Source organism: Arachis hypogaea, chromosome 11, assembly GCF_003086295.3.
Source record: "Arachis hypogaea cultivar Tifrunner chromosome 11, arahy.Tifrunner.gnm2.J5K5, whole genome shotgun sequence".
Lineage (NCBI taxonomy): Eukaryota > Viridiplantae > Streptophyta > Magnoliopsida > Fabales > Fabaceae > Arachis > Arachis hypogaea.
The window spans coordinates 5,015,496-5,087,584 of NC_092046.1; the positions used below are offsets into that span (position 1 = coordinate 5,015,496).

General features: G+C 31.0%; 4 protein-coding genes across 4 annotated transcripts in view; 3 read left to right on the plus strand and 1 right to left on the minus strand.

The window, feature by feature from the left end:
* Positions 1–20,440: 20,440 nt before the first annotated feature.
* On the plus strand, positions 20,441–26,122 carry LOC112720000 (U-box domain-containing protein 44). Its single transcript, XM_025770782.3, has 5 exons — positions 20,441–21,083; positions 22,024–22,827; positions 23,243–23,549; positions 23,801–24,265; positions 24,762–26,122. Exons 1-5 carry the CDS (start codon positions 20,658–20,660, stop codon positions 25,880–25,882), a joined length of 3,123 nt encoding a protein of 1,040 aa, XP_025626567.1. The 5' UTR covers positions 20,441–20,657; the 3' UTR covers positions 25,883–26,122.
* Positions 26,123–36,128: 10,006 nt separating this feature from the next.
* Positions 36,129–36,650, plus strand: LOC140175990 (uncharacterized mitochondrial protein AtMg00810-like). The gene has a single exon (XM_072205830.1). It carries the CDS (start codon positions 36,129–36,131, stop codon positions 36,648–36,650), a length of 522 nt encoding a protein of 173 aa, XP_072061931.1.
* An 8,719-nt stretch (positions 36,651–45,369) lies between these two features.
* On the minus strand, positions 45,370–47,739 carry LOC112720856 (uncharacterized). The gene has a single exon (XM_025771950.3). The coding sequence runs from the start codon at positions 47,737–47,739 to the stop codon at positions 45,370–45,372; it is 2,370 nt and encodes a 789-aa protein (XP_025627735.3).
* Positions 47,740–69,683: 21,944 nt separating this feature from the next.
* LOC112720001 (omega-3 fatty acid desaturase, endoplasmic reticulum) overlaps positions 69,684–72,089 on the plus strand; it is a 4,100-nt gene continuing 1,694 nt past the window's right edge. The window contains exons 1-5 of the mRNA XM_025770783.3: positions 69,684–70,193; positions 71,000–71,089; positions 71,212–71,278; positions 71,528–71,620; positions 71,718–71,903. Of these exons, the coding sequence (XP_025626568.1) occupies positions 69,703–70,193; positions 71,000–71,089; positions 71,212–71,278; positions 71,528–71,620; positions 71,718–71,903 (927 nt within the window). The 5' untranslated portion in view covers positions 69,684–69,702. The remainder of the gene's footprint in view (positions 70,194–70,999; positions 71,090–71,211; positions 71,279–71,527; positions 71,621–71,717; positions 71,904–72,089) is intronic.

Sequence of the window (72,089 nt, forward strand, 5' to 3'; positions counted from 1 at the left end):
TTTTGAAATTTGTAGGCAAAATTAAGATAGAAAAACTCGAAATTAACAAGAAAAATAAATAGGAAAAATTGAAATAAAAATAACTAGGGGACACCAAACTTAATTTCAGAAATTAAGGAAAAATATTAGTGCTATTTATTTATATTTTTTTCGAAAATACTAAAATAAAATTTAAATAAAATTAAAACTAAAACGCCTAATCTAAGCAATCAAACAATGGATAGCTGTTAATCACTATCAATCCCCGGCAACGACGCCAAAAACTTGGTGCGGAATTTCTAACCACAAACTAACCGGCAAGTGCACCGGGTCGTACCAAGTAATACCTCAGGTGAGTGAGGGTCTATCCCACGAGGATTGATGGACTAAGCAACGATGGATAAATGATTTACTTAGTTAGACAAACAGAAAAGAGTGTTTTGGTGTTCAAAAGCATTAAACAGTAAATTCAGAAAATTAATAAAGTAAGAAGTAAATAAGTTGTGAATAATATATGGAGAAAACAGTTAAGGTTTCAGAGTTATCTATTTTCCGGATTGACTTTTCTTACTAACTATTTTAATCATGCAAGATTTAATTCATGGCAAACTATATGTGACTAGACCCTAATTCCTTAGACTTTTCTAGTCTCCTCTAACTCTCATCAACTGCCAATTCCTTGATCAATTAATTCCAATTAGAGGGTGAAGTTTAATTCTAGTTATTATGCCACAAAAATCCTAATTATCCAAATATAAGAGGATTATATGTCACGTATCCCGTTAAGTCCAGATAATTAGAATTTAAGAGAAATTGTTTTCAAGCTGTTGTTCAAGTAAAGAGATTTTCCAAGTTATACAAGAACTCAATTAGAAAGAGGGTCATACTTCCGTTCCACCCAAATTCATAAGATAAAGAACGAAAATAATTCTTAAATTATAAATCCGTACATGAATTAAAATAGAAAAGCAATAGAATCAATCCATACAAATAGACAGAGCTCCTAACCTTAATAATAGAGGTTTAGTTGTTCATGGTTCAAAGTGAAAAACTAGGATTCTGGTAAACTGTAAATTGGGCTGAGGTGGAATAATCCCCAGAAAAGAAGTTTCTTTTCTCTTTTATATCTAATCCTAAATAATTTAAAAATCTAATTTCTAAAACTAAAATAATATCTTTTCCTATTTTAAAGATAAAAATAAAGTTTAAATCAGAATTAATTAAATAATCAGCAAGTCTTCAATTGATGGATGGGGACCACTTGCTTCGTAGGATCCATGCCTTGGGAAATAACGGGGAGTGTTCCCCTGAGTCATCCATTCTGCAGCCTCTAATATGTGTCTTCTGGGCCGAAAACTGGGTCAAAAACAGCCCAGAAATCGCCCCCAACATTTTCTGCGTTTTCTGCACGTGGCGCATGTCATGCGTACGCGTCAATCACGCGTACGCGTCGATGGTCTTCTTCGCGTGTCACGCGTACGCGTCAGGTACGCACACGCGTCGCCGTGCAAATCTTCAAATCACGCGCACGCGTCAGGTGCGTGTGCGCGTCGCTCCTCGCTGGTTATCTCCTTTAATTCCTGTTCTGCAGAAACTCCATCAAATCCAGCCGAATGCTACCTAAAATAAACAAAATTGTATAAGACTCAAAGTAGCATCCATAGTGGCTAAAAGATAATTAATTCTTGATTAACTCTACAAATTAAATGCAAATTCACTAGGAAAAGATAGGAAAGATGCTCACGCATTAATCACCCACCATTACCTACCCTCCAAAAAATCTCATTGTTTGTTCCGCAGAAAAATCCCTTTTCTTCGCCACCCCACCGTGTGCGCAGCAATCTGCGTCCTACCGCTCTTTTCCCACGCTGGAAGAACCTCTGTCACTCCTCACGCGGCTGAACATCTGTGACCTGCAACTGTCAGGGTCGCCGACGTGAGTTGCAGCCCCGAACCCCATCATCCCAACGCTGCTGTCTGGGTCTTGTTGAATTACTCGAAGAATAAACATCCGCAAAAACTGAAAAAATGAACATCCAAAATCATAAAAAAACGAACATCCAATGTGAACGTGTATAAATCATAACCAACAATCATCGTCTACAACTAAGCACCTAAGAATAATCATCCACGTTCACAGAGAAAGTGAACATCCGGCGACAGGAAGAAGACACAAACCGGCTGCGATAGAGGCGCTGAACGTCCGGGTTGCTGCGAGCTCGACTCACACAATATGCGCGTCCTCCCTACGTACGGTGGCCTGTGCGGACGACGGCGCCAGTCGGAAGAGTGTCAGCGCGATGTTCGACGGCTACTGTGGCGGCACTGGACCGACTTTTGCTTCGAGAAGAGAGTGAGAGAAAAGTTTACACCGTATTGAGAAAGGGAGATAATCCTAATTTGATTCTGACAAAAATCATGATTTGATTCAAATTTTAAATGAAAACTACTCAAAATTAATTAATTGTCATAACTAACGGGAATCATGATTTGATTCAAATTTTAAATTGGAAACTACTCAAAATTAATTAATTGCCTCTAATTTAATTCTAATTTTAATTTAATCCCATTGTACACATGGTATAAAACATACATTGGTTCCTCATACTTTTGCATTGTAATTTATTATAACGATTATTTTAATTTATTAATTTATAAAGTACATAATAACATAGAAAATTTGTTACTTATTTTAATTAAATATAATAAATACATATTAATTTAGTTAAGAAAATTATTATGTCTTATGTTTTTCTACTTGTTTTTTAATTTATTAAATCCAATTAATTATAATAAATTAATTATATCAACTAATTAATTCAATCAATTATACTAATTATTTGTATCATCTAATTGATTTGATTAATTCTTAAAAGTACTTTTATTTAATTTATTTTATTTATTTAAATACATGAATTATATATAATTAATTAATTATTTAATTTTATTAGGATAAATATATCAAATTCTATTCCAAATATAAAAATACACAATTTTATTCCTTCTATTTTTTTTTACCACTATAAAAGATCATATATCCTAGAAGCAAATATTATTTATTTTTCAATTACTCTTTCATTGGGTAGTTTTTACAACAAGTTTTTTCTTCCTATGAGGCGTTGTCGCAAGAAGGCAACCATCATGGACACAAATCACTACACCCTCCAACTCCCATTAACTGAGTGCTCATCATTTGAAGTGAGTAACAAAATTGATTATATAATAAGATACAAATTTTTAGAATTTCTAGCACAATTGACAAATTTTTAGTTTCAAATAAATTTTTACTCTACTTTTTATCTTTTATTTGATTTTTTTTATAATTTTTTCTTGATTTTCTTAATTAATATGATTGTAATAATTCATCACAAATTTTTGTTTTGTAGAAAAAAATTTTCAATAATAAAATACAGAAAGACTTAACCAACAAATTTAAAAAATGTTGGTTATTAATTATAAAATAAAAAATTATGAATTGTGCTTTAATTATGTTGTAAAATAAAAATTAGAGTTATTTAAAACTAATTTTTTATCATTAATATTAACTTAAATTATAATAAGATAAAAAGTAAAAATTGTATATAATAATTTAATTTAATTATTTATACTACCAAAAATTATTTTTTATTATATCTCATTTATTTTTATTCATTGGTGATCTTTAATTGTCTATTTTAAATAAAAATTTGAATTAATTGAATTAATTTTTTTCCATTAGTAATATAATTGTTGTGAAATTTGCTTTGTTCAGTAATATTTTTTTATTTATTTAACCTGATTAATCATCTCTTTTTTATTTTATGCTAATTTAACTAATTAAAATTAATAAACTTCAGTTATATTAATTATTGCAACTTTTTATTCTAATAATATATTTCAATTAATACATTAATATAATTTTAATATTTATATGTTATTAATAATAATAATAATCTCATTTTAAAATGACGTTTTGTCCTCAATATGTCTAATAGTAGAAAATCTAATGGTAGACTAATGGTAAAAAATCTACTATTTTTTTATACAATTAGATTAGACATATTTATATTCAATTTTTTTTATTATTTAATTAGAATTAATTATATTAAAAGATTAGATTAAGATTATGGTAGACTAATTATATTGTTATTAATTACTTATATTTAAAGATTAAGATTATGATGGATTATTATTATTTTATTATTTTTTATTTTTGATATGAATTCAGATATTTAATTTTTTTATTATTATTATTTATTCTCTTATTCTATGTGTTTATTTCCATAAATCTTGCTAAATTAAATAAAGTACTGTATATCTTTTTTTATTCCTCTTTTATATATACATAAAATTTATTAAATTATTTTTTTGTCTAATAATTTTATTTCTCTTCTATTTATATTTTTTTTCTTCAATATTTTATTGGTTCTTATTTTTTTAAATTTTACTTTAATTTATATATTTGTTTTTATTACATCTAATATTTCTTATTTATGTGTAATATATATTCTTATATATATTATAGAAATATGATTTGATTCCATCCGAATTTTTTTGAAAAATATAAAACTAAAGCACAAAAATATATTTATAGATATTTTTTAACTAAAAAATGTAATATTTTTTGCCATATTCGTTGAAATCCTAAGTTAAATATGAATATTGATTTTTGAAATAGAATAAATATATTTAATTTTTTTATCTAAAAATAATATTCTATCAATATTAGAATTATTTAGATGGATAGTAATAGTGAATATAGAATTATTTAGGATGGATAGAACTAAGTACATCTTTTTATTGAAAATACGAATTTAAAAATATTATATTCAATTCTCAATAGTCAACCTCTAATTGAACCATTGTATGTTCAAAAGATTTTTGAATAAACGAAATAATTTTAGGTATATAATTTTTTTAAAATTTAATTAATTCAAGATATTTATTGTCGTTGATTAAAAAAGTAAATTGAAATGACAATTTAATATTTCTGTATTCTTAAAATATTATTTATTTATTTTTCTAGCATTCTTTATCATCCAATGATCACATTAATATAATTTAATTCAATAAAATTATTTATCATCATTTGATTGAATAAAAATTCTATTTTATCTGAAGATTTTAGGATTTCTCTCAACCTCAAGATTTTATGCGCACATCTGAATGTTGTTTCCCTGATTACTTTAATAATTTGGCATGTCTCATATATTAGTTATGAAATTACTGCAACTTTTATCACATTAGTGTTGTAACGAAACCACGATGATCGCCATACTAAAATACTCAACTACATAAATCAAATTTAGATGAGAAAATTCAGAAATTACATGTAAAAATGATTTCATGCATGTCTGTTTTCAACTGGTCCAACTTGAATAAAAATTATATTTTATTCAGTGATAGACTCACATGAAACTGCAACGGCAACTCTCGAGCTCATAGCAACGACGACTAAGTGATGAGTCTGTGGAAGAAGAGAAAAACTTAATATATATATATATATAGAGAGAGAGAGAGAGAGAGAGAGAGAGAGAGAGAGAGAGAGAGAGAGAGAGAGAGGAAATTTACCTAGAGAACAAAAAAGGACTCGGCAGGAGAAAGGTGGCGATGGGCTCAACAGCGACGGTAACAAGATAAGCAGCGACGGCGATACGAGTTGTGAAAGAAGATTGGAGCTGTGAAGGGGAAGCGGCGATGGGCTCAGCAACGACGATGACGGAGCTATGAGGTTTTTTGTGAAGAAGTCGAGAAGAGGAAGATTTTAGGTGAGGATGATTGGGTGTCTCTGGCATAGTTATAGAGTATAAACTGAAGCTGTAAATCACTGAATCTGTGATGTCAAACAAATTCTAATTCCTAAAAGTGTTTATATGTATATATCTGAGGCGGGTACACCATAAACCCGACCATGTGTCCTGTCCCAAGCAAAATCTGTTCGGATTCGGATCAAGTTATTACCCTCCCCAACCGGGTATGGATGGGTCAGATACCCGCGTATTCAGATACTCTTTTTAAATCTAACCACATATTGATACTCCATTTATTAAAGGTTTACCACTAGACAATAAATTGCTACACACATAAGACGAGATTCTAACTCCTAATAGTTGTTTAAGCAGATGAGTGAGATGACCACTCAATAAACTCAAATTGATTAAGATAAATACTAATTATTTTTAATATTTTAATATTAAAATTTGATTTTAATTATAACTTTGTAAAATATTTATAATAATAATTAATATATATTTTATTTAATTTTTTAATAAATTTTTTTATATAATTTTATGTATTATCCCGTACAGGGTACGGGAACATACACTAGTTTAATTAAAAATTGTTATTAAGTGACAAAACGTGGAGTTATCTACATTTTGTTCTTTTCAAAAAAAAAAAAGATCAGATCCATAACAGTGTTGATCCGTACCCACAAAATTGGGCCGCCGTTATACCTCAAAAAGACCACGTCCAATAAACAGAACACAGAATAATAGGTCAAACTTCAGGACGTTTATCTTTAGGATAAGATTTCACTACTATGCTCGGATACGAAGCTGAGGATCTCGGAATCACTAACGTATTCTCTCACCTTAAATAGCACTACACAGATAGCCCCAGCGGATCAGAATTCGATACACAACACAACTCACTCTCGAAGAGAAAGTTTGCTATTTATAATTATCATTCCTAAGTTATCTCCTGAGTGAAAACTGACTTAAGTTTCGGAGTCCTTTTGCATGTACTTCCCACTGCTCAGACGAGGCTCACATTGGGAGCGCAACGCCTAGTGAGGACAGTCGTGCTAGAATCCTCGTGGCCGCCTCCGACCAATACCTCGGCTTGAGCATCAGATAGGAACATCAGAAAGTTCAACTTCACCCCCCACTGAATTTCTAACTTTTATTTATCTTTTCCTCGTACTGTGTACTTTTCTCTTTGCAGGAAGCAAAGCATGACTAATTATTCTGAAACTCAGCAACATTCTCAAACTAACGCCGACCTCATAGCCGCCAACGCCGCTCTCCAAGCGGAAAATCAGCGGATGGCCGAACTGTTGGTAGCACTACAAAACGACGGAGATCGGAAGGTTGACAGCAAAAAAAGAAACGCTGATCAGCACGAAGAACACCAGTCAATGTCCAACGCAAAGACAGGAGAAACGATCCCCAAAAACGAAAGATGACGAACCAACCCATTTTTTGAGGAAATAATGAGCTTCAAAATGCCCAAGAATTTCACACTTCCTATGACCTTAACACCGTACAAAGGGATCGGGGATCCTAAAGTCCATGTGACGAAGTTTGAATCCATGATGCTCCTTAACAGTGACTCCGACCCCATTCTGTGCCGATCTTTCCCAACCTTTTTAGATGGAGCTGCTTTATTATGATTTTCTAATTTGCCTGCAGGGTCCATAAACAGCTTCGATGAGTTCGCCAAGATGTTCATCAATCACTTTGCAGTGTCTAAGATATACGTGAGAGACTCGGATCTCAGTACAATCAAACAAGGGCAGCACGAAAGCTTGAAAGACTACATGACATGCTTCACAATAGTAGCGATGGAGATCCCCGACCTTAATCCGGAAGTGCAGCTCCACACCATCAAGAGTGGTCTCTGACCTAGAAAATTCCAAGAAGCCATCGCCGTGGCAAAACCGAAGACGTTGGAAGAGTTCCGAGATAAAGCAACCGGTCAAATCGAGATAAAAGAATTGTGCGAAACTCGAAGGAATGAAAGACAACCGACCAGAAAGGAGAAGGATAGACCTTACAGGTCCTAAAGCAGGGATCCCAAAAAACCTTTCAAACTTGCACCAAAGTACGACTCTTACACTAAGTTCAACACAAAGAGGGAGGATATAATCAAAGAAATCCTCCATAACAAGCTAATAAAACCACCAAGCAAAGCAGGAACATACCAAGATCAAAGGTATGTTGACAAAACAAAGCACTGCGCTTTTCACCAAAAGTTCGGCCACACCACAGATGAATGTGTAGTAGCCAAAGACACGTTGGAAAGGCTGGCAAGACAAAGAATGCTCGACAAATACATCGGCAGACAAGCTCACAAAGATCTATCGACCTCAAGTGAGGTAAAGCACAACCCAAAGACGAATGGTGAAAAATCTCAATGGCAGAATAGTCAACAACCAAGGAGGGTCATCAATTATATTTCAGGAGGTTTCGTGCGGCGGGGAAACAAAATCGGCCAGGAAAAGAAGTTACCGAACTATGTTAGCGGTACAAGATAAAACACCCACTGACACACCTGCACCAACAATCCCTTACATAACATTCACAAGCAAGGACTTTGACGCCAAAACCCCTAACCTCGACGACCCTGTCGTCATTTCAATAACAACTGGAGACCTCCTAATTTGGAAAGTCTTGTTAGACCAAGGAAGCAGCGCCGACGTCATGTTTCTATCCACCTTCAAAAAAATGGAACTGAACGAAAAAGTGTTACAACCATCCTCCGGCGAACTAATCGGATTCTCAGGGGAAAGAATTCCCGTAACAGGTTATGTATGGGTGAGGACGACCTTGGGGAAACCTCCTCATTCGAAAACTTTAGACATTCAATATTTAATTGTTGACTGCTTTAGTCCCTATAATATCATCTTAGGGCAACCATCTTTAAATGCTTTTGGGGCCATAGTCTCCACTATTCACTTGTGTGTTAAGTTTTGTTCAGAAAAAGGAACCATAGCGATAGTCCACTCAGACAGGACAGAAGCAAGACAATGCTACAACGCAGGTCTCAAGATACAACAAGCACCGACGAGGAGGATAAACTCAGTTTACAACGCCAGTGACATGCCAGATCTTTCCGAGTTGGACCCAAGAATCGATCATGAACAAAGGCCCACGCCAGCAGATGACCTAAGTAAGGTAACATTAACAGAGGACAGAGATAAGTACACTAACATCGGATCATCCTTACCTGCAAGATATGCACAACAGGTAACAGAGCTGCTCCAAGCCAATGCTGATTTGTTCGCATGGACACCAACCGACATCCCAGGGATACATCCCGAAGTCATGTGCCACAGACTGGCTTTGAACCCCAAAGCTCGACCAGTCAAACAGAAGAAGAGACAACTCGGACAAAAGAAAGCTGAAGCGGCAACAAAGGAAACATAAAAACTGATAAGTGCAGGTTTCATCAGAGAAATACAATTCACATCATGGCTTGCAAACATTGTCATGGTCAAGAAGAGCTTGGGAAAATGGCGAATGTGCGTGGACTTCACTAACCTGAACCGAGCATGCCCGAAAGATTCCTATCCCTTGCCATGCATTGACAAGATCGTAGACAATACTTCCGGTTATCAAGTATTAACCTTTATGGACGCATATTCAGGCTACAACCAGATACTTATGGACCCAGCTGACGAAGAAAAAATAGCCTTCATAACTGACCAGGGCAACTTTTGTTATAAGGTCATGCCATTCGATCTCAAAAACGTAGGTGCCACCTACCAGCACTTAATGGACAAGGTAATCCAGAAGCAAATTGGAAAGAACATGGAGGTATACGTGAACAACATGGTGGTCAAATCAAATACAGAAGAAGAACATCTAGCCGACTTAAAGGAAGTATTCGATCAACTAAGGAAATACAATATGCGGCTCAACCCGAAAAAATGCGCATTTGGAGTTCAAGGAGGCAAATTTTTAGGGTTCATGTTAACACACAGGGGTATAGAAGCAAACCTCGACAAATGCAAGGCCATCTTGGATTTGAAGTCACCATCAACGATCAAAGAGGTACAACAACTTACAGGAAGGCTAGCCGCACTGTCAAGGTTCCTACCAACAATGGCAGCAAGATCGGACCACTTCTTCAACACACTCCGAAAATAAAAAAAGTTCGAATGGATAGAGGAATGCAAAAACGCATTCACCGAGTTTAAGCACATACGCTCATCACCTCCAATATTGGCAAAACCAAAACCTGGTAACCCTTTACACCTATATCTTTCAGTATCTGCTAATTCAATTTCATCTGTACTTGTAACAGAAACAGGTCGGCAGCAATATCCAGTATACTTTGTCAGCAAGATTTTGCAAAATGAAAAAAATGATACCCGACCATCGAAAAACTGGCCTACGCCTTAATAATACAGCAAGACGGCTAAGGCACTATTTTCAAAGTCACAAGATCACAGTACAAACAAATCAACCACTAAGGCAAGTGCTGACAAAGCCCGACCTGGCCGGAAGACTAACCAAATGGTCTATAGAACTGTCAGAATATGACATGGAGTATCAAACTCGGAGCTCACTGAACTCCCAAGTGCTGGCCAATTTTGTAGTAGAGCTAACAAACGAAGACACACCTCCAGAATCGGAGCTGTACGTAGACGGCGCATCCAATGACGACGGCGGAGGAGCTGGAATAGTCCTCAAGGACAAAGAAGGAATCTCAACCGAACAGTCTATAAAGTACATGTTTTCGGTCAGTAACAATCAATCCGAATACGAAGCACTTCTAGCTGGTATGCGCCTAGCAAGAGATTGTGGGATCTAAAACATAAAGGTCTACTGTGATTCCCTTCTGGTAGTTCAACAGGTAAATGACGTGTTCCAGGTACGAGAACCCTCCTTAGAACAATATCATGCACAGCTAAAATATTTAGCACAACACTTCAAACACTTTGAAATAATACATGTAAATAGAAATGACAATAACCGGGCCGATGTGCTATCAAAACTAGCCACATCTAGAAAGGTAGAAACACCACCAAATTTGTCACATATAACACTGGAATAACCTAGCATATGCAATAATATTGTCATGAGCATGTCGCAGGAACACGATTGGAGAACACCCTACATAGAGTACATAAAGCACGGAAAAACACCAAAGGAGGAAAAGAACCCAAGGCTCTTTCAAAGATGAGCAACCTTCTACACAATAATCAGAGACGATCTTTACCGAAGAGGCTTCTCTCGACCTTTGCTCAAGTGTCTAGGAAATGAAGAAGCCGCTCTGGCAATGGAAGAAACACACGAAGGAATCTGTGAAACACACATCGGAGGGAGAAGCCTCGCAACAAAAATACTAAGAACAGGATACTACTAGCCAACACTAAAAAGAGACTGCCTCGAGAAGGTCCGAAGATGTGACAACTGCCAAAAATGCTTGCCAATCATTCATAACCCGGTCGAGACTTTACATACCACAGATATCGGATGGCCATTCCACAGGTGGGGGCTAGATATACTTGGCCCCTTCCCACTTTCCAAGGGACAGGTGAAATTTCTGTTAGTAGCAATCGACTATTTTACAAAATGGATAGAGGTCCAACCGCTAGCCAAGATAACGTCGGACAAGGTAAAACGTTTCATTTGGAAATTTATTATATGTCGGTATGGACTACCCATGGACATTGTCACCGATAATGGTAGACAGTTCATCGATAAAAAAATAACGTCCTTTCTGCAAAATTTAAACATAAAACACCATCTTTCCTTGGTTGAGCACCCACAATCTAATGGGCTCGCCGAAGCTGCTAATAAAGTCATTTTGCAGGCTTTGAGGAAAAAAAGTAACAATTGCCAAAGGACAGTGGGCAGAATTGATACCCGAGATACTTTGGGGGTACAACACAACCCCACAAAGCTCAACTAAGGAAACACCTTTCAGGCTAATGTTCGGATCCGACACAATGATCCCGGTCGAAATATCCCAAAGGTCAATCAGAACAAATCATTTTGATGAAAATACAAACAGTGAAACAAGAAAGTCCGAGCTAGACACCCTGGAAGAAACAAGAGAAGAGTCAAGGGCAAGACACGAGGCGATCCAACTGATGGTCCAGCGCAAATACAACAAGAAGGTCAGACCTCGGACATTGCGAGAAGGGGATCTCGTCCTCCGACGCCTTGAGGACATTCAAAAACCAAAGGGGGAGGGAAAACTCGCAGCCAATTGGAGGGACCTTTCTGAGTCGTACAAGTCCACGTCTGCGGAGCATATTCGTTACAAACCCTGGACGGAGTTGATCTACCTAATACTTGGAATATCACTTCATTACGATTGTACCATACTTGAACAGTTGTAAACTTTTGAAGTGCGGGAGGTACTCTTTCCTACCACCGAGGTTTTATCCCATTACAAGGGTTTTACTCGGGGAGGTTTTAACGAGGCCGACCCCTTCAAAGTCAGCCGTACATATTTATAAAAACACAATTCGAAAATCATACTTAGCAAAACAAGTGTATATTCATAGCAGGGCATACTACATAGTCTTAGCCATAAGTAACACCAAAATACATAAAGAGCACCACAAAGCTCTATCCAAAAAGTCTACAATAACAAAAAACACAACAATTACTTATCAGTAACATTCACATTTTCATCCTGGACTTCCCCTCCAGGCTCATCATCAACCAATTTCCCTTTAACTACTATTTTTGTAACATCAAACTGACTGACATCAAAGTCGGGAACAAATACAGAAATTTGACTAACTGCTCGGTCGAAGCCGGCAGCAAACATCTCTATACCACCCTCCTCAAGCTCCTGAATTCGAGCTGTCAGACTCCCTTTTTCGACATCAGACTCCTTTGACTACTGCTGAAGAGTGCGAACTTGATCCTACAAAGTCCCTATCTCACCCTCTAAATCTTTCAGACGCTTCGTAAGATCCATAATCACATTATCCCTCTCGCTTAGCGATTTTTCAAGATCCTTTATCTTCTCAGCATCCTTCTTCTCTTGACCACCAGATAACTCCAGGCCCCGACCAACACATAGGAGCCTGGTAGCTACAACCTGCAAACATCACCAGGAATTCATAAATTAAACTCTAAAGCAAATCGCGAAAATACAGACCAATGAAACAAATACCTGAACATATTGGCCAACTGCCTCCTTCCCAGCACTATTCAAAAGATGGAAATCAGAAGAGCTCTGAGCAACCCTTTCCGAAAGAGCGGAATATGGAAAACGATCGCTCCAAACGGAATTCGAACTCCTACCAGTAACAAAACCGTGCAAGCACATTTGATTCTTTAAATTTCCCCTCACTTGACCGCCACTAGTAAAATCGAAACCAGAAAGAACTTCGAGCGAGTCCTCGGGTTCAGGGCTCTTCCTTTTCTCCCCATGAGGAACCGCACTAGACTGTGTACCCTCAATAGCAGTTTCTTTCAAGACATTGCTGGTTGAAGCTCCCCCCTTCACCTCCCATTTTTTCTCCAGGAAAGTTTGCATCTTGGCCGAAGATAAACTCGGAACCCTCCCACCTGAATAGAAACACGCAACAAAAACACTTGTCAAACACGAAACAAGTAAACAGTCAAGATCGGCAAAACAAAAACACCACAAACTCACCAATGTACTCGGCTAACCCAACAGAGTCATTTTCACACTGAAGAAGCTCAGCAGTGGACAACAACTTAGCAGAAGAAAAACACTCAATAAGATACTCAAGAACAAAATCCTCCTCTTCAGACCTCCCCAATGCATCAAGAACCTGCATCGGCTCAAGACACTAGTACAAGGGAAACCTCTCACATAACTCCTCATCTAGGAAGAAAGGATATTCAGTTTCAGAAGAGTGAATTTTCACAAACATTTCCTTAAAGCTTTTGAAAGAAGATTTAAATAGAGAAAATAAAGAACGCCCCGGATAACTGCTCAAGTTAATCCAGAGACCTTTACTCATTCCTTTCGACTGAAAGAGAGAAAAAAACAGGTTAAGGGAATGTGCATAATCTAGAAACGACATCAGAATCTGAAATCCACGAAGGAAGGCCGATGCATTAGGGTGAAGCTGGGAAGCGGCGCAGTTCAACTGGGTAAGAACCAGATACTCAAACTCAGTGAAAGGTAGCTTCACATTCAACTCAGAAAACAGAACTGTGTAAGCATAAAAATACGCCCAATCCTCCCTCCTCTCGCACACCCTTTCCTCCCCGTTACATGCGATCAACCCAACACAACAATGAGAACCTTTGCGAACCCAGTCGCGAACATTAAGCGAAGCCAACATCTTGGGATTTTGGAAAAGAGATGCCCGACACTTAACGTCAGCATGGACCCATTCGTAAAGGTCATCCTTGACCTCGACAACTTTATCATCTGGTTTCATCATCACAGAAATGACAGAAGCAAAGCAAGAGGGTAAGAAGGAAGGAACACTAACCTCTTGAAGCCATCATCCTCTGAAAAAATAAAAGTGAAAAACTGTCCACACTACACAAGTTTCCTAACACAAAAAACACTGTCACACGATCGAAATCCCCAATCAAACCCCAACCGTCCGATTGATAAAACTATTCAGATGACCAAGGCATTATTACCTAGAAACTAGGACCCACTAACACTCATTCCTAAAAACATCTTTTCAAACGTCCAACCAGCAATAAATGCAACCTTTCGTTTCTCTCATTTAATGTTTTCTAAAAACCATTTTTTAATTTTTTAAGCATCTAGTACATTTCTTAGAAATAAAACGGCAACAAGTTAAGTTTGGAGGATGGGACATAGGTCAAAAAATGTATAACGACGGTCAAAAATTAACCTTAACTTGCCACCAACCAAAACAAGTCAAACTTGGGGGCTGTGATCTGTACCCACAAAATTGGGCTGCCGTTATACCTCGGAAAGACCACGTCCAATAAACAGAACGCAGAATAATAGGTCAAATTTCAGGACGTTTGTCTTCAGGATAAGATTCCACTACTATGCTTGGATACGAAGCCGAGGATCTCGGAATCACTAACGTATCCTCTCACCTTAAATAGCACTGCACAGATAGCCCCAGCGGATCAGAATTCGATACATAATACAACTCACTCTCAAAGAGAAAGTTCACTATTTATAATTATCGTTCCTAAGTTATCTCCTAAGTGAAAACTGACTTAAGTTTCGAAGTCCTTTTGCAGGTATTTCCCACTGCTCGGACGAGGCTCACATTTAACGCCTAGTGAGGACAGTCATGCTAGAATCTTCGTAGCCGCCTCCGACCAATATCTCGGCTTAAGCATCAGACAGGAACAAGTGTAATACACAATGTTATAAAAATATCAATGCATATCACACGTTTATTTATAATATAAAAAAAAAATGAGCCCGTTATTGTAATTAATTAATTTTTAATATTTATTAAATAAAAAAACCTTTTCAGTTTTGACGTTCACGATTTCCAGTTGAATTATCCACTTTTTATCCATTTTATTGAAAAATCGTGAAGGAATTGGAGAGGAAAGATCAAATTAATTATCAACGTGCAGTTTTGTTCTCCGGAGATTATTTCATGCGGCTTAATTAATATCTTCCATATCATCGCTCAGACGCTCACTACTCAGAAACCAAAATTTCGAACCTTCTAAGAAACTAAACTAACGCAATAATCAACAGAAAATGGGAATAGAGTTTTTCAATTATTAAAAAAAATTAAAAATATAAAATATAATTTTTAATCTTTTATTATTCTCTCTTATATTTATTTTTTATCTTACTTATAATATGAGAAATCACACTTTATTCCTCCAATTATTACAAAAAATTAAGAGAATCTATTCCAAAAAAACTTCCATTTCCAAGGATTTAGTAAAGAGAAAAAAATAGTAATTTTAATTTGAATTCATAATTAGTTCAAGCGTTTTTTCTCCCGTTTCTCGAATCCTACGATCCATTATTTAGTCATCAGGTTCGAATTTGTTACCAATAATTAAAGTATTAAATAGAAGATAACTATATACATACTTTTATGTCATTCATAAAGTCAAGTGATTAAAAGATAATATTTGTGTGAGAATTTGGTATTCGAAAACATTGATTAATTTTTAACCATCAAAAACTTAAATTACAAAAAATTTTACATCATTATCTTATCTTATTTTATTTTATCTTATCGTATACACTAAGGTAACGTTTATTTTGAGGTACTAGGACAGAGACTGGAAGACTGAGATTCAGTATCATGTTTGTTGGCTCAGAGATTTGTATTAAAATTTTTGTCTTTGTCTCCAAAATTTCAATATTTCAGTACCTCTAAAAAATGGGATATAGGGGATTGAAATTTTTAGAGACAGAGACTGAAACTTTAATAATATTTTATACCTAAAATACCTTTATTTCAATTAATTAATTTTAATTTTACCCTTTATACAAATTAAATTAGAGTTTTATTCTTGTTTTAATTTCTGTCTCCCACTTTACACCAAACAAAATATTAAAATTTATTTCAATCTCTTTTTAAATCTCTATCTCTCCATCTCAATTTCTCAATTTCTGTCTCTCTACCAAACACTACTTAGGGTGTGTTTGGATTTGCGTTGGAGAAGAGAGAAGCTCGTTTGAGTTCCTTGAACGCTTCATCTTCATGTTTGGCAACACTTTTATGCTGTAAACGCAGAAGTGATTTCTGTCTTCAACTCACGTTTACCAAAAGCTAAAAATTCTAGCTTTTCCGTTCACCTTTTCACGTTGGATTGAACTTTATGTTCTATGTACCAATTATGTCCTTCATTATTCGTATGTTTATTGTTTTTTTTATAATATTTTTTTCTAATACTCTCTTATGTATATTATTATTTTTTATAAAATTTCTATTTTTTTTATATGGTTCTTTTACTGTTATTGTTATTTTTTTTGTATGAAATATTTTTTTTACTTTGTATTATGATTCTATTAATCCTATTAGAGTACTAAAAAATATTGAGAGTACTAAAAAAATATTAAAATTTATTTAAATATTTAAAATAAAATTATAAGATAACATAAAATAGTTATTTAAATTCATGTCCTTTTCTGTAATTTTTTATCTAAAAGTGATTTTGAATAATGTAATCCAAATAATATTTAGTTTACTATAATCTATTTTGAATAAGAATTACCAAACATAAACCACGTTAATACTAACTCACTTTTGATCAAAATCAATTCTACAAAATCAATTTTATACAAACCTCTGTTTGCAAACCGTAATCCAAACACACACTTAATTGCTAGATTCCAAAACCCAATAATATACAATGCCATCCAATACTCAAAATGAATCACTCCATTACCTCATAGGTGTGCAGAAATATCACATCTAAATTCTAAACATTCAACCTGTCTTCACACAAACAAAAACTAATCATCAATAGAAACTTACCATAAAAAATTCCAATATTATCATGCATCTAATGCATATTTGGTCTTAATAAAAATATGGTAATTAAATACTCAATTGAAGATATTTTAATAAAAATAATACTTGAGAAATTTAGCGTGTTTGACTAAATTTTTTAATATAATAAATGCTTATATTTTAATTATTATTTTCATAAAAAAACATCTTCATAAAAATAAATATCTCAGCCCTTTTTGTTTTTATGTTTTTTTACGCATTTTACAATAAAAAGTATCTTTGCTAACATATAAATTAAATCATATAATTTCTTTTTACAATTAAATTCATTAATAACTAGTTTTTCTCGATGGGTATAATATATCCATCTATATATTTTAGACTATAGAATGGATATCATCTATGAATTAGTTCATCGAAAAAACAAATGCGTTCAGTATCAAAACGAGAAAGAAATGTCTACAATAAAAGAGAGAATGAAACATTAGTAGAAAATTGCAACTTGCTGGTGTTTACCACTTTGCGAATTGAGTTGGTTTAGATTTTATGATCCCAAGAATTTTAGAAACACTAGAAACGTTATCCATTTCCAACTCAATAGTTTTGTCTCTCTTCTGAGTAACAAAGTAGCAACTACCTCGCTCTATGCTGATTACTGTAACGGTAGACTCTTCTAGCTAAAAGCTGACCTTCAAAACCTTGAAATGCTTTATAGCAAGAGTAGAATGACAATGCCATTTCTCGAGAAAAAAAACTCCTTCGCTCTTGTTTTTAATTTTTGTAAGACAATGTAATTTTTCTTTAATATTATTACTGTTAGTAAAATTTAGATCTCTAAATTTTGGATTTTTATTTTAGAGAATAAAGTGTGATCTTTTCTTTTTTTTTTTACCAAAGATATAAGACTCGAACCCGCAACCTCTTAATAAAGTGTGATCTCTTATCATTGAATATTTTCTCTCTCATATTTTTTTTTGTCACACCTATAAAATAAATTGTGAGAGATCACACTTTACCCTCTAAAGTGAAATTCAAAATTTAGAGGATCCAAATCCCTGTTAGTAGGGCTGGAAGTGAGTCGAGTTAGACCAAACTCAATCTTGATTCACAATAATTAAGCTTGACTCACGGCTCGACTCATTAACAATCGAGTCTATTTCGTAAGCTCAAGCTTGGCTCAACGAAAGCTCACGAGTTGGCTCGAGCTCATGGCTCAAAGAATAGGAACATAATCTATAATTCTATATCAATAAATTATAACTTATATATATTAAAAAATATTTAAAAAATAAATTTAATATATTATTTATCTATCAATTATAAATTTCTTCTTTATGTTCTACATCAAAATTATATATAAAAAATGACTATAAAATTTTAAACAATTAACATTAATATATATGTAAAATTATATATTACTATTATATATATATATATATATATATATATATATATTAAATTCTTAATACGCATTTAATCTATATTTTTAATATTATATATATAATCGAACCAGCCCACAAACTAATGAGCTGAACTTATCCAAACTCAAACTCAGCTCACCAGCTCACGAGTTCATCTTATCAAACTATTAATGAGTCGAGTTCAAATTAGTTCATGAACTGGCTTGACTCACTTATAGTCCTATCTGCTAGTAGAAGTTGTTAACTATCACGTTAACATATTGAGTTGAACGTTAAATAACAACATGAAATAAATATGCATCAATTTGTCTCTAAATTTTAATTAGAAACTTATTTATTCTTATTCATTCAAATAAAATAGTCGTTTTGACGTCGAATTAATAAAAAATTTATTTGTTTAAAATCTATTTTTTTGAAAAAAATTTATAATTGAATTTAACTAAAGACATGTATTAAGAATTAAGATTATTAATTTAAAATTTTTTTATAAAATATTTTATTTTTATAATTGAATTTAACTAAAGGCACGTATGATAATTGATAACTATAGTACAAACTGCCCATTAGACGCCCTCTCCTTAGTATTAGCTGATAATATTTAGGTGTATTTAGGGTGGGTTTCATTTTGCCTTGAAAAGAGAAGTGTGTTTGAGTTATTTAAATATTTTATCTTTATGTTTGACAAGGCTTTTATCATTTAAAGGTTATAAAAGTTATATGTACTAAAAGTTATAAATTTTAGTTTCAACCCATGTTTATCAAAAATTACAAATTATAGTTTTTTTGTTTATTTTTTCACGTATTAAAATTTATGTTATATATATCAATTATGTCATTTATTATTCGTATATTTATTATTTTTTTATAATATTTTTTTAATATTCTCTTATGCATATTACTATTTTTTATAAAACTATTATTTTTTGTTTATATAAGTTCTTTTATTGTTATTTTTTTGTATAGAATATTTTTTTTATTTTGTATTATGATTTTATTAATTCTATTAGACTACTGAAAGTATTAAGAAAAATATTAAAATTTATTTAAATATTTAAAATAAAATTATAAGATAATATAAAATAATTATTTAAATTTATGTCTTTTTCTGTAATTTTTTATCTAAGAGTGATTTTAAATAATATAATCTAAACAATATTTAATTTACTATAATCCATTTTAAATAAAAATGATCAAACATAAACCACATTAATACTAACTCACTTTTGATCAAAATCAATTTTACAAAATCAATTTTATACAAATTTTTATTTACAAATAGTAATTCAATCACACACTTAACATTTTATTCAAAAACGTCTTACATATAAGTATAACTAAGCATATTAACGCCAATGAGTAATAGCTCAAATGACATAAACTCCCCATGGCATAGTTTTTCCATACTCAATTAAGAGGTTGCGGGTTCGAGTCTCTTATCTTTAGTAAAAAAAAAAAACTAAGCATATTAACAAAATAATGCTTTTTAGTTTAGTATTTTGCATCTACAGAGTGTAATATGATTTCGCGCGGCTTAAACAATTAAAAAAAGTGTTATTAACTTAGGAAAAGTTTAGGGACCAGCAATTTTATCAAATTTTGGCCAGCATGTAACCATCAAAGAAGAGTAAGCCATTTGATGAAATCTCACATTAATCTCACACCATTAAAAGTCTCATTGATGGCTATTTAATGGCTATAAATCCCAAAAATTGCTGACCCCTAGGATTCCTCGTTAACTTATTATAAATAGGCATTAGCAATTTAGCATATAAATAAATGATTTAAAAATAATGACATTTTAATAATTAATTCAAATACTATAACAAATGTCACCAAAAAAAAAATACTATAACAAATGAATATTTTCAGGTTTGTCATAAACTAAATATTTTGAAAATAAAAATAGTATGTTGGTTAGTCCACTAATACATTTAGATTTCTGAGTAATTTGTCACAAATTACCATTGCATTGCATTGAGGTCAAATAGGCAACCCACGTGTAAGAACACAAAAGTCAAGCGTTGACTCACTCTTCTCATTCCCCTTCTTCTCCAAAGAAAGAAAGCAATATTTTTTCCTCCATTAAAACATTGAAACACTCTCTTCAAACTCCTTCAACTATTTTCCTCACACAATGAACCAATCTCATTCCACAATTATCACTCAACACCATCACCATGACCTCTCCTGCACCCGCCCTCCACTCCATCCGCGCCTCCCTCTCCGACCTCTGCGCTCCACCGCCGGATCCACGCCGTCCCTTTCACAACCCCCGCTGCTTCTCGGCGTTCGCTCGCCGCCTCCAGCTAGTCCTCGATCAACTCCTCCTCTTACTCCCGCCCACTCCACCGCTGCCCGTTCAGACGGCGCTGAAAGGCATTGCCGGCGACCTATCCAAGGCGGCGGAAACTGTGTCGTTGTACGAAAACGCGAGCAAGATCTTCGTTTTGTTGAACTGCAAAACGCTGTGCTCGTCGCTGCAAGAACAAACCGCCGCTATTTCGGGGTGGCTGGCGTTGCTTGATTCGGGGGTTGAGGAGTTCCCTGAGCTTCAAAAGAAGGTCTTCGATCTTAGCAGAGACATGAAGCTCGCACAATTTAGGGTACAAATTTCATTTCTTTTCATTCATTTTAGTCCTTCACTTTATCAGCTTAATTAATTTGGCTAGCATAAATTATATTTTTGTTTTTAAAATTTGTCAAAAAATTTTAAAATATCTTTAATTTTATTCTAAAATTTTTTAATTTGCATGAAATGAATCATTTTTAAAAATTTTAATTTATCAAAAGTGCTATAGAATTATTTGGTTGTTACGAAAAATACTTTCCATTTATATTAACAATAAAAATATTTTTAAAACATTTAAACAAAGTATCCAAACGTGACGAAAAGTGGTCTCCAACAACGAAAACAGTTGACATGGCAAGTGATATATATGGTACTTTTTTCTCGTTTATTTGATGGGTTTAGCTAACATTTGTTGACATATATTAACGTTACTATTAGTAAACAATTTTAAATTTTTATTTAAATAAATATATAATAAACAATATATGCTTGAACTTTTTATTTTTTTTTATAAAAAAGTTCTTCATTAATATTTTTAACATGTATTCTTAATATACAAATTAGTTAAATCTATATTTTAAAGGTATTCTTGTCTATCAATAAATAATTGGAAGACAATTTTTGTGTTTACCCAGTTAATTTTACTTAAAATGCGTTGAGATTACGTTGTTGGTCATCTTAGTTCGCCAGCGACATTAAGAGATAAGTAATAAGTTGATGTGTTACACCACGATGCTTGCAGTGCTGCAATGCAATCTAAACATCAAGACATAGACATGTATCACTAAGAATAATATACACCATGCATGTTTAGATTGGACAACGGCCAAATCTTCTAAAGAACTATACTTAGATTTTGTCCATTAGAGAAGTACGTTGATCTTTTTAGTTTATTAAGCTTCAACAACAAAATGCAATCCCCATTGTTTTTGGCTCATCTTTTGTGTTATTGTGGTTAATGTTTTTTATGATAGGTCACAGAGAATGAAGAGAGGGTGTTGTGTGCATTGGAGAAGGAAGGGCAAGGGAGAGATACAAGCAAAGCAGTGCAGAGTGCCATTATGATGGATTTGGCTCGTGCTTTTGGGGTCGATCCTGATGATCATGCTGAGTTACTCACCCAAGTGAACCTCTTCAAAGACGATGCCTTGCGCTCCAAGTCGGTCCTCGAGACAAGAATTTTGGCTTCCCTGGAGAGAATTCTTAAGAACTGGTCCGTCGAACCTGCCATAGTGACCCGGAATATGGACTTTGATATTGAAGATGATGATGATGCTAATGCTCCAATTATGCCCTTCAAAAATTTCCTTTGCCCATTGACCAAGGAAGTGATGACAGACCCTGTTGTGGTGCTGGAGTCCTCTCAGACCTATGAGAGAACTGCAGTTGAGTACTGGTTTTCGAGGTGCATTGAGAATGGCATCGACCCCATTTGTCCGGTCACTGGAACCGTTCTTAAGTCCTTGGAGCTGAAGCCCAACATTGGCTTGGCAGGGGCAATTGAGGAGTGGATTGGCAGGGTTGTTGAATATCATGTTAAGTCTGCAGCACAGCATCTGATTGAGGAACCGTTGTCTATTGATCACGTCGAGCGAGCGCTGGATAATATTTATAAGGTTTCTGAAGAACACCCCACTAGCAGATATGTTATCAGGAATGCTGGCATTGTGGTATTGATAGTGACTGTTCTTAGCAAGAACTCTAAAACTATTGGATCGCGTTTGAGAAGCAAAGTTCTAATGACTTTACTTAGCATGGCCAAGGACGAAGAAAGCAGGGTCAGTTTTATTTATCTTTTTCATTCATACTTTCAAGTTCAAATTTTCTGAGTACATTAACAAAACACTTGCATACATTTTCCCCTACCAATAAGCGTAAATTCCATTTTTAGTCATGAAAAAGTGAATTAATGTGCACAAAATTATGTGGCTGCAATTTCGATCCTTCTAAGAGAATACGATTATGGATTATGCTTTACAAGGGTTGAACTTAGTGATCTGCTTAGAGCTCTGTTAGCTGCAATTCTTCTATTCCATATGTCTTAGTAGAAATTACATTAACCATTAGCTGATAGCTTTTCTGTGATTTCAATTTGTGGTGTTTCATTGAATTATTTTCCTTTAGTTTGTGGTATAAATGAAAAGGAGAAGCTTTTACTTTTTGAATTTAACATAAATCTTTACATACTGCCAGAAAATAATGCTTGAAAGGGGTATCACTAGATTGGCTATACATAGTCTTATTGGGAACTCTGAGAAAGAGAGAGAGTATGCTGTCAAGTTGTTATCAGAGTTCTGCAACGAGGATGATTGTTGCGTAAGAATTGCATTGGAGAAAGGTGCATTAGTTCTTCTGTCAAGTATGGCTGGAAATCTGGAATATCCCTCTCTGTCTAATTTAGCTGAGGAAGTCTTAAAGAAGATGGAGAGAGTGGAAGCTAATGTTCAATGCTTGGCCGCAGCTGGAAGATTTGAACCATTACTTTCACGGTTACGTGATGGTATGTATTACACTAGTTTATGCTTAAAGCACTGGAGTGTAGGGATTGGTTATAAACCAACATAAACTAATAATTTGATCCTCACAAGATTAAACTGCTAACAATTTATATTATATTTCTCATGCAGTATCTAAATGATCACTGCAGTGACAACTTGGTCTTTTAAGTGCCTAGATATTTCTCTTTTTTTACTAACTGGTAGACGCTTAAAATTAAATGTCAAATTGGAATTTGAATGAATTTTGGAGCAGGTTCTGATGGCGTTAAGATAGAGATGGCCTCTTTGGTGGGAAGGATGACATTGACAAATAGCTGTAAAGAACAAATTGCTAGGGACGGCGCCAGAGTATTTGTCGAATTGCTGTCTAATCCAGAAGGAATGGGACCAAGTTTGCAAGCATTATATAACTTGTCTGGATTGGATGACAATGCAGCCATCCTTGTTGAGTCTTCAGTCCTTCCATCTCTTCTGGAAATTCTTTTCAATGAGCAGGATCCTTCATATGAGTTTAAGTCATTAGCTGCTTCAACAATTGCAAATATAGTCTCAAAGCCAGGGCATTGGGAGCTAGCATCTGCTGACAAGAAGGGAAATCCAATGCAGTCTGAAAATATTGTTTTCGGACTTTTGGGGATCTTAAACTATGTGTCCTCTGAATGTCAAGTGACCATTCTTCGCATTCTTTGCGGGATTACTTCATCTCCTCAAGCATCAGGTATTTATAGTGTGATTGTGATTCTTTAATTCAATGATTTCTTTACTCCAGGTCATGTTGATTTCGCAATTTATCTACTGTGGTAGATGTTTCAAACTGAGAATAATTACTTCACTTTCACCATATGTTCACCATTTTCCAAGGTTCTACCATCAATAATTAGTTTAGGCTATTTTGTGACACCTCTTTAGAGTTTAGAGTATAGACCTTTTGTTAAATACAACAATGTTTTTTTATTCTTCATAGAAGAAGAATTTCATCATTATGACTAGAAGTACCCGAAATTGCATTTCCATTATATCCCAAACTAAATCTACAGCAAATCCAAAATTTTTTTAAGTCAATGTTTCTGTCACCAGCATTACATTAGTTCATTAGTTTCTGTTAGTTTTCAAATAACATCTTATTCTTTTGCATTGGCTTTAAAAGTTATTGAGTCCTACTATTATGTATTGGAATGTTCTAAAGATTATTTAAATTTGTTTATCTTATTCAGAGTCGGTAGCCATGCAAATCATGTCTGGTGGTAGCTTTAGAATGGTCGCGCCATTTCTTCAACACTCGGAAATCGAACACAGACTCTTGGCTTTTAAGCTTACCAGACAACTATCCGAATGGTGTAGTCAAGATCTAACAAACGAGCTAAGGCTTTCAAACACACTTACCATTCTTGAAGATAAACTATTAGATAACCAATCAACAAACGATGAGAGATCAGAAGCAGCACAGATACTAGCCAACCTTTCGCTCTCAGAAGCTGAAGTGAAGACACTTTTAGGAGACAACTTTGTGGAATGGAGTGTAGCTACTCTGAAAAACCAGAGGCGTGTTACAAATGCAAGATTTTCACACTCTGGCATGCAGGAAGGCCTTCTTGGACTCTTGCTTCACTATTCTAAAAACCTTGATCAACAAACTCTTAATGTAATCACAGGAAATCGCCTCATGTCAGTTTTCTGCGAGCAGCTGGACTATACCTCGAAACCAAAGGTAAAACGCCTTGCTGCTATTGGCTTAAAAAACTTGTCAGAGCTCGGAAGCTTGCGCAATACGGATAGAGAGTTTGGAGTTGGACAATCATCTTCTAGCAGCTTATTCTGTTCTTACCTTGTCTTCATGTGTGGGAAAGCTTCTAATCAACCTTCCACATGTCCCATTCACAACATCCCTTGCGACGACTCCACTCAACTGTGCCTCCACAAGACCAATTCTATCAAGCCATTGGTTGATCTCCTAAGTGACAACGACACAAGTGTTCAGGTCGCCGCTGTGGATGCACTATCTACTCTCCTTTTAGATTACCATTCGCGTAGTTTCAAAAGAACTGTTGATGAGCTTGAGCATCTAGGCGTGGTTGATTCAGTGATCACTCTTTTCACGGAGGTTCGATCTGGGGAGCTTCAGGAGAAGACAATTTGGATAATAGAGAAGATACTGAGAGTGGAGAATCATAGCCAAAGATATGCACTCAATCAGCCTCTTGTGAGAGGCTTGGTTGAAGCATTCAAGCATGGGAATAGCAACACAAGGAAGCATGCTCAAGATGCTCTAACACTCCTTAAGCAGTTATCAGGTATTAGTGGTAAGGAATCAAGTCAATCTAGATCTAGGAGATAGCAAGAAATTCAATGATAATTATTGTTGCTCATTGACATATTGCATGTATGATTAAACAATTATCTTTTTGTTGTATATCAGTTTGCAAATGTTTAGTTAGCAAGCATAATTTGTCAACATAAAATCTGTAATAGGGTCATCATTAATTCTGAATAGGGCTTAAAAAGCAAGAAAATATTTAATGTTAGTGGTTAAACTAGATCATGATTTGTGCAAGATATCAATTATTTATTTTTATTACCCCTCATGCACTGAACTAAAAGAAGGGTTGCCACAAGAGCACCCATTTGATGGTCTCAACGATTATGATCCAATTAATAAACGTGTTACATGCATGAACAAATAATACTATCTTTAAATTGCAAAAGCACTCTTCACTCTTCATTCAAAAAGGTCATAGAACTATCATGGTCCATAACTATGCTTGCGTCATTGTAAAACCAACCATTTACTTAACACTTAAGCTTTGTTGGTTTGAGGCGAAGTGAGAAGAAAATTAGTGGGAGGGAGAAGAATAGAAGAGAAGTGGATTAATTTCTCCTGTTTAGTTGAAAAGGAAATAGAGAAAAAAGTATAGAATAGAAATGAAAAATGTGGTGGAATTTACCTAAAAATTTCTTCCCCATAAGTGAGAAATGAAAGAGAAGTTGATTGTATCCACTTCTCTTTGTCCAAATTAAACAACTAAAAGAAAATTAACTTCCACTTTCTCTTCACTTATTTTCTTCCATCCAAACAAAGCTATACCGCTACATAAGACTCGATAAACATACATATAAGTGGGGACTTTTCTAACGGGTAAACTACTCAATGATAAAATATTATTAGGAATAATATATCGTTAAGAAAAATATTCAAAAAGATGAGAGAGATATAAACTCCCAAAAAGTAAAGAAAGTGACGAACATAATTAAAAATATTCTTTTTATTCAATTTTTTTAAAAATATTTGAAATTATTTAAAAATAGTATGCAAAAATTTTTAGATCTCTTTATTCATTTTTAAACAACATTTTCGGCCATTTACAAAAAACATTTCACAAAACAAAATCATTTGGTGTAAAATTACCGAATTTAAAAAAAAAATTATTTTTCAATTACATTTATAAAAAATTATTTTAAAATTCGATCTCTAAAATATTTTTTGAATGTATATATAAAATATAATTATTTTTGTTATATTTTTATATATTTTAAAATTATTTATTATTTATATATTCTAAAATTATTTTTATCAGTAATATGAATTTTCGAATACTATTTTGATAGTTTAACTTTTTTTTTTAATAAGAGATTACTAACTCCATTTTACATGTTTTAATTTAGAGAAAAAAAGTTGTTTATTTGTGAAGTATTGAATCAAGAGGGAAATTTCACACATGTTCAGTTTTGTTGTTGTGTTGTTTTTGTTAATTTTTTATTCTCTAAATTTGATTTAACTTAATTAGTTCACTTTCATTGTCCCTCATGTGTTGCACTAAGATAACCCTATATACAATTATTACAAACTTATAAAACTTAAAATCATGCAGCGATATTATTCTATTTTAAGACATGGTAAAAGCTACAAGCTATCACCAAAAAATAAAAAAAAAATGTGGAATAAAGATGATTGATTAGGTTTGATTACCATACCCCACAAATGAACCATGGATTGAATTTGATGAACTGATTATAGAAAGTGGGAAAACAAAGAAGAAAAAGAAGTTAGGAGGCACAAAGTGAAAAAACCAAGGATGGCTTTAATCTGTTAAATTGCCAGAAAGTTTGGCAATTGTGGGAACACATTGCTTCACTTTGCAGGTGCAATATGCGTAAAATACACCAAAAAGAAACAAAGGAATTGCACCGATCAGTGCTCTTTTTGGTGGCGGAAAAAGTGTTACAGAAGCAACTTGTTTTACTTTCTGGCTGCACCAATTATATAAAGTGGAAAGACATGTTTATGTGCAGCATTCAGAGTTACTACGCTTTTCCTTTTATTTGTTTCTTAGCTGAAACTCACAAGCAGTTGTACAGTTGTATTAACGTGAAGTTGATAACTGAAAATCGTTACATAATTTAATAAATTTGACTAAATTGTTATCAAATGATTTTCAACTATCAACTTCATATTAAAAAAACTGTTCGTACGTGTTTTTACCTTTTTCCAAATATACCAGTGGTGTAGTGTGTTGTTAAGTCGTATTTTTTAATATAAATTTATATATTTTATATAGGGTAAAGTACTAAATTAGTCTCCTACGTTTGGACGTAATCCTATTTTGGTTCTTAAGGTTTAAAGTGTTCTATTTGAATTCAAAAAAGTTTTATTTAGCTTCAATTTAGTCCCACCGTGATGTCAAAGATAAATAATTAACGAAATGTCCTACATGACAGCAATATAAGAACAAGATCGATAATTTGGAGAATAGGTACAAGTTTCAGAGGCACAAAATCAACTGTGGATGCATCAATACATGTATTTAACATTTTTTTTAGTTTTATAGAAAATATTTCATTTTAATTATAAGAAAAATGATAAATAAATGTATTGATGCATCCACGATTGATTTTGTGCCTCTGAAACCTGTACTTATTCTCTAGATTATCGACCTTGTTCTTATACTGCTGTCATGTAGGGTATTTTGTTAATTATTTATCTTGGACCTCTGGTGGGACTAAATTGAAGCTAAATGAAATTTTTTTGGATTCAAATAAGACACTTTAAATCTTAAGGACCAAAACAGAATTACGCCCAAACGTAAGGAACTAATTTAGTACTTTACCCTTTTATATAATACAAAAATACAAAATTAATTATAGTTTCGTGATTAGAAATTACATCTAAGTTTCATATATAGTCGCAAGATATCAGGTAAAATATCACAAGATTTTTTCTTTTGATGATAAAATATCACAAGATTTAATTCTCATAATTCATATATAAGATTAAATAAACTTTAAATAAATTTGAAGAATTATTGCAATTTTTGTATATAAATCTGAATTTAAGATAAACAATCAAAAGATTTGAAGCATGTGGCAATCATTTTGACTCTGGTTCATTTGTTTGAGGGGACCACTGACATACTCGTGCAAATTAAATAATCAATTACTTCAAAAATTACATGTATAATAATAATAATAATAATATATTGATCCCTTCTTTCTTCTTGCTTTGGCCTCTATGGTCCATTATTATGTACTTCATTCTTCTTTCATCTAATAAAATTACATTCAGATTTAAAAAAGAAAATTAACACCATAGAACATATTAGGATTAATTAAACTCCTATAAAATGAAAAAATTAATAAAATAAAAACAATAAGAATCTAATTATCTTTGAATTAAGATAATAAATTCACATATTATAAAATTATGAAAATGATAAACTTTATTAATACCTCAAATCTTATTTTACTTATTACTTTTTAAATAATACAATAAAAAAAGAAAATTCAATAACTAAAACATTTGTTAAAAATATAACTTGAAAGGTGAATTCTACCCAACCCCCTCTAAAATAACATGTAAGTTACCCTTCATGATGTGTCACATTTTAATTGGTCATTACTTAACTATAGTTGGGTTATTTTGTAATTTATTATTTGAGATGGGTAATTGTATAATTTCTTAAAATATTAAAATTCTACCCCATTAATTGAAGCACGTTCTCACGCAATCTCTTTCTACAGTGCATCATTTCTTAACGGGTCGTTGAATTCCCATGGCTCGTAACTTTCCTGTTCTTCCCAGTATAGCCAACGCGGACTTCATTGCTATCTCTTGTCCTCTCATTCAATCCCCCCTTTTTTTTTTTTTTTTTTTGCCATGAATCACTCTTTACCAACATCAACATCATTAAAGGTTAGTTCGGTTATTAAATTTTTTCATTAAAAAAAATATATATTTATTTAATTACAAGATGGAATATATATTCATATTTAAAATATAATATAATAAAATAAATCTATTTAAAATATTTAAAAGTATAATTAAAATCATGAATATATAAATATAATAATAAAATTTGTACTCTAAATAGGTAAACATATTTTTTATCATACATAAATTATTTAAAAAATAAATATATTATTAAAAATAATAATACAAATTTAAAATAATAAAATCCAATTTTTACTGTATTTGTTATAATATTTTTATTCTTTTAATTTATAATTTATTAGTACTTTATTATTTAATTAATGATTAAACAAATTATTTTTATAAAAAATTATGTTTTGTATTATCTTATAGAAGAGACCAATATATTAGTTTAAAAAATAAAGTAAAAATGAAATTTTAAATAAAAAATATTTAATATTAAAATTTTTAAATATAAAAATAATTTGTATAAATATTTAAAAGATAAATATAAAATATATGCATAAAATAAATAAAACAGATAAAATGGAAGTACTCATGAGAAATAAATAATTATTTTTGTCTCCTTTATTTATTTTAAACATGTATTTTATATTTATATCCTGAATATCTATATAATTTGCTTTTGTATTTAAAAATTTTAATATTAACTATTTTTTATTTAAAATATCATTTTTATATTAATTTTTAAATTGGTATATTGGTCTCTTCTTTAAGATTATACAAAAAATATTTCTCATAAACATAATTTGTTTAATCATTAATTAAATAATAAAATATTAATAAATTAAAAATTAAAAGAATAAAAATACTATAAAAATTACTTGTAAGAAAGTTGAATTTTATCATTTTAAATTTGTGTTATTAATTTTAACAATTTATATTTTTTTTAAATAATTTATGTATGATAAAAGATATGTTTACTTGTTTAGAGTACAAATTTTATTATTATATTTGTATATTCCTGATTTTAATTATATTTTTAAGTACTCTTAATAGATTTATTTTATTTTATTATATTATATTTTACATATGAATATATATTCCATATATTATTTTTAATGAAAAAAATTTAATAACCAAACTAACCATTAATTATATTGGTAAGGAATGATCCATGGTAAAAAAAAAAGAGATTGAGTGAGAGGACATGAGATAACAATGAAGTCGGTGCTGACTATACTGGAAGTCGGTGCTGACTATACTGGGAAGAACGAAGAAGTTACAAGCCATGGAAATTCAACGACTCGTTAAGGAATGATGCACTGTAGAAAGAGATTGCGTGAGAACGTGCTTCAATTAATGGGGTAGAATTTTAATATTTTAAGAAATTATACAATTACCCATCTCAAATAATAAATTACAAAATAACTCAACTATAGTTAAGTAATGACCAATTAAAATGTGACACATCATAAAGGGTAACTTATATGTTATTTTAGAGGGGGTTGGGTAGAATTCACCAACTTGAAAAGACCAAGTTTAATTTCTATGATACGTTGGTGATGCACAAATTCTACAAAAGGGTACGTAATTAAAAAAATTAGATATCAAATAAGACAATCTACTATATTTAATTAGTCAATAGATATTTAAATTAAACCCATATGCTCTTTTTTATTTTTTATTCTGGTCGGCATATGTGTCTATTTAAGAATTAATGTGTAATGGGAAAGGGACAAGAAAACAGCTTAAGAAAAAGTTTGATCAAGTGACGATAAATGTATGTGAATTCATAGGGACAGTTTATTTAAAGGTTAAAAATTACATGCACTAAAATAAAATTCCGGATGTCGTATTTGGGAATAATAGTTAAGGTTTTTTTGTGGTTATAGAAAATAGTTAAGATGTTTTAATAAAGTTGTTTGAGTTTAAGGTTTATTTTAAAAAATATTCTGGTATTTTTATATATAAAATCCCATTCTCATATTATAAAAACACCTTATTTCCAATCTATATTAGAGAAATAAAAATATTCAAATATATAAACATAAAGTATATGAAAATTATTAAATCATTCTTTTATATTAGTCCATAACAACAATAAAAAAATCTCACATCAATTCATAAATTCAATTTAATAAAATATATAAATTTCGTAACAATTTTAATTTTTATTATTTTTATTTAATTTGTTCTTATCTTTTCTAGGTAATGTTTTATATATATATATATATATATATATATATATATATATATATATATGGTTTTATCTTTATAATTTTTAATTGAAAAATATAAAGTACAATATTTTTTATCTTTATTTTTCTTATTCTTTTAAAGTCTTATTATGATATCAGAGAAAAACTAAAAAATTATTATTGGGTCATCTTCACACCACAACAAATTCAAATTATCCTCAAATTCACATTTTAAATATTTCTCCTGTCTTGAGTGTAAGAAGGATGTATCAAGTCTTACATCATCTAAAACTAAAAACCTAATAGTTTTTATAAGTGTGAAGTAATCCTTATCTCTTAAATTATCTTTTGAAATAAGTTAGACCCACTTAATTTTTTATACTGCTAAAACTATCAATCTTAATCGTTAACAATTTTATCACTCATCACGAGTCTCTTCTCTAGATTACAAAAACAGAAACAACCAGTCCTTCAAATTAACTTGGACTTTTGCCAAGTTCAAATACTAATTATTTTTGTTCTTTGAATATTTTTTTTATTATTAATAATTTTTTTAAATCAAAATTTATTTTTTGAATACTTGGATCATTGATTCTGATACCACAAATCACATTACATTAAATTTGTCTTGGTTCATTTTTTACACTAATTTTTTTCTATTATTGTACATTTACCAAATAATTTTCAAATTAATATTTTTTTTATAGAGGCATTGTTCAATTTTCACCATTCTTTTTGTACTTTAGAGGTCAACATTTGAGAACGATTGGTTTAGGTAGAATGAGAGAGATTACATGTCTTTGAATGCAATTTCACTAATAATTCATCTACTATACATTCCATAAATTCTATTAATCCTCACCCCCATTATGCCTTCAAATACATGTCATTTTTGGGTAGGATATTTTTTTAGACAAAGACTCAATCATTTATATAAATAATTTTTTTTATTTCTATGCATCATGATGAGACTTATGATATTTGTCATCTTTCTAAACAAAAGAAACTTTTATTTTTTCAAAATTTTAATAAAACTAATGCAACTTTTCATTTATTACATTTTAATATTTGGGATTCATTTGGATAAAATTCTATTTATAATCATAAATATTTTTTTAACTATTATTGATGATTTTAGTCGCTTTACATGAGTTGTTTTATTAAAATCAGAAGGAAAAGTGCAAAATCATGTAAAGAATTTTATTAATTTAGTTGAAACACAATTCAACACTGTCGGTTCCGAGAATGAACCGGAATTCATTTTACATGATTTTTATGCTTCAAAGGGCATTATTCATCAACATAGTTGTATTGAAACCCTCAACAATCTGGAAGGATAGAATAGAAGCATCAACATATTTTGAATATAGCTCGTGCTCTTATATTTCAATCTAATTTACTATCTTTTTTGGTTTTATACCGTTAATCATGCTGCTTATTTATTTAATAGAGTTCTATCATGTGCAATTAATTTTAAAACACCATTTTATTTAGTGTGTGTTTGGATTTCAGTTTGCAAACGTGAGTTTGCATAAAATTGATTTTACAAAATTGATTTTGATGAAAAGTAAGTTTTGGTTAACATGATTTATGTTTGGCAATATTTGTATCAAAATTGATTATAGCAAAATAAATGTTGTTTGAATTATACTACTCAAAATCACTTTTAGATGAAAAATTACTAAAAGAGACATCAATTTAAATTATTTTTTTATATACATGCAAAAACAGAACCTAACAAAAATAATATAAAAAATATTTATTATATAAATAAATAAATACAATAAAAAAATATGAAAGAGAGTACTATAAATTAAACAAAAAAAATATTTTATAATTTTTCTAATATTACCCGTACTCTTTAATTTAGTATTATTTTGGACTATAAATTTTTATTATTTATGACTCTATTGTTACTTATAATTAATTTTTTATTTATTTTATTCTTTTTTATAGGATCATAGTTTATATTATACAAAATTTTGATAATAAATATAGTATATAAAATTACAATTACAAATTTTACAAAGTCAAAATAAAAAATAAAAAATTAATATAAGACAAAGATATAGTACATCAAAGAATAGCAAAAAAATCATACAGATAAAAAATAATAAAAATTTCATAAAACTAACAACATATATTATATGAACAAAAAAATACAATAAAAACTAAATAAAATTTATATGAATAAAAAAATAAAAAAATAAAAACTTTCATACTACACAACATAAATACAACATAAATACAATGTAGTAAAAGATAGAAAAAAAGAATTTATATAAACAAAAAATAATTAAAAAAATCATAAAAATTATAGCACTACAAAAAATAAAAAAAATCAATAATATTTGTCATATGAATAAAAGAAATACAATAAAATAAATAAAAAATTATGTAAACAAAGTCAAACAAAAATAAAAAAAATCATAAAAAATATACATATAAAAATAGTATAGAAAATGATAAAAAAACTCATATAAAAATATAACATTAGAAATCATAGCATTAAAAATAAAAATATGAAAATAAGTACTAAAAATAATTTAAAAAATTAAAATATTCAATTTACTAGTAATTGAAACAAATCTGAACGATTTTAATGAAAAAAATGGAAGGAAGAACTATGCAAAAGTAGAAAGAACTATAGAGAACTACTGTAAAGCTTATAGTTATTGGTATCCTTTTTATAGAATAAAATGAAGGGTAAGGTTGGTAAAAAAGAAAAAAAAATTCACCTAATTTTCTAAAGGTAATCAGCAACCATGAACGTGAAACGCAGAAGCTACAAATTTTAGCTTCTTCTCAACGTGGGTTTAGAGGCAGAATCGTTTCTGCGTTTAGAAAGAAAAAAATTGCCAAACATAAAAGTGAAACTTTCAAGAAGCTCAAACGCACTTCTTTCTTCACCAACGCGTTTGCCAAACACACCCTTAATCATCTACTAAATTATCATGACCTTAAAATTTTTGAATGCTTATATTTTGTTTCTACCATAATAACAAATAAATCAAAATTTGACCCAAGAGCAAAAAAAAACTGTGTTTAATTATTTTTAACATGATTTTAAATGATATATTGTTTATATTTTAGAAGATAAAATAATTAAAATTTTCAGAAATGTGATTTTTTTTTTTTATGAAATAATCTTGTCTTTAATCACAAAAAATGTCCAATTCCATACACCAAATCCAATATTACCAAGCACACCTTCTCAAAAACAATATTCAGTTAGTCATTCTATTGGGTCAGAACCTATTCATATTATCCCACAACTCATTTTTATTAAACCACCCATTCTTCCATCTTCACCTATACCATAACATCTCCCATTCTTCCTTTAGTCTTCACTGAAGTCTCATCAAGCCAAAACACATCTCAATCTTCTACATCCAACACAACACCATCATCTTATTCCAGATCTTTTTCTCCATCAGGCTCATCATCACTGTCTCCTTCACTAGAAGAATCTCTTCTTTCCCGTCACAGCCAACGAGTTTGTCAACCACCAACTTACCTTTTCGATTATATTTGTAATTCCTCTCTCACTTGCATAAATTTTTCTTCTTCAAGGTGTCTTTATTTAATCTCTGTTATGTATTTTTCTTCTATTTTTCATACTTATAAAACCTATTTTTTATCTCTATAATCTGAGGTTGAGCCAAAGTCTTTCAAAGATGTAAAAAAATATTCTAGTTGGCGTAGTGTCATAAAAGATGAATTGGATGTTCTTAAGTTGAACAAAATTCGGTGTCTTATTGATTGCCCTGTAGGTGTCAAGCCGATTTGTTGTAAGTGGATTTATCAAATCAAACGTAAGCCAAATGGTTCCATTAATAGATATAAAGTGCGTCTTGCGGCTAAGAGATTCACTTAGACTGAAAATGTTGATTTTTGGAGACATTTTCTCCTGTTGTCAAACTTGCCACTATCAGATTATTCCTAACTTTGACATCCATAAAACACTGGCCCATATACCAACTAGATGTCAATAATCTATCTTGTACGGTGACCTCCCGAAAGATGTTTATATGTCCTTGTCCCTTGAAATTGTCTCAACTTGTTCAAATCAATGTTGTAAATTGTTAAAATCTCTATACGGTTTACGGCATTCTAATCGCATGTGGCATGAGAAACTCTCCAATTTTTTACTATCTTATGGATACCAGCAGACTATTTCTAATTATAGTTTATTTGTTAAATTTATTGGTGCTGAAATCTCTACTCTTCTGGTTTACATGGATGATATTGTTATAAATGAAAATTCTATTTCTGAACTTGCTACTGTTAAAATAATTTTGAACCAACATTTCAAAATTAAAGATTTGGGTCATTTGAAATATTTTCTACGTATTGAGTTGCTAATCAGAAAAGAAAATTGTTCTCTCTCAAAGAAATATTATCTTGATCTTTTAGAAGACTCTGGTTTGTTAGGTGCTAAACCAGTTTCTGTTCCCATGGATAGTGCTACAAAACTTCATCAGGACGACAACCCCCTTCTCTCGGATCCTTTTGTCCATCAACATTTGGTTGATCGCCTCATATATCTTACCACCACGAGTCCAGACATCATGTATGCAACACAACAATTAAGTCAATTTATGACGTTTCCTACTCAGTCTCATCTTCAAGTTGCAAAGCGAGTGTTGAGGTACTTAAAGAGTAGTCCCGGGAAAGGAGTTTTCTTCCCCATAAGTTCAGAAATTCATATTCTCGACTTTAGTGACTCTGATCGGGCCGGATGTCCTGACACTCGATGATCTTTAACATGCTATTATTTTTTCTTGTACAACTCTTTAGTCTCATGGAAGACCAAAAAAAAACCACCATTGTCCGTTCATTAACTGAAGCAAAATATTGTACACTTGCCAACACAACTTGTGAACTTCAATGGATACCAATGTGTTATAATTTTTACGCATCTCTCTTACCACCAGTTTTATATTGTGATAATCAGAGTGTCCTTTATATTGTTACTAATCCGATTTTTCATGAACTAACCAAACATTTGGAAGTTGATTATCACTTGGTCCGATAGAAAGCTCAAGCTGGAGTGATGAAATTTTTCTCCATTCATTCTTCTGGGCAACTAGCTGACATCTTCACCAAGCCTTTGTCTCCTCAACTCTTTCATCTTAATCTCAATAAACTTGGCGTTCTTGACATTTTTCATCCTCCAACTTGCAAGAGCATATTAAACCACTCTTTCACATTAGCCCATGACAACAACAAAGAAATCTCACATCAACTCATAAATTCATCTCAAGAGAATACATAAATTTTACCATAATTTTAGTTTTTATTATTTTTATTTGTTCTTATCTTTCATAGGTAATGCTGTATATATATATTTGACTTTACTTTTATAATTTTTCAATGAGTAAACTACAATTTCTACCCATAAAAGTTGTAAACACTGACGTATCTACCCATAAAAAACAGAAATTATCATTTGAACCCATAAAAAATGATTTTTACAAGCAAAATTATCCAAACCCTAAAAAATTAAATAAAATTCCTAAACTACCCTTCTCTCCACCACTACCACTATCATCTCCTCTCTCTCTCTCTCTCTCTCTCTCTCTCTCTCTCTCTCTCTCTCTCTCTCTCTCTCTCTCTCTCTCTCTCAATATTCCGCTAGGACAAGTCTTGCAGGCTTCGATGGTGCAACCAGCTCTCCCCACCCGTGGAGCATCGAGCCTTCACCCCAGAAGAGGACGACACCATAATCAGAGCTCACGCTCAGTTCGGCAACAAGTGGGCCACCATAGCCCGACTCCTTTCCGCCGGCAGAACCGACAATGCCATTAAGAACCACTGGAACTCCACCCTCAAACGCAAGTGCGCCTTGTAACACCCTAACTACCAAAGCTCGCACTTCCGGCTGCGCGACTCTGATAGTTCGGACATTACGATGACACTTATATTAATTAATACTAAAATATGAGCCTGTTTAAAACTTTAAACCGCAATACCGCTCCCAAAGATACTTTCGTTCGATAACGTACATCCATAAATACCATTCAACTTAAAACAACTCATAAAGAGTACATCCATATATATATACATAAATATATATAAATAATATTACAAACATAATCCAATACAATTCCTATCCCTCTTACAGATTATATCAAGATAAAGGCGAGGGTGCAGTAAACCATAACTAAAACAATACAGAGCATCACAACAACAATTAAATAAGCTCTTCGTAACCTCTGCGCCCATATCCTGAAAGGGGAAAAATGTAGGGGGGTGAGAACATCATCCTCGAAAGGGTTCTCAGTAGAGGGTTTTTGGGAATTACTGTAATAGGATACATGAAGATAAATCATACCAGTGATTAATAACCGTCTTATGCCTCTTTTCAAAAACAACGGTTTACAATAAAAATAAAGTCGGAAATCTCTTCTAAAAGAGGAACCATTCAATTCTCAAAAACTCAAAATCCTTTCAAAACGGTTTACCTATGCTGAAACAAAATAGCCTTTTATATTTTATTCCAAACCAGAAACACAAAACCGAAATCAACCATCGGTTCATCTCATTCCAACCACGGCCCTAGGCCCAAACAATCCAACAACAACCAATCACCACAGTCCAACAGAGTCCCAGTAGCAAACACAAATAGGAAGATGCAAGCACAAACAAACAGTTATTGCAAGTAGAACAGTTAGCAATTAATCACATAGGCAAACCAAGTATAATATGCACACCCAAACAATGTCACATAAATGCATATGATGCATGCCTGTCCCTAGTGGCTGATGATATCATCTGTCGGTTATATAGCCAACCCGACACGTCCTGGTAGCTAACCATGGACAGAAACACCCATCGCGGAGCAAGTAGGTTTGAGCTACAACCCCATTGCTACTACCCGCTTAACCCAGAGCCAGTGGAATAACCACTACTGCGGCTACTACCCAGGCGGGTGTTTAACAGCTCAACCTGGAGCGAGTGGAATCACCACTACTACCGCTACTACCCAGGCGTCACAGTCTCTGACCTGGAGTAAGTGGGACGAACCACAACCCTTGCTACTACCCAGGTATCTCAAGCATATATTCATTCAGTCCCAGTCATGGATCAACATCCATCTCAGCCATCCGGCTTAAATTCATAATTCATAGTCAGCCATACGGCCCATAACTCATTCGGCAATCAGCCATAAATCAATATCATACATAACAATTCCGGCTCACGGTTCAATCCAGAACCAGCCAATATTCATAATCATACACAGCCATTCCGGCCCATAACAAAACAGCACTTCCACCATTCAACATCATCAAATTCATAAAACCGGCATTTTAGCCACAAATCACTTTTCTCAAGCCATTTCACTTTGAAATCAAACTTCAACTCTTTTTAGCCTTGGCTTTTAGAAATCTCGTTTCTCAAATCATCTCAGGCTCATAAGCCAAATTTACTCAAAGTGAGTTCCCTTTTTAAAACAAAGCCGCTCTCGGCATCCTCTTTCTGAAACTTCCAAAACTATGGAAAGTTAAAGATTCATTTTGGGAACATTCAAAATCACCCATCCCACAATGGGATTTTATAACAAAGTTTCTCGGCAGAGTCCCAAGTCTTTAGGGGAGAATAGCATAACTCATTTCGCCGAATTCATTTAAAATCATTAAAACCTTGGCTTTCCGATTTGAGTAATAAAATAGGATCTAAGCCAAACTGAGTCATGTAATCATTTACTTCTTTCAAAGCTGTTTTCTTTACTTAGGCAAAACCAGCTTCAACTCCCATGATAAATTCTAAAGCCTTTCAACTGTTCAAAATTGTTTTATTCTTGCAAAAGTTCAGAGTTCAAAGAGTACTTAAAACCTTTCTCAAAACATTTCAAAATAAAACTTGTCAATAGACATTCAGGTTCTTTCAAAGTCATTGAAACTTCTTTAATTGAAACCCCCAAGTCAAATTCAAAGACATAAACCCTTTTCGCATTCAAACAGCTTTAAAACACAAGTTTCATCTAAATAACTTTCTCTTGAAAGAGATACAATGCCTTTCTTAAGAAGCAAGACTAAATCACAATTTCCTCTTTACTAACTCATTTCGAAAGCATGAATCATCCTTTTCTTGATAATTCAAATAAAATAGCAGAAGTCTTTAACTCATCATTTTCCAGACAACATTTCAATAAAGACTCGGATTTTATAGAAATTTCGACAGCACCTCCCCTAAAACTTGGACTTTTGCCACCCGGTTCGGGTCCCAACTAAACCGTTTCTCATTCCTTTTCAACAGCTCAAAACCAGAAATCAATTCAAAAGCAAGCTAAATCCAACAGTCGCCTCAATGGCATACCTCAAGGAAACCATTTCAAAAATAAACTCAATATCAACCGATTCAATTCATTTATAAAGCTTTAAAGAATCGGTTCAGCAATAAATCATTTATCAAAATCAGAGCAATTAAAGCAACCCAGGCTGGATTTCAAGAGCATTCTATCTTTCACATCATCAAAATAATTGACTCAATTCAAACCAATCCTCAACGGATTAAACTCATTTCAAATATTTAAAGAATCAACTTCAAACATTACATTTCACAAGCCACACAACAATTCAGCCAAGCCAACATCCATAATCGTTCGAGTCAATCAAATAATACATAAGGCAGATACAATCACTAATTACACCATATCTCACATCAGTATCCATATGTAATAATTCCAATAATAAACTGTAGTTTTCGGAAAGCGCCCCTACCTCAAAACGCAAATTCCATAACTCAAACGCGTCACAGAGTCCTTTCCGCCTCAACCCGAAATCAACAATCAAAATCCCGGTTCCGCGTGTCTTTCTCAATAGTAGAAACAGCCTCAACGCCACAAGTAAACTCGGGTTCTAACTCCTAGAACCATCAACATCACAATTACTTTATTACACGGAACAGAACACTAACGCAGAGCTCTCGAAACAGGAATACTTACTGAAACTAAGAAAGAACGGCTGAACCGAACCACAGTGCCCTCTGAATCGGTTGGGCAGTAGCCCCGGCAGTCAGCCCCAAGCAGCAGCGGCGATCTGAACCACACGCAGCGACGATGAAGTTCCAGGAAACTCAACAGAAGGGAAACTCAACTTAAAAGCCTTACCAGCAATGGAGCTCGGTGGCGGCAGCGGCGTTCCCGGCGGTTGAGGCTCGGCCAGAAGCTCCGGCGACACAGCAGCAGTGATGTTTTCCGGTGGCAGAGGCTTACTGGCGCACCCCATGAGCAGCGATAAGGTTCCCAACAGCAGCTGGGCTTCACCGCGGCAGAGTAAGCACAACTGGCAACGGCGCGGCTGGAGGTCACGGCGCGTACGGCGGCAACGCGGAAGGACTCCGATGCGGTGGTTGGACCTCAGCTCGGCCTCAGATCCGTTCTCTCCTTCGCGCGTCTCCCTTTCTCTCAGCCTGGCTCGGCGACTCGCGGATGGACTGAATGATGGCGGCACGGGGACGGTGGCGCGACGGCGAGACGCGGGTCGACGACAGGGCGCGGCGGCACGTTCTGTTCTCTCTTCCCTTGCGTGACAGCCCTCAAGGCGTGGCACGGCGGCGCGGCAAGATGGGACGGCAGCGCTGAGCAGGACGACGGCGCGATGGCGGCGGTGAGACTAGCACGCCAGCGCGAGTCTTCCCCTCCTTCTCCCTTATTTCGCGGCCCCTTCCCCTTACCCCCATTCTTCTTTCTTTTTTTCGTTCTTTCAGAGAGAAAGGAAGCTTTGTGTGTGTGTGCTGCCGCTGCTGGGTGTTTGGGGGGAAGGTTCGGTGGCTGTTAGGATTAGAGATTAGGGTTTCATGTTTTTGAAACTTAGGGTTAATGGTATTTTGGTAATTTCACATAAAATTGGGAATAATATAATAATTGAAACCCAAATTAAATCCAATACTAATTATATATAGAAAATACTATTTGCTCATCAATTTCACAAATTATTTTCAATAAAATATCCAAATCCAAAATTTAGAAATAATATAATTAATTTCTCTATTTTTCAAAATAGCAATATCAATATATTAAAATATTGATTATTTAGTCCATATCATATAAAATCCTTATTATTTCATAACTATCAACTTTATAATACAAATATAGGAAATAACCCAATAATTATAAGATTGGATAATAAATTCTAATTATTTCAAATTCAATTAATCAAAACTTGCTCTAAATTTCTTTAATAAAGAAATTTTTGAAATTAAAGCTGTGGAAGTACTGAATTTGAAATTAGCTAATAATAGCCCTTTTTCAAAAGTTCTGGGTCTTACACGCCTCCATGGGCCCCATTGACGATCCTCACCTCGCGCAGCCACTCAAACGCTCCGTCAGCATCAGCGCCACCGTACACGTGTCAATGGTGGTGGTGAGGTACTCGTTGCCAACGGTGATGGCGACGACGGAGGTGGCGGGCCGTGGCCCAACTCATCCATGCCCTTCACCACTTTGAGTTCCCTGTTTTTTATTTTTTTCTCGCTCCTTTCCATAACTCAATCTTCAACCTCCTTAGGCAAAGACCCGAGTTTTAGCTTCAGCTCTTGCTGCATAACAAAAGCATCAATTATAGTGTTGCTGTTATTGCTTATATTAGTAGTAGTAGTAGCGGCAGTTTCGACTGGAAACCCTAATCTCCTGAGATCGTCGATTCCAATATTGGAGTTGGGAATTGGGGTTAGGATTTGGGGTACACCAGAAGGAGGGGCAAACGGATTATGAGTCAACCTGAAGAGATTTTGCAGGTAAGAGAGAGTGTGGGGGCAAGGAATCTGAAGATGATTCTATTGTTGTTGATGATGGTGAAGCCATTTTTCTGGGTTGAGAATTCAAAGAAGTAGAAGAGAGAGAAAAAAACAAAACACAAAAGGAAAGCGAGAGAAAGAGAAAAAGGAAGGAGTTGGCAGAGTTGACGGATTATGGCGGCGGCGACGAGCTCAGAAAATGGAAGGAGAGAGAGAGGATGGGTTAGTGGTGGTGGTGACAGTGGTGGGGAAAAGATGAGAACATTGAGAAAGAGAGAGAGAGAGAGAGAGATATAATAGTGGTAGTGGTAGAAAGAAAGGTAGTTTAGGAATTTTATTTAATTTTTTAGGATTTAGATAATTTTGCTTGTAAAAACTATTTTTTTATGGGTACAAATGGTAATTTCTATTTTCTATGGATAAATATGTCAGCGTTTTTAACTTTTATGAGTAGAAATGATAGTTTACTCTTTTTCAATAAAAAATTACAAAGCACAACCTTCTTCATTTTTGCTTTTCTTATTTTTTTAGAATTTTATTAAAAATATCTAAGACTCATACCTTACAGAGATATTTACTGATTGGATTGGTTCGAATCTATGAGAAAATAAGAATTCAAATTGATAAAAAAAAAAAAGATCAATTAGTTTGGATGAGATTGAATAAGAGATTTTTTATAAATGGACTTGAACTAATCTAAAAGATTAAATTTAGATTGGATCAGTTCGAATAAAAATACACACGATTGAAATCAAATTTTAAAAAACAAAAATTCTATAAATATGTAATAGTATAAAAATAAAAATAAAAAATAGATAAATCATAAACTGTAATATATCATCAAATTCATACTAAAATAAACATCATCTAATATGCATAATTTGTCAAAATCTTTTAATGTTATATAAAACTAATCGAATAATGGGATTTGTTCAAATTTCGTAATCATAAAACCAACACTCAAACTAATTAAACTTGAGTATAATGAAGTCTTTCTCGATTAGACTCGATTATCTGAGAGCTACAATACTAATTAAATTGAGTTGTTTGATTGGATAATTAGAATATTCGTATCTATAAATATTTTTATTTGGAAAAGTATAGGTAACCAATAACATTTTTGAACAATGTGTGAATAATGTGAATTAATATGGTTAAAAGAGTAAATTAATCTTAAATTTAATTAATAGTATTAAATTAGAGTGTAGTGTATTTTTATTTGATTAGTGATTGTTCATGTTGTTCAAAATAGTCATTATTTACCTAGCACTCCCCTTCCTATTTTTATATCTCAAATAAAAACGGAAATATATTATTTTATATCATTATTTTCGATAGTAAATTTATAAAGAAACTACTTAGAAAAAGATGTTAAAAATATATTTTTTTAAAGATATCGTTTAATAATTATAATTTAACATATACAACTTGTTCGGTTAGTCGGGTACCAAACGGATCGGATGAACGAAAATGTTATGATCGGATGAAGACGATCTGGTCTTAGGTTGCTGAGGAATGGATCTACCTCCCGGGTTGTGCTTAAGGACGGATTGTTGGAGCCTCGCGACCTCCCGAGCTGTAGTGGTGTGAAGGGGGAGCCACCTGCAAAAAGGACTCCGACGCTCAAGTCAGGATCCGTACAGATGGCAGTAAAAGTGAGGGATAGTGACGTACCTCGGGGAGGGGTAGGACCCTCCCCCTATATACTCTGTACCTAGGACGGGTCCCACAGAAGCAAATCCGCCTTTCAGGAAGTTTCCTTTCCCCCAGCTGTCAGGTGCTTTGCTGGAGGGGTGGAGGTGTTGGGTTGGCCTCCTGGTTCGGGTCCAACGTGCCCGTCGGGTCGACCACCCGGGCCGGGGCATAATGTCAGCTGGGCTGAGCCGGAACATAACTGATTAAACTATGTTATTTTTTATTAAAATTAGGCTGGACAAATTAAGTTAGCCAAAAAATCAATGAGTTAAATTTTGAACCAGTCTAAATTAATATTTTTTATAAAAAATGACTATAATATTCCTATTATAAAAAATAACTAAAATATCCATATATATATATATATATATATCAATTTTAAAAATTTTATGACGGCAGAGAAAAAAATGGCTAGAATTTAAGATTCTTAAAATTAATATATATATAATAGAAATATTTTTGTCATTTTTTATAATAGGAATATTGTAGTTATTTTCTATAAAATAATATTAATTTAGATCAATTTAAAATTTGATTTATCATTTTTTGGTCAAATTAATTTATCTAATCTAATTTTAACAAAAATAATACAATTTAATTAATTATATATTAAATTTTAATTATTAAAATATATATTTAAAAAAAATATTTTAGACATCTTTATCAAAATACTCCAACTTATAAAACTTGAAATAAAATAAACCTTTCTAAACATGAAAAACGAGACACGGACAAAACAAAAAATTAGAAGACTTACCTAACTTTTTTTTTCGGACACCCAATTGAATGCAATTACAATTATAATATTATTAAAAAAAACCGACTTATAAAGCAAACAAAATAAACGTGATAGGTTTCTGAGGGTTTGCAGAACAATGAATCAATCTAAAGGGAGTATACAATGGCCAGTGACGGACCCAGAAAATTTATGGTGGGGGGGCAAAAATAATACACATTATTATCAAAATATATATTAATTTAAATTTAAAAATATAAAAGTGCACATTAATTATTCGAATACAAAAAAAACCAAAAATTACATTAGCTGCTAACTTTCTTCGCTTCAAATCTTGAAGGTACTTCTCTTCTTGTTTTCATATTTTGAAAATGTTGAATAATTGTTTCATTATCAACTTGATTGAATGTCTCTCTTTCTATATATGTAACCAAACAATCATTCAACCACTCATCTCCCATTCGATTACGAAGTCGACTCTTTATGATATTCATAGCAGAAAATGTTCTTTCAACTGATGCTGTTGCCACAGGTAGAATCAAAGCTAATTTCAACAGAAGAAATACCAATGGATAAACAATATGCTTTTTTGTCTCAACTAACTTTTGAGATAGTCCACTGATTCCATTTATATTTGAGAATTGATCATCAAGACGCATATCCAATATAAAATTCTCAAGTTGACTATCAAGTGCCAAAATTTGAGTAGAAGAGAATTCATGTGGATAAAATTCAGCTAAACAAAGCAACTTCTCCTTATCAAATGCAAAAAATGAGTCACTTGGATTCAAACAAGCTATACAAAGAAGTAGCTCAGTATTTACCTCTGTAAAACGATTGTTAAGCTCTTGAAGTTGTCTATCAATCACTTGATAAAATAATTCAACTTGAAAATGATGCAAGTTTGAGACCTTTTGGATTTTGCGCCTTGATCTTCCTTGTGTTACAAATATATCATTCATATTTGGAGCAAGAATATTGTGACTATCACAAAATAGTAAAACTTCGTTGAGCAAAGAGGACCAACCATCGTCTCTTATACTTTGCAATCGTTGCTTGGACACTTTAACCAATGTCATAGCATTTATAATGTCTTGATCACTTCTTTGTAGAGCTTGAGACAACTCATTAGTAACTCCTAATATACTTTTCATCAAATGTAAATTGAATACAAATTCAAAAGATTGAATATGATTCAATAATTGGCATGCTTCAGCTCTTTGTTCAGGATTATTTCCATCTTCCTCAATAACTTCAAGAACTTCTACCACGGAAGAAAAAATAGAAATCAAGCTAAGTATTGTACCATAATGTGAGCCCCATCGAGTATCACCTGCCCTTTTCAATGTTGTTTCTTGATTTAAGCCACGCCCACTAGAAACATCTCCATTTTGTAATGCAACAATTGTCTTTTGCATTTGACTTTCACGAAGCATGTCTTTACGTTTACAAGAAGCTCCAACAATATTGCACAAACTAGCAAGCAAATTAAAAAGTAGTGCAATTTCGACCTGTTTCTTTGCAACAACCACAAGTGCTAATTGAAGTTGGTGAGCAAAACAATGAACATAAAAAGCACAAGCATTTTCTTTCAAGATCAAACTTTTTAAGCCATTAAATTCTCCCTGCATATTAGTAGCTCCATCGTAACCTTGTCCACGTATTCTTGCTAAACTTAAATTATGCTTTGTTAATAAAGATTCCAAAGCTACTTTTAATGACAACGCATTTGTGCTAGAAACATGGACAAGGCCAAGAAATCGCTCCATTACAATCCCTTCTTTGTTCACATACCGCAAACAAACAGCCATTTGCTCTTTAACAGAGATGTCTCGAGCTTCATCAACTAAAACAGCAAATAAATCATCTCCAAGATCATCAATAATAACTTTAGTAGTTTCACTTGCAGCAGCTCTAACAATATCTTTTTGAATTTTAGGTGCTACTAGCTTAAGGTTTCCACGAGCATTTTTGAAAACACGATCAATCTCTGTATTATGTTGAGCAAGAAAGTCAAGAAGCTCCAAAAAATTACCTTGATTATTTGAATTGTGCGATTCATCATCACCACGAAAGGCCAATTCTTGTCGCAATAAGAACCTAATGCACTCAATTGTTGCTGTTAAGTGAGTTCGGTAATCTCTTTTAGCTTGGTCTGAATGTTTTTGAAAAACAACTTCAATATGTTGTTTTTGCTTCATGAGTGCTTCGCATTTTCTTCGAGCTTGATTATGAGCACTATCATGATTTCCAACATGTGTTTGTAATCGCTCCTTCTTTTTCCAATTTGAAAAGCCCTCTTTTACAAAAGCATCACCACTCGCACCATCAGGTTTCATAAGATAGCAACAAAGACAAAATACAGCATCTTTTGAAATACTATATTCCAACCAATTGCCAAATTCATCAAACCAATCAGCATTAAATCTACGGAGAGAAGTTCCAAAATATGTTTGTGCAAAATCATGTTCTCTTGGTTGACAAGGACCTTTTTGCAAATAAGCTCGTCTAACTTCATCTCTGTCATTTGGATCATAATTTGAAATTTTGGGTCGTTGTCCAGGATCAGCTACCAGACTTTCCACATTGAATTCTAAGAACTTCTTTTTATTAGAAGAGACTAATGGAGTGACTTCAGATTCTAGTGGTAGCTTTCTTTTGAAATATTTCTCCATTACTATTTCTAAAAATAAAAATATATATTCTAAATTAGTAAATTGATCAATTCACTTTAAAAATTTATATGCAATCTAATTACATATAATAGAATAGAACGAAAGATAAACAAATAAATAATAAGGATCACTAAATTGAGAATAAAATAAAATATATAAATTCATGAAAAGAATAAAAAATAGATTAATACTTAAACTATAATTGTTTGAATTAAAATTTGCAATTGAAAATATCAAAAAGAGAAACAATGAAATTGAAAGATACATAGAGTCATAGAGAGCTATATAAAATAAAATAGAGAATTTAAAATTTACCTTTTGATGAAGAGAAGATGACCACTAGACAAGGAATAGAAAAAGAAGATTGAAAATATGAAACTAAGAAAAGGGTTTAAGAGAATAAATGAGTGACGGCTAGGATTTAAAAACAGAAGAAGACTAAATTTAATTAGGTTAACTAATAGTCAAAATCATAAAAAAATAAAATGGGCTTAGACTTTTAATAATTGGGCTTAGTTTATTTGTAGTGGGGTCATTTAAAATTTAAAGTGGGGGCATATTATATATATATATATATATTTTTTTTTTTTTGAGTTTAAAAATATCAAATGTCACTGGGGGCAAGTGCCCCCCATTCATGAAGGTGGGTCCGTGCCTGACAATGGCAGATTTATGGGGAGACCTAACCTGGTCGTGGTGTCCCAAATTTTTTTTTAAATTAATATTATTAGTTTATTATTATTATATAATTAATATATATATATATATATATATATATATATATATTTTAGTATACTAACACACTAAAAAAATGTACATGTTAATAATTTAATACGTATAAATTATAATGTGTATTATAATATAGTAGTAATAATTAATAAATAAATTTAAAAAAATAAAAATGTATAAAAAAGTTATTAAAAAATATAAGTTTGTATTAATGTAAAAAAATAACTGACTATAAAATTTTTTTTATTGATTCTTTCTATAACAATAGTAATAATTTAATAAATTTTTTAAACAATAAAAATTATTAAAACGAGACTTCAAAACAAGATAAAAGATAAATTTTTAGTAAATTATATAATTATATATGTTGAAAAAAAAATGCTTTAAAATTTATCTCAGATGATAAATTGATAATTTTAGTTATATAAAATATCGCAGAACAAATTTAAAAATATCAAAATCCTAAAGTATGTAATTAAATGTTAATTTTCATATAATATAATTATTAATTTTAACTTATATACTCTAAATTATATTTTGTTAATTTTTTGTTATGTTATATTTTAATTTATTTTGTATTTAATTTGACTTTCCTCTTATAAAATTTGTAGATCCACCACCACTCGGAGTATAACTTATGCTTAATCTTATCTTTAATAAGGTGGAATCACATTTCAGAGTACAAATTTTGGTCCTATCTTTTCTTTTCTTTTTTATGATAAACCAACGTTTTGTCTTTTATTTTGTTGAGCGTATGAAACAACAAGAGCTCAAAATAAAAAGAGTAATATTATGGAAATCTGAACAATCATTTAATCAAACAATTAGAAGTTCAACAGTTTAAATGTTAGAAGAGTTGAATTGATGGATATATTAAAATTATATTTTTATATAAACTATGGAATTCGGATCAATCATGTAATCTAATTTATTTTGAGTTCTTTTTTCTCGTTTGTTATTGAACATATATAGTTTTAGACTTTTAGTATAAATTTATCTATTTTTATTTTGTTAAGAAAAAGTTTTATAGTTACTCATAAGTTAATTATAATAAAAAGTTAAAGTTAAAAATACTATACATTTTGAAAGAAAAAAAAATTAAGATTAATTATAAGAATTTAATCTCCAGTATTAAAATTTTGGTTTCGCTATTGTGAAGACGTATTTCTTTTAGAATGAATATTCAATAGAATTTTTTTATTTCGACAGAAAAAATAATTATATAAAAAAATGATTAGTCGTCCTACGACGTGTACAAATTGTACACCTTCATAATTCATTAAATAGATCAAACTTTTTAAATATTAAAAAATAAAATTAAAAAAATTGATAAATATTAGAAAATAAAAAAAAATACAGTTTACTCAATAAAAAAAATGTTAGAAGATCAGTAAATTTTATAATTTATAATTATTAATTAATTATTATAATATTTTTAATTGTATAAAATTTTATCTAATAATATAGAATCATTCACTTTTTTTTTTTGCTGGTTGAATATTCATCCTAACTTTTTTCTAAAACGAAAAACACATTTTTCTCATACTTACTTGCTCTCTATGATGTAACTAACACGGATAATATTTCATGAAATCTTCTAACCATCGCCACATAAGATTTCTAACTTTTGCACTGTCAGAAAAAAAAATCTAACTTTTAATTATCATTTAGTTAAAGGATAAGGATTTTTTTCATTTATAAAATAAAAAAATATTTATTTTCTCCAAAACGAGTTTTTAGTTTTATTTTTTAAAATACAATTTTTTTTTTTGAATTAACAGTAAGTTTGTCGCTCCCGACAAATTTTTTGATAAATTTAAAGATAAAAGCAAGTCTATTGGAAATCAAGTAACCACAACTTCTCTAATTAATTTCTTCCTCATTTAATACGTTATTGCTACGATATCAGGAAATTCATTGTTATCCATTCATTACGATGGTAAAATATTGTATGATGAAGAAGGTTCAATTGTCTTTAGATCGAGCCAGCCGATGATTACGTTTATGACACCGGAGATCAATAGTTTAACAGTTTTGAAGAATTTGATATTGCATGCCCTCGGACAGTAAGAATCGAAAAGGGTAAAAGAAATTTACTGCAGATATCCGACCGAGTTAGATGGGAATTTGTTTTATAAAAGGTATATTATAGTTGTGTTGTCTGTGTCTTTGTTACTAGTATGTTTATCAGACCATCATTGTGAGCGATATTTCTATTGTTTTGCATTAGGTACCGGTTGCGCGACGACGAGGACGTACAGCTTATAAGGTCGTGGCACAACCGATGGACCAATATTCATCTGTTGGAGTTATACGTGTTTCTTGTTGAATTTGGTGGCCGAGGATCATCTGCAGATACTGTCGACGATAGTCCGACGAGTGGCGTTGTTAGATGAACTATCAGAAGGACGATGGTAGATCTGAATATGCCACCTGAGGGTAGTCAGGAAGGGTCTAATGTTGAAGTTCGTAACGTTGACTTAATGGATGACGGTCTTGAAAGTCATGACGGTTCTGCTATCGGAGATCCGATGATGGAGCAGTATGAAGTCAACCCCGATGATGGAGACGATGCTGATGAAGAACCAGCCGAAATCCCTTATGATGGTGACGAGGAAGAGGAGATGACCTACTACAGTGACACACAGATTGCTTTTACACAGCCTGTCATTTCTCAACCATATGACCGGCCGGAACATTTCAATTGGTTGAATCTCGATGCAATGATTTCGGATTAGTTGTTTACCCAAGGAGGTCTTGAAGAAGACCCAAGCAATGAGTTTGAGGTTGGACAACAATTTGGGAACAAGGAAGAAGTCTTGTTGGCAGTTAAGCAGTACAGCATCAGGAGGGCTGTGGAGTGCAAAATAGTCGAGAGTGACCATTGGAGGTACAATGCAAGATGTATCCAGTTAAAACCCAGTTGTAATTGGAGCATACTTATATCATATCGCCGAAAACAAGAAAGGTGGGGGTTAGGAGATACACTAGTCCTCATAGTTGCATGCAAACTTCGATGGGGCAAGATCATCGTAGGTTGAACTCGAAAGTGATTGCACAACACATTTTCATGATGGTCAAGGCCGATCCAACAATCAGCCCGTGAGCTCCAGGATTTGTAACAACATGGATGACGTTGAGCATAATGGGGAGAAGCGGTGCGGATTGTGTCGCCAAATTAGACACACGCGAAAGACTTGCACCGCTCTTAGTGATGGAGGAGCATCTTCTAGTAAACGGTAGCTGTACTTGTTTTAAATAAATTAATGTATGCATGATCTATAACATTGTATGTCGTGAACTATCATGCCAAAAAGTTATAAACTTGTAAAACATAGAAATGACATTTTGTTCATTAATTTATCATTAGTAATCTACTTATAAAATTTGTATAACATAGAGTTTGCCGGGAGAGGGGGAGCGCGAACTTCCTGTTAACCAAAAAAAAAAAAATTATATTTTAAAAAATAAAGTTAAAAATTCGTTTTGGAAGAAATAAATATTTTTTTTATTTTATAAATGAAAAATATCCTAAAGAATAATATCAGAGAGATAATAACTTTAAATTCAGTTATTTTATTTAATTTAATATATATAATTTAAATTCAATTTTCATATCTCTCTGACATTTTTGTTATTACTTAAATAAACTTTTAGCTCCTATAAAAAAAAATTTAGTTTTATATATTTTTCTTTTGATCCAATAAAATCTAAAAGGTCTCTATCTTAATTTTTATTGTTAGTTTGTTTTGCTAATTACTAACGCAGCAATGCAAAACGTGTCGCATTAATATTATTTAACCAACCACATCAGTATTTAATAAAATAAAATTAATGGCAGTGACTAAAATAAAAACCTTTTAAATTGTAGTGACAAAAGTCAAAAGAAAAATTTTATAAAGACTAATTATGTATAGTTCCCACCAAATTACAAATTAATGTTTCTAACTTCATTTTGTTCTACCTTATGTCTCTCAACTACCCCCTTTTAATGCATTATTATTAGTACTTTTAAAGTTAGCTAACTTGTGAAACCAATTATATTTTCGTTATTATTTCTTCAAAGAAACAATTTGTATAAATTTCTATCAATGCAAGAGAAGTGAGAGCATATTTGCTCTGAAATAGGTAAGCTTATGGCGAAATAATGCATTATATTTTTGGCAATAGCAATAAGTCAAAGTAAGTAAGCTTAATTAGCAACTCATACATCAATAGTAATAATAAATAACCCTTTTTCCGCTACAAGTTATATTCTTTAATCATATATTTTCATCATTTTTTTGGGTTTAAAATTTTGGTAGACTCCACACTTATTTTTTATTTTTATCAAAGTCAAAAATACTTTTGGATTTTTCGAATGTTTAAAATAAATACTTATAGAGTGAATACTCCATCCAGCCCCTCACAATTATCTCGAAAGAACAACGAGGACCCAAAAAAAAAAAATACCCAAGCCGGTCTCTGATCTTTTTTTTTTGGACTGATTAGCCCGTATGCCAAAAAAAAAACAACATTCACTTTTTTGGCACAAGGGCTAATCAATCCCATAAAAGTAAAGTTCAGGAGCCGAGTTGGATATTTTTTTTTCGAGGATCTCGTTGTCTTTTGAAGTACTTGTCAGGGACTGTTTTGGGATTTTTCACATACTTATAAAATATAAAACCGTTTAGGAAGTAAGTTTTATTAATATAGAACATAATCACATAAGTCGATTTCTTGTTAATTATGTAGCATAATTGACGTTGATGATTAATTGAATATTTGAAAACATTTAATTGCTTAATAATATTATTTTTTGGAGCTAAACTCTATAGAAGTAGCAATAATATTATATTACAAATACAAAATTCTTGCTGTCTCCTAATTATTCCAAAAGCATTTAATGTTTCGAACTAAACTTCACCAAATAAATCATCTGATTAATTGCTTAATTGTTTTTTTGATTGCGTAGGATTGTAGATCATGTTGTTGTTTTAGGATTGTAGATTACAGTTGGGATCCTTTGATGTTTTACTAAATTGAATTAAATTTCAATTATGAAGATCACCATCACATAATATCCACTACTACGCAACCATAAATAGATGGATAATATAACTTACTCTTTTCGATCCCTAATAATTATTGTATCTATATATTATTGGTACGCTAATGTAATCTCTTCATTTTTAAATAATTCCATTATTAAAAACTTATATAACATTAACAATTATTCTTTAATAAACTATCTCGCTTTTAGGCAAGAAGATTATTAAAAATGAGGTGGAGCGAGACTCATGCAAAGATGTTTAAACTTTAAAATGTCTTTTAATAAAAAATATTTAATCTCATCTATTAAATAGATTATCATATATTAAATTTTGACATGTAGCATAGATTAAAAATGTTATTTTTATTAAAAAAATGTGTTATATTTTTAAAATCGTTATTTTGACTCTAATACTAATTTTTTAATTTATTTATAATTTAAATTTTTAACAAAAATTTTATTAGAAGATAGTTTTATTTTTTATTTTTTTATAAATTTTAAAATATTAATTTTCTGCTTTCATTTTATTATCATTTTGATATTTTTCTCATTTTGCAAATTTAATAGTATTTTACAAGTTAAGTTTTTATTTGTAATTTATATAATTCTTTAATATTTTTTCTTTTCTCTGATTCTTAAGATCTATATTTTAATCTACTAATTTTTATTATTAATTATTCTATTTTTAGTCTAATAATTATTATTTATTTTTAAATTTTTTGAATAAAACTTTGAAAAAAATTATTTTATATAAGTTTAAAAAATTCAGTGTCATTTAAATTAATATTAGTTAGAATTATTAATTAATTATTCATAATTTATATTTTTATATTAATCTACGTTTTTTAGATTATGTTTTTTTACTATAGCCAAATAAATAATTTTAGAAAAAATTATTTTATCATCTTTATATAAGTGGTGCTCTAAAAATGAAAGGGAGATATGATATCTAATTTGATAAAAATTTTACTTTTCATCAAGTAATTTATGGTGCATATGTTACAACACATGTGTGAAATAGCAGCAGTTTTAAACTACTGCAAAATGAATTATTTGCATTTAGAATTATCATCATTTAAAATATGAAAATTAGAATTTGCAGTAGTTTTTAACAACTGTTGATATAACCACCGCTATATCAATATATCGTGTTGATTTGAAACTATTGCAATATACCAATCTTAAATTGTGTTACCAATTTTGCAATAGTCGTAAACTGTCATTAAGTGATGTGTTTTTTATAATGTATCTTTAAACATTTTTTACTAAGTAACCTTGTTAATTAGACAAATCTTAACTCTCTATTTATTGTATTTTATATCAATGGTTTAAAATTAAAATTTAGAATTTAAAAATAAGGGTTCAAAATTTAAAATTTTGGGATTTAGAATTTATGAGACAGTTAGGGTTTAGGATTAAAATTTAGACTTTAAAATTTAAGAAAAACTACATTTTTTACTTTTTCAAGTGCCTATTAACATTTATCGTAATTTATTGAAGATAGATTTTGGAATATAATTTTTAAAAGTTGTAACACATATATTTAATTAATTAAATTAAAAATAATTTTAAATAAATACAAGCAGCCTAATTCAGATTTAGCAAAAAAAAAAAATTGAAGTGAATACGTATCTTTTACACTACAACATTTTTAGGTTGAGGTAACATTTAAAAAGTGTTGCCTAAAAGCTGACAAAATGTTGCTTTTGATCTATGGCAACACTTTTGGACCTAAGGCAACGTTTTTGGGCGGCGTTGCATATGCAGCCGTTGCCTTAGATCAAGGCAACACTTTTTTGTTTCAAAAGCAACGCTTTTGAGAGCAACACTTGGTAAGTGTTGCCTTTGGTTGAAAAACAACAACACTTCAAAGGTGTATTTGAGACAACACTTTTGCAGTGTTGTCTCTTCTCTCGTATTTTGGTCACTACTAAAAAGTGTTGCCTATTTGCAATAAAATATAACTCTTTTACGTGTTGCTTATAAGTTAGAATTCGCAATCCTTTGAAATGTTACCTATTAGTTTTGAATATGCAACCCTTTAAAGTATTGCATTTTCTTTTGGATATGCAACCTATACGAGTGTTGCCTTTTCTTTTGGATATGCAACATGTACAAGTGTTGATTTTTCTTTTGGATATGCAAGTTGTCTAATATTCAAAATATGCAACTAATAAAAGGGTTGCCTTTTTTATAAAAATAAAAATTAATTTTGTAATAAAAATACAAAAAATAAAATTTACAATAAAATTTTTTGTTCATACATATGTAATTATTTTAATTAATAAATAAATTTGTGCACAATAGAAAAAATTATAAAAGAGACAAGATAACTAATAATAAAATTCTAATTAAAATAGATATTAAAAAGTTCAATTAGTATTTCAAATACATGTTTATCAATAATTCTCAACAAAATAATAAAATTATTGTCTAACAATAATTGTCATAACAAAATAGTAATTAATATTTATAAAAAAAAATGTCAATCTACTTGCATATTTTATATCCATGCTTGACTTGTCCCATATGCTAAATCTGCAAATAATACACAATAAAAAATAAGCAACTTACCATTAAAACTGAAAAATTATAATAAAAATTTCTTTATGATATTAATTACTATAGATATAAAAGCAATAAATAGGTCTAAAAAACTCCTTCTAAACAACAAGAGTGAAGGGTAACAGGACTTCACCTCTGGGGATGTTTCTTATATATGAATATTAAATTGTGCATTCCCCTAACAAATATATATATTCATGAGCAGTGCTTTTTGTAGTTTTTCTAATAGAATATTTGTTAAAGCAAAATTAGCAAGTCACCATCTTAATTCTTATAAATACATGATTTCTTATCATTCAGGACCAAATCCAGCAACTTTTCTTGCTACCTCATTAAAAAGTGGTTTTAGAAGTTCTCCGAAATTTGTTATCGAAATTGCATGAAACTTTGAAATAGATACTTAAATCACTTTAATCCAACAACAAAAATTGTAATTTCTTCTTTGTAAACTACCACTTCTACTAACTTCACTGGTAGCCTAGCTAGCAAAAAACAAGAGGAACTCCTAATCTAGTAGCATTGAATCCAAAGAAAAATACATTTATTGAAAGAAATTGGGAATCTTAATATTGAATTTTGTGCTTGATCTCTAATAAGTAGAATAAGTGTTTTTGTTAGCAGAATCTATGACAAACACAAAGCTCTTGAACAATTGATTCTATCATATTCAGCATATATTAATCAAATCAATAGCATATATTAATCAAATCAATTGATTCTATCATATACCTCAAAAATACACATATATATGACATAGCCAAGGAAAAAAGCTAGATGCAGATCTTGCAAATTTATATTAGATCAGAGTCCAAACAGAACAGTTCTATTCTTTGGAACCACTAACTGAGGACATATTAGATCAGAGTCCAAACAGAACAGTTCTATTCTTTGGAACCACTAACTGAGGACATATTAGAGGATAGCCTTGAAATGTTATCTTCTCCAACTTTATCTTCAGGTTCATCAAATGGATAGAAGTAAGGCTTAGGAGACATTTTTAGTAAGTCTTCATCTTGTACTAGCATCTCCACAACTCTCAAATGGATAGGAGTAAGGCTTAGGAGGCATTTTTAGTTGACTATCACTATCAGACAAGTCCACTCACTAGTCATCACCATTAATTTGTTCACGCAACATTATCACTCTTTTATGAATCACATACACACACATACACATCAAGATAGCCAGGTAATAATACTCAGACTCATTCATATATAAGGGGGTGTTTCATATATAATTTTTGTGCAACTTATTTTAAATTCAGCTACAATAATCAACCATAAGCTTCATGTATTCTTATCATTCAAAACTACAATTAAGTAGAGTCATCTTTTTAAATAAAAAACTAAGGCAATAGATCAAATTCTCAAGTAACTCAAATTCTGATCCTATCGAAAGTGCTTGGATTGTGTAAAGAGAGATCATAGAGATGGAGACAAAGTGATATAGCAATTGAGATAATGACACACAAAAATAGTTTCTGCAAAAGTCTAGTGAAGGCCATCATGATTTGTCTAAGAACAAAATTTTCAAAAGTAGAAACAAGCAAGCAACATAGCTACGCTAAGAAATTGAACTGGCATACCAAATCAATAACAACTGAATATATTTATTTATATCTACAATAATCTTTTTGTAATTTTAATGCCACAGGTTAATTACTTTTATGTAAGTAAGATTAAAACACTGAAGATAGAAAACTAACTTTGACGCAATGGTGAACATATTAATCGGTGAGATCTGTTCACCAAACAATCAGAAGTAGAAATGAAATATATCAAATTTCACAATAACTTTTTCTAATAATAAAAAATTATAAATATATTTATTTATATCTTAACAACTCCAGAGAAATGTGACAAACCAATTAAATTAATTTGCAAATTTAGATCTAGCTGAATATATCTTAACATCTCATAAGATTAAATAAGAGAGGAACCTGAATCAACTCCTGCCACTCTTCTTTTGGTAAGAGATGAATGGCGAGTAGAAACTAGAAAAGCTTGAAACATCAACATTATTACCAAAAATGCTACAATAGCAACAACAATATTATTAAAATTAGGATTCAAGGCACGAAAATGGAAAAGAAAAAAGAATAGGCAGAATCATAGGTATCTGTGAAATAGTAACCGGTGGTGATGAACAAACGCGAGCAGAGGGGATCGAAGCTCGAACGCGAGCGGAAAGGCTCGAAGCTCGAACCCGAGCGGAGAGACTCGAAGCTCGAATCGCGAGCAGAGAGGATCAAAGCAAGTACAATATTCTGACCCCCAAACTAATAACTTCAGACTTAATCAATGATCTAAGATATCGTTCCACCACATTAGCATATTAAATATCAAGACTAACAACTATTAAAGACTAAAGAGAATAGCTAGCTAAACTGCCATAATTTGTCATGATTATTGTAAGAGATTTATATATAACTGGTAATGATTAGTGGATGTTTGATGCAAGATATAAATATAAGATGAGAATTTTGTATTTGTAATTTGTGAATATGAACGAAAGCAAAGCAATAAATGAAAGTTAATAAAGAGGAGGAAGGGGGGAGGGAGGGGGAACCTGATTTCTGGAGAGGCCAGTCTGCCACGCCAAGAGATGCTTATCTGCATCACTTGGATACCTGAGAAAGAGACCAGAAAATAACATCAGAGTCCTTTCCATAACTGTATAGAGAGACACCAAGCTTTCTGTATCCCAGCCCCAAACTTTGAACCCTTCTTTCCTTCAATTCATTCATTCATTCATGGAGCTCGCTGGTCTGACCTGGCCTGGGCTGGGGTGGGCGTGACAATATAAAAGCAACAAAAAAAAGATATACTATATTACGTTTATCATTATATCATTTTCATCTAATTACCTTTGTTTAATTTTTACTTATTTGCATTAACTACTCACAAGTAGTACCGAAATTAATAAATCAATTTACTCCTTAAAATGATAATAAAAGGAAAAACAAAATAAGAAACTACTCACAGGTATTGGAGTCTATCTAATTGGCCGAGAGTGGAAGGAATCACCTCAGAGAATCAATTATTGGAAAGATCCAATGTCTGAAGCTTTGGAAGGGTTCTAAACTCTGGCAGAATTTGACCTGAGATATTGTTGTTCTACAGTAACCTACCCATAATGTGGAGAATTATGCTTATGTTTCTCAGAAGGTGATACAAACTCCAACACTACAGACATGAAACCAGTAATTGTAATAACCAAAACAAGAAGAAAAATAAGATAAACATTATTACATGCTGGGATCACATCACATGTATGAGAAAATGATGCATTGACACTATTGTTTTTCAAATCCACCAAAGTCCCCCTTTTCCTTTTAGTGTTGACTTTTAGTTCAATATTTTCAATCAAACACTTGTTTTATTACTTACAAACCAAGTTGGTCAAGAAAAGATTAGTGTCTAACCACTGTGCTGTGCTGAAGAGAACAACAGAAATGGTACTAGTGATCATGATGGCATTCTCACGCAACGTAGTGTGGCCTAGCCTTGTAAACTGCATGTCAAAGATTCAGTTTATTGCTAAACCAGACACAGATTTAGTTAGTATTGAAAGCTAGCCATGAGGTTTGATTACTTCACCTGGTTGTAAGCAAGTGCTATAGAAACAGCACCTCGCATGAGACCAGACCACCAGATTGTGACCTGTGAAACAAGATCATAGGAGACGGGAGTCATGTACCAAGGAAGGCTCTGAAAAGAAATTGAATCAGGGAAAGAAAACACATACTTGTTGCTTCATGTCAATTTTCACATGTGGGGATTTCTGGAGCAAATTGGATAAGAATGAGAGGGAAAACAAATGCTGCTCTTCTAACTAGGATAAGTCCTAGAAGCACTGAACTGATCCCAACTGATTTTCCAGGACTAATGAATCAAGAGACCAAAAATGTTAATTAAAATTTTCATGTTTTACAAAGTTTATTAATCTATAAATGTTAGTATTACCTTTGGCTTATGAATCGCCACTTCTCTAGTCCAGTGCATCCATCCCAACATAAAGGAATATAAATATCTCAGCAATGAATGACAATGTTGCAAAAACATGCTCGCAATAGGTTAATTCAGATCAGCAATCTCATAATAAATCAAACATGTTGAAATTTTTGACGTACTTGGTTGTGACTCTTGAAAATAAAATTATTAGTATTGGAATTAATTGCATCAGTAATGAATAGACATGGAAAAATACCTCCATTAAAATTAAAAGGAGATTCTCACCTCAACAAGCATGTATGAAAGGTAAGCCATCAGTATCATAAGAGCAACCCTAACCTAAGACATGATTAGACAATAAACACATTCCTCAATTTCCCCAATCTGAGAATAGAATTAACTTCCTAAGATTACGAGGAGAAAAAACCCTAACCTGAGACATGATTGCAGCGAGCAGTGAGGATTACAGCAGAGACGGCTCAGGCAGAGCAGCGAGGACGTGAGGCATTGACGAGCCGACGACGACCATCGAGCAGCGACGACAACCAGAGACGGCTCAGGCTGCGCAAGGCAGAGAAGAGGGATTACAGCAATGGCGGATCCGGCAGCGCAAGATAGAAACGGCAACAGCAGCGCAAGGCAGAGATAGCTCTAGAGGTGCAGGAAGCGGCGGTGGCGACTTCTCTCTCCATTGTCGCCTTCTCCATCTTTCTCTTCTTCCTCCTTCGATGGCGGATCTCTCTTTCTCTCATTCTCTTCGTCATTCTCCGTGTCCCTCCCCATAGCCGTGCTCACTTTTTTCAACATAATGTAGAACCCTAGACCTAGTCCCTTTCCTTGCTCGTTCTCGTTTGAGAAATACTTCTATTATTTCCTGATAAGTTGGATTTGTTTTATTTCAAATTCGGTGAAAAACTGGAAAGTGGAAACTGGGAAGCAAAGCTAAATAATGTACCAATTATAAGATTTATTTTCGAGGAAGGTATTAAAAATTTTAGGCAACACTTAGGAGACGAAATTTAAAATAAATTTAAAGACAACATTTATAAAATGTAACATATTGACTTTATAATAATTGTCTTATATATTTGATAGAGCAACACTTGTTAAGTGTCTTTTAATTTATTTAAGACATCACTTATAATATGTTGATTAAAAATATGTTGCAATAACTCTATTTATTAGCAATTAGTATAAAGTGTTGTCTATTTTTATTTTAGACAACTCTTTTAAAATGTTGTCTTGAAAATATGTTGCAATAGATAAAAAATGTGGTAGTGATAACCAAGTCCACAACCAAGTCTTATTATACTTTAATAAACCTCTTAATATACTTTAATTCTCATCTTACTTTTTAAGTGTCAATTCACATGTACACACATTTATCTAGATGTATTTTGTTATAGTTAAATTGGTTAAACTTAATTATCAAAACGATTGGTTATATAGTATTATTCTTTAATAAAATATATTTTAAATTTTAAAATGACCATAATAATAGTTATAAATTGAGGAAATTTTTTTACCACAAATGAAATTTGACATCAATAATATAATTAAGAATAAAACTGAATATTTATTAATATATAAAACTATATTATACTATTTAATTTTGATAAGTACAAGTTAATTTTAAAAAATAATTTCTTAAATACTTTTAAAACATTTCCAACTTTTTAAAAACTATAAACACATTAAAAACTCACAGTTTTTTTTATTTTTATTATTAAAAAAGAGTAATATACATTAATTTGACACTCATTTAACACGTATTTTTTGTTTTGTTAATCAGATAAAAATATAAATACATAATTGATTAATATAAATTATATTTTTAATTTAGTTAAATTTTTTAGAATAAAAATTTAATTTAAGATTTATTTATTTTTATGAAAGATAAAGCGATTTTTTACCAAAAAAGAAACACTTCGATCCTAACACTATTCGTTTAGAATAATACGAATAAAAAATTCGTCAAATAATAACAAAAAATAGTTTCTAAAAATTTATTTGTAATTCTTTATTCTCATTATTATAATTTATCATTATCCTTATCTCTTTTATCATTATAAACACTAACACCAACAAAATTAACATCATCATTTTCTTCTCTCATTTCTTGTGTGGTGTTATTTTTTTTTAAGTTTTCGTATTCTAATTATTTTTTTTCTTCTAACATTATTTTCAACAATAATCATTCTTTACTTAATTATCACTAATAAAAATAAATTTTAGAAATAAATTTTTTAATAATTTATATAAAATTTAATTTTAAACTCTCGTATATTATAAATTAGTTTTTTAAATTAATTTTTATTATTATTTAATAAATTTTTTAATAAAAAATTTGTATTATTCGAAAATAATAATATTAAAAGTCAAAGTGTATCTATTTTTTTTGAAAAAAGTCGTCTTATTTTCCGTAAAATTAAATAGAAATCGAATTGAGTGTTTATTTATTTATTTTGTGGTGTATGTGGCGCCTCTGATGATGTTTTTGTTTTCTTGTATCAATTGTATGAGTGTTTGTGTAGGTACTAAATTAGATGGATGCAGGAGCAGGGAAAGGACGATGGATCGTAAAGACGTAATCATTTGGCTTTGCGGTTTTCAATAAGAAGACGACGTTATTAATGACCATTTAATTTGCCAAAAAGTCTTATTTGTAATCCAAACGTTATAACTTCGTCAAGAAATAAAAGTCCCTGCTAAGCTGCCCCCACATGGCCGATCATTATGCCCCCTACCTTTATCACCGTTTTCAAAGCCTATAAACGTGTGTTAGAGACTTAGAGTGTTAGACTGTTATTTCATAGACAAAATAAGATTTAAACTCTTGAGATTATTTTAAGTAGACGAATGAGATTGATTAATTCAAATTAATTAATTTAATTTTAAATTTGATAATAATTTAATTATATTTATTTTTTTAATAATTATTTATTATTAATATAAATTAAATTAATTTTACTGGCATAATATCATAAAAATATAAATATATATATAATTATTTTATATTAATAATATATTAAAATTTATATTTAAAAATATTTTAATTATTTAAATGTTATTGAGATTTTCTAGGATTGTAAAAGAAAATAATTTATACAAAGTTTTGAACGAATAAATTTTTTATATTTTTAATATATTAAATACATAGAAGATTTTTAAGAATTTATATTATTTAAAGTTATAATTTGTTATATACTTATTATAAGGTAATAGAATTTCTATAATGTAAAAGTTTAGGGTTAAGTACTGTTCTTGTGTGAACAACCTGGACGTAACCTTGACTATAGGAGTTGACGCTGAACTTTAGCCTTTAACGCCATGCTTTGGCCTTCAGCGCCGAACTATAAACTGGGATGGTCTGAGCTTCTCGTTCAGAGGAGTGTCACGTCACGAAGAGTATGAGCAAAAAGATGGAGTGTATCTGTACCTGTAAAAGGCACTCCGATATTTAAGTTAGTATTATGAATTCAGTGTATCTGTTAAGGACAAGATATCATACCTTTATAGGCTGAGTATAAAAGGTCAGTTACATTATCATTGATTGTCTAAATCGAAGAGTAGTTATTAGATTTTAATAAGCGATAATGCTTGATCGGACATTTTGATTTCAGGATGTAGTCCGTTAAGTCTGATTATAACGTGCAATGTCGAGTTATAACGTAAATTGCCAAATTATAGTGTGTAATTCCGATTTATAACGTTGATTTTGTAGCGGTCCAGATCAAGTATGATTTTACTCCTTAAGATAGGTCGAAAATTTTTTTCGTCTCGAACTTTTTTTTTGTACAAAATCATCCTTAACGTTTAACTTGGTTTTAAAATCATCATTACCTTAAATACCAAAATCATACGAAGGTGGTAGCGGAAAGCGGAGGCAGAGGTGGATCGTGGACAATTTCTTTTTCTTTTTTCCTTTCTTCTTCGCAAGAGCAGAAACACTATCTTTCTCTTATTTTTTTTCTTTTTTTTTATTTTATAACTTTTTGTTATGGGTAATTTGGTCCAAAATTTTAATATTTAAATTAAAAAGACGATTTTAAAAACTTGGTTTTAAACCTTAGGAACGATTTTATATGTAAAAAAGGTTGAGAACGAAAAATATTTTTGGTCAATATCTTAGAGACAAAAATCACACTTAACCCTTAAAAGTTATAATTTAATTCTTGTTATTTCAAAAGGAAAAAATTAATATAAAACAAATACACACAAAAAAATTTATACAAAATTCATACAAATAAAAACTTACATAAAAGAATGTATTAAAAATATAATTATTTATATTTTTTATATGAGTTTAAGTTTTTTTTGTTTTTCACATTATCCTCTAGTATGGCAGATTAAAGACTATTTCGTCGCAGATTGAAACTTTATTTAAGAGTTTGTCATCAATCAATAGGTTACTGTTTTTCACAAGATGAGATTTGAATCTCCGATATTTAGATAGGTTCATAAGTAACTTTTTTTTACTTTTAACTTACGAAAAAGTATAATAATAATAATATTTGGTACAATTTTCAAAATCAAATGGTAACTTTCTAAAAAGCTATTTAAGTATTTATGAAAAAGTTTAAAAAAAATAACTTCTCTTATAATAATTTTTGTTTATAACTTTTTTTAAAAATAAGTACTTTTAAGTTTAAAAAAATAAATATAAAATAATTTATTTATAAATTACTTTTAATATATAATTATTAAAATTTCTTTAAAAAAATTAATTAAGTTATTTATCTAAAATGACCTTAAACTTAATTACTTTAAACTTTTAAAACAAAGAGTATCGTGACAAAGCTTGACTAACATTACTAATTGTTTTTAGTTTCAAATTATAAATATATTTCCACAAGCAAAAAATACAAATTACAGACAATAAATATGTGTTATATATTAGGGAATGAGATAGTAAACAGAGACGGTTCAGTTAATATTCAAAAAAACGCTTTTGTTTGTTTATACAAAAATGTTTGACAGCCAAATATTTTTTTAAATAAATCCAATTAAGATATATAAATAAATTCAATCTTTTTATATTAAATATATGACAATTTGTACTTATAAAAGATAAAAATGCTAATATATATATTTATACTAGATCGAAATTAAATTTGTATTCACACAAGATGTCCTTCATCGGACAAAAATATCCTACGTGCCACTCCAACCCTCTAAAGATAGGGTACTTTTGTCACACAGAAAACATTTTACGTGGGTACAAATTTAGTTTCGATCTAATATGAATACATATATGAGCGTTTTCATTTTTTATGGGTACAAATAATCATTTATTCTTTTACATTTTTTTCGTATGTGACTTTCATCTGCGTAGTTTTTTTTTAATTTTTTGTTTTCATCGCATTATACATTTACTTATACACGCTTTCTCTTTCAAAAAAGAACAATAACAAGAATAGAAAGAAAAAAAAATAATACAACAATTTGCCGACTTTTTATTATAGACAAAATATTTACGATCAATTCAGATATTCAACACAATAAAAGATAGATATCTAAACTAAAAAAAAATATGTATGTATTTTGTCATAAATATTATATTACGACTAAAAAATTTTGATATTATTTTATTTCTGATAACTTTTAATCGGTAAAAAATTTTGTCACAATTAAAATTTTTTTATTAGGTTAAAAAATTTCAATGCTATTTTTATTTTTGATAATTTATAATTAGTTAAAAAATAATTTTTATATTACAATTAAAAAATTTTCTGTGTCACAATTAAAAAATTTTGATATTATTTTTGTTTCTGATAATTTTTAATTAATTGAAAAATTTCTTATGCCACAATTAAAATATTTTTCTATCACATATAAAAAATTTCGGTGCCATTTTTCTGTTTTATATTTTTTTCAAGCTCCTGCTCCTATTTTTTTCTTCTTCTGTTTTATCATTTCATAAATTTTTTTTCATATCTTAAAAAGAATAAAAATAAAAAAATCAAAGAAAAAGAATAAAATATGTTGCAATAACACTAAGAGAAATAGAAGAAGACGAAATAAAAAATAATATCACCAACAACAATAGAAGAAGAAAGAAAAAAAAACATGCGAAAAAAAAAAGAAAAATACGAATAAAAAGTGCTTGATTCATGCCGACATTATGTAAGTAATTTTTATTTGATTTAAGTCAATTTAATTAAATTTAATTATTAAAAATACTTATACATGTAACATTAACGTTATTTATATATGCTAATTAAAGTGTTTATTAAATTTTTTATCTAATTATCAATATATAGAATAGTAAATATTTTTGTAGTATTATTTCTTTTAATCAATAACGGTTAAAAAGAAACATAATGAGAAGAACGGAAACAATTTTCTTTTTGAAAAGTTAGTGGAAAATATTAAGATTTGAAATGAAAACACAAAAGCTTAAAACCAAATTCCATGAATATTTTTTATAAATAGTAGATAAGTTAGATTCAGATATTATAGTCTTGTTCTGATTTAGTTATATTGTCTTCTTTTATTAGTTTAAATTTTTAGAAAAAGTGATATTTTTTTATTACATAATATTAAAACTCTATATCAAAAGATCTAAAATTAAATTTTTAGTGAACTTTTAAAAAAAAAATAATATATGACAAATAAAATAAAAAAATTATCTATGCAAAATCAAACTGTAGAGGTATAACTATTCTATATTATCTCGTCTTTTCATCAGCTTAAAATTTTATTAGAAGATATATCCTGATAAAATATAAATCAAGTTTACTCATGAGTCATTATCGTACTTGCTAGGCTATCATCTACTAACAAAACAAATTGTAAGATCTCTATTATCTTCTTTTCAATAAAAATAGTATTCATAAAATAATTAAAAAGTACCTTTTTAATGCTCATTTTTAACACTAACCTTTAAATTTATTAAAAAGAATTAGAGTAACAAAATAAAAATAGTATTCATAAAATAATTAAAAAATACTTTTTTAATGCTCATTTTTAACACTGACCTTTAAATTTATTAAAAAGAATTAGAGTAACAAAGAGTCAAAGAGCTATTAAAATAACTACCTAAACCTCAAACACAATTCATAGTTGTATTCAAATTTCATCAATACTACTATGATTGAACTAACTTTATATTTATAAGCCAAATATGAGTAAAGTACAAAAATATAGTAGTGCTGATTTTTGTGTTTATAACTTTTTTTAATATATATTATTGTTGTGAAATAACTATATTTGATGTATACTAAAATCAGTCAATATAAATTATAAAAAGTGGACTGGTCTTAATTTTTAGTTGTTAATGACAATATCAAAAAAAATTTAGATTAATTTATATTTATTTAACTAGTAATTCTATATACTCTATATACTCTAATTGCTCCATTTTGATGTGTTAAACTTTTTAGTTAAAAAAATAAAATCAATCATTAATATAAAATACATGTTAAAATTAGGGATGTCAATGGGGCAGGACGGGGGCCGGGAATGCCTTCCTGCTCCCCATCCCCGTCCCCATTCCCCGCTGTGGAGGAATATTGCTCCCTATCCCCATTCTCCACGGGGCTCCATTCCCCGCGGGGACCCCATTCCCCATCTACATAATAGTTCTAACTAATTATTAATTTCCATATGAATAGAACTGCAAGATTTTATACAAAAAGTCTAAATGACACGATGGTGACTTCTTTCGAAATAACACAATGGGGGACGCAACGACGAGCCAAAGGACAAAGCAGTGGACGAGGTGGGAGACGCGGCAACAGAGAGAAGAATGGACACGACAACAGAGTTACGAAAAGGAACGCCACAAATAGAAATTACGACACGGTAAGGGTGATGGCACGGTGAGGTGTGACGATGCGGTGAGAAGAGTGACGAGGGGGTGGCTGCAGAGAGGTTGGATGGAGTATGGACAGCCTTAGGAATCTCTGAATCGAAGAAGGGTTATGCAAATAAAGATTAGGAGTTTTGGGTTTCTATATATATGTGTGTGTGAGAAATGATTGAAAAACATATATGAGAAATAAACTATTAAGGATAATTCAAGGAATTCATAAATTTCGGGGAATAGCGGGGACGGGATGGGGATCCCCGCTCGAGTCCCCGCGCCTGCTTCAGAGGAATTTTGTCTCCCATCCTCATCCCCATGAAGAAAATCTCCACAATCGGATCCCCATTCGGGGCAGTCTCCGCAGGGATCTCCGCATCTCAGAAAATTTTGCCATCTCCAGTTAAAATATAAAATATATATTAAAAATAAATTAAATTATATATATTTAGACATAGATATATAGTAACTAATTTCATATGTCCTTTAATTTTTATGTAGATAAATATAATATAAAAAATTTGCTAATTTCTATCTTAAGAACACATAAAAAATATCAAGAAATTCACTAAAAATTATTAAAAATATAACTCATTAGCAGGAGTGTGCTTATTATTGTCACTAGGGATGGAAGTGAGCTGAATTGAGACGAGTTAGACCAAGTTCAAATTCGGCTCACGAAAATTAGCTTGACTCAAGCCTCGACTCATTAACAATCGAATATATTTCGTAAGTTCAAGCTCGACTCAACGAAATCTCACGAACCGACTCAAATAATAGGTACATAATCTATAATTCTATATCAATAAATTATAACTTATATATATTAAAAAATATTTAAAAAAATAAATTTATATATTGTTTATTTATCAATTATAAATTTTTTATTTATGTCCTACATCAAAATTATATATAAAAAATAACGATAAAATTTTAAATAATTAAAAATATTAATATATGCAAAATTATATATATATATATATATATATATATATATATATATATTAAGTTATTAACACGCATATCTTATATGCATTTAATCTATATTTTTAATATTATATATATAATTGAGCCAGTTTACGAGCTAATGAGCTGAGTTTATCCAAGCTCAAACTTGGCTCATTTAATTTATGAATTCAATTTCAAACTCAAACTCGGTTTACCAATTTATGAGCTCAGCTTATCGAACTATTAACGAATCGAATTCGAGTTGGCTCATGAGCTGACTTGACTCACTTCCAGTTTTAATTGTTACTAATTTTTAAAATATTAATTATGTTCATTTATTATTGTCGGATTTAGACAATAATAATTGATGTACAAAATAAAAGTGGCTATAATATTACTGTCCAATTTTTTCTAACGATAAATATATTTCCATATTCGTCTCCCTAAAAAAGGTTACTATTGAATTTTTCTAACGGTAATTAAAAAATTTAGTGTATGTTTTCATCCAATAAAAAAATTGAAAAATTATCATCAAATTTTTATAGCAATTTTGACGATAATTCTAAAAGTCGTAACGAATATTTTTTATTATTATAATGACTCTCTTTTTTACATTGTCACTACAATAAATACATTTAAAATTTTAAAAATTTTTATTATTGTACTCTTAAAATGTGTTCTTAATATACAAATTAGTTAGATCCACTTAAATTCTATCGAACTATTCCTAGCACAAGTCACCAAAAGTTAGTTAGATCCATAATATAATATAAAATAATGATGAAAAGAATTAAAAAATACATAATCAAGGATAATTTAAAAATTTCAAAATAAAAGACATTAATAATTAAAATTCCAATTGTCTTTAGAAGTGTAGAAATAGTAGCCCTATGCACTTTTATAGTGTTATATATGTGTGTGTGAATCCCATGTGGAATTTGGAAAATTCATTCAACAACCATCTTAGCTTTATACGCATCTCATATGCTAAAAACCCTCCCCATTCACCACCACATAACCCTCATTCTCTAACATTTTCTCTCCCACACACTAACTTGAAGGAGAGAAAGAAAGAATTGGAAGAACCAAACATGGTTGCCTTGGAACAAGTAGAACATCATCATCATCATGAAAAAACACATGTTCATGTTGTTAATAATGACAATAATGGTTCTTGTGATGATGATTTTGATCCAAGTGCACCTCCACCCTTCAAGATTGCAGAGATAAGAAGAGCAATTCCAAAGCATTGTTGGAAGAAGGACACGTGGCGGTCATTAAGATATGTCCTTAGAGATGTTCTTATAGTCACTGCATTTATGGCTCTTGCAATTGCTTTCAGTAGCTGGTTCTTCTGGCCATTCTATTGGCTTGCTCAGGGTACAATGTTCTGGGCTCTTTTTGTTCTTGGACATGATTGGTGAGTCACAATTATTCTCTTTTTTCTTCAAAATATTTCTAATTTTAAATAAAATAATAATTATTTTTTTTCATAAAATCACTTATTTAAAAATTATTTTAAGTTATGAGAGAAAGTAAAGAATATCGATACAATATTTTGAAGGTTAAATTACACAGTTAGTCCCTACACTTTCAGTGAAATTGTAAATTGATCCCTATAGTTTAAAAATTTGTAATTGGGTCCTTGAAAAAAATAAAATTTGTAATTGGATCCCTACCATTCAAATACCGTTTGATTTAACAGAATATTTCTCAGTATATTCGCTATTTTAAACATGTGAATTGCACGTGTTTAACAGTAAGGATTAATTTGCAATTTTAGTAAAAGTATAAATCAAACGGCGAAAGAAATTTTTTTTTTTTTTGGTGAGGAAAAGAATCTTGTGAAAAGTGAAGATTTTCATTAAATTAATAGAGGATTGTGCATTGTACATTATTTTTTTTACTCTTATAATTTATAATTTTAAATAATCTAATATATTAAAAATTTATTACTTTAATTTGATAAGAGGAAGAATATTAATATAATATTTTGAGTAGTATTTGTTTTTGGACATGATTGATAAATGCTAAGAAATCTTAGTTACAATTTCTGTGTCAAAATAGTATATTAAATATTAAATAATAATAATAATATGTTTAGACAATATTATTTTAATCGAATTTATTGTTATTTTTAAATAGAAATTATTTTCAGTAACTAACTATATGACTATATGCACATTTTGCCTAATACATTTTTTTTTTTTTGTCTGCATTGGACAGTGGCCATGGAAGCTTTTCAGAGAGTCCTAAGCTGAATAGCATTGTGGGCCATATCTTACACTCATTCATCCTTGTACCATACCATGGATGGTTGGTTCTTATTATTGCAGCTTTTATTCTTCATTATTGTCCTTAAAAGCACTTTCTTTTTTCTTCTTTTAAATTTACCAAATGGTTATCTAAATTTTTTTTTTCTTTCTTTTTTTTTTCAGGAGAATTAGTCATAGAACTCACCATCAAAACCATGGACACGTTGAGCATGATGAATCATGGGTTCCTGTATGTGGTTGTTCTAACATTATTGTCCTTAATTTAATTTGTACACAAATGTAAATTAAAATATTTTTCAAGTGTTTTAGAAATTCTGATACTTTAATAGTTTGACAATTGAATTCAATTAATAACATCAATAATTAAAATTATTAGAATATCAGTATATTTAAGTACTTAAATTTTTTTTTTCTAAATTAAACATTAAAGATTGTGCTTTTTTTTTTTCACCTTATAATTTTTGTGTTTTTTTCTCAGCTGACAGAGAAGATTTACAAGAATCTAGATAACACAACAAGAATCCTAAGATTCACATTGCCTTTTCCAATCTTTGCATACCCCTTTTATTTGGTGAGTTTTCTTTTCAAAAAGACATCACTCAATTGAGCCTATAGAATCTAATTCTGTCACACTTTATTTATTAATATTTGATTTTTAATTTTTTTAGTGGAAAAGAAGCCCTGGAAAAGAAGGGTCTCACTTTAATCCCTACAGCAAATTGTTCTCCCCTGATGAGAGAAAAGATGTATTAACATCAACTCTCTGTTGGATTGCCATGTTCTCTTTGCTTATTTATTTGTCCTTCGCAATGGGTCCAATTTTGATTCTCAAGCTCTATGGAGTCCCTTATTCGGTAATTAATCTTTTATGAATAAATTATTATTTGTATCTATGAAAGATACAAACGCTGATAAATATATCCATATAAGAATAAAACGATAATTGTACCTACGAAATATAGTTTTCGTGTGCCAAGAATACTTTAACAGACTAATTGTGTAACCAATGTCTGGATATTTTTGGCACACGAAAACCATCT

Bases quoted from the DNA above. Each gene is read 5' to 3' on its own strand.
- LOC112720856 (XM_025771950.3), bottom strand. From the start codon at position 47,739: ATGGAGAAATATTTCAAAAGAAAGCTACCACTAGAATCTGAAGTCACT.
- LOC140175990 (XM_072205830.1), top strand. From the start codon at position 36,129: ATGGATGATATTGTTATAAATGAAAATTCTATTTCTGAACTTGCTACT.
- LOC112720000 (XM_025770782.3), top strand. From the start codon at position 20,658: ATGACCTCTCCTGCACCCGCCCTCCACTCCATCCGCGCCTCCCTCTCC. The intron at 21,084-22,023 runs GTACAAATTTCA...TTTTTATGATAG, and splicing joins TGAAGCTCGCACAATTTAGG to GTCACAGAGAATGAAGAGAG. The intron at 22,828-23,242 runs GTCAGTTTTATT...ACATACTGCCAG, and splicing joins CCAAGGACGAAGAAAGCAGG to AAAATAATGCTTGAAAGGGG.